This window comes from Pinus tabuliformis, chromosome 8, assembly GCF_031772625.1.
Source record: "Pinus tabuliformis cultivar Carrire ecotype Pingquan chromosome 8, CPIR1, whole genome shotgun sequence".
NCBI classification, from domain to species: domain Eukaryota; kingdom Viridiplantae; phylum Streptophyta; class Pinopsida; order Pinales; family Pinaceae; genus Pinus; species Pinus tabuliformis.
In genome coordinates this window covers 1,569,269,638-1,569,340,636 of record NC_142294.1, presented here as the reverse complement: position 1 = coordinate 1,569,340,636, position 70,999 = coordinate 1,569,269,638, and the positions used below count along the sequence as shown (strand labels likewise).

At 49.0% G+C, this 70,999-nt stretch overlaps 2 non-coding genes and 4 pseudogenes across 2 annotated transcripts; all 6 read left to right on the top strand.

Annotated features, from left to right (window-relative positions):
* The first annotated feature begins 14,730 nt into the window (after positions 1–14,730).
* On the top strand, positions 14,731–15,947 carry LOC149242017 (18S ribosomal RNA; annotated as a pseudogene).
* A 4,874-nt stretch (positions 15,948–20,821) lies between these two features.
* LOC149242016 (5.8S ribosomal RNA) lies at positions 20,822–20,975 on the top strand. The gene has a single exon (XR_016246886.1). It is a non-coding gene; the product is annotated as a 5.8S ribosomal RNA (ribosomal RNA).
* A 9,859-nt stretch (positions 20,976–30,834) lies between these two features.
* On the top strand, positions 30,835–30,988 carry LOC149242015 (5.8S ribosomal RNA). Its single transcript, XR_016246897.1, has one exon. It is a non-coding gene; the product is annotated as a 5.8S ribosomal RNA (ribosomal RNA).
* A 270-nt stretch (positions 30,989–31,258) lies between these two features.
* Positions 31,259–33,124, top strand: LOC149242014 (25S ribosomal RNA; annotated as a pseudogene).
* A 22,319-nt stretch (positions 33,125–55,443) lies between these two features.
* On the top strand, positions 55,444–56,549 carry LOC149242013 (18S ribosomal RNA; annotated as a pseudogene).
* Positions 56,550–58,081: 1,532 nt separating this feature from the next.
* On the top strand, positions 58,082–59,074 carry LOC149242012 (25S ribosomal RNA; annotated as a pseudogene; the record flags this gene model as incomplete).
* Between the last annotated feature and the right edge of the window lie 11,925 nt (positions 59,075–70,999).

Genomic DNA, 70,999 nt, shown 5'->3' with positions numbered 1-70,999 from the left:
ATTCCAGCAAGCTGATTTTTTCATAAACAACAGTTTTATCTTTACCACGGCAGTGCTATTTTTCAGTTTTAGGACAGCAGGATGTCATTGGGATTGAGTGTGGAGGATAGATTGGATGGGCATATAAATTACAGCGTTTGGAAGGAGAGAATGCAGAGTATCTTTGAGGAGGCAGAAGTCTGGGATATCATGGTGCATACCGCACAGAACCCTGTTGTTGTGCCCACTGATGTTACTCAGTTGGCTGAGTATAAAAAGAAGAACAATAAGGGTAAGAGGCCGATTCTAGACGGAATCAAAAACCATTGCATTCCTCATGTGAGAGGAAAGAGAAATGCCCATGAGATGTGGACAGCATTGTCCAATCTCTACCAGAGTACCAATGAGAACCGGAAGATGGTCCTGAAGGAGAAGCTGAAGAACATTAAGATGGGGAATGATAGTGCAGCTGGATATCTCACAAAGATTACCAATGTGAGAGATGAGTTGGCAGCGATTGGAGAGGTCATTCCATCCACTAAGTTGGTGCGTATTGCAGTGAATGGCCTCCCCCGTTCATTGTTGAACTTTGTTGATGGGGTTTGTGCACGTGAGACCCTTCCCACATGGGAGAGGTTTTGGGATGATTGTATTCAGACAGAGATCAGGAAAGGTCAGCTTGGGGCAGCCAAGCCAGTTGAGCAGGATGACGATGTAGCACTGATGGCAGGAGGTAAGAAAGGCAAAGGGAAGAAGTAGGCTTCCACAAGTAGTGGTGGGGGCAAAGGCAAAGGTAAAGGTAAATAGGGGAACACACAGAAGGACTATTCCAAGGTGAAGTGTTGGAATTGTCAGAAGATGGGACACTATGCAGTTGTGTGTCCAGAGAAGAAGAAGAAGGGGAAGAACCAGGATGTGGCAGCTTCAGCTGAGATTGAGGACTTTGCAGGTCGTTTTGACTGGGAGTTTGCGTTCACTACATGTGAGTCCTCTAGTGCAGGATCACCTGCCACACAGGTTCAGAGGGAGCATGCTTTTCCGTCGATTAGCGGAGCATCTTCAGGTATCTGGTATGTGGACAGTGGGGCTTCACATCACATGACAGGAGTCCTTGAGTACTTCTCAGAGCTTTCAGAGAGTGGCACTGATATTGAGGTAGTACTCGGTGATGACAGAGTTGTTAGAGCAGTCGGGGTGGGGACAGTGACATTTCAGAGGGAGTCCAAACCTCCCTTGAAGGTGTCAGAGGTTCTTTATGTGCCAGGGATGAGGAAGAACCTAATATCCGTCTCAGCTTTGGAGGACAGAGGATATGAGGTACTGTTCAGGGGAGGACAGTTGTTGATGTATCCCAGGGGCACTCCAGCTAATTCAGCTAGAGTGATAGGTGTACGCCATGAAAAGGTGTACAAGTTTGCATTCCAGCCCCTTTTGGCATTGAGCAGTAGTACCGACAGCAGAGCTAGCAGTTCTGAGCTGTGTGAGATTTGGCACCGCAGGATGGGACATATGTATCATGGAGCCTTGAGGACATTGCGGGAGATCACTACAGGTGTGCCAGATTTCAGTACTGATCACTTTGATACTTGCAGAGGTTGTGCTATTGGCAAGTTTTCCAAATCACCTTTTCCCAGCAGTGACAACAGAGCGACGGGGATACTTGATTTGATTCATTCCAATGTGAGCGGTCGGATGTCTCATGTTTCCTTGAGTGGATATGAGTACTATGTCTTATTCATTGATGATCACTCCAGGAGGACCTGGATTTATTTTTTGAAGACCAAGAGTGAGGTCTTCAAGCGGTTTCAGGAGTTCAGAGCTCTTGTGGAGACTCAGACAGGTCGAAAGATCAAGTCCTTGAGGTCGGACAATGGAGGAGAGTACACCCTTGGATAGTTTGTTGACTATTGTGCGGATGCAGGCATTAGGAGGGAGTTCACTGTTCCTTACAACCCCCAGCAGAACGGGTTACGGAGAGGAAGAACAGATCCATCATAGGGGCTGCCAAAGCCATGATACATGATCAGGGGTTGCCATTGTTCTTGTGGGCAGAGGCCTGCAACGCAGCTGTTTACTTGCAGAACAGGAGTCTGCATCGTGCCTTGGGGCACATGACTCCGGAGGAGGCTTTCTCTGGGAAGAAGCCTGATATTGGTCATCTTCATATCTTTTGATGCATTACATACTCCTATATACCCAACGAGAAGAGGACCAAACTAGAGCCCACCACAGAGAAGGGTATCTTTGTGGGCTACAGTGAGACCTCAAAGGCCTTTTGGATTTACATCCCTGCACAGAGGAGAGTTGTTGTCAGACGGGATGTGAAGTTCGAGGAGGACAGGGCCTTTAGGAGGTCACGGGAGTTAGAGTATCTGGATCAGCCAGACCCTCAGCAGCAGTTGAGTCAGTCGCAGGGATCCAGTGGGCAGGGATCAGAAGGATCAGGAGGTACATCCATGAGGATGTCATGTCCATCAGTGAGCAATGGCTCGCCGAGCCAGAGGGGTGGTGCTCCGGGCAGCATGCAGAGCAGTTCACAGAGCAGTTCACTAGGGAGTCCACTGATGGACAGTTCACACAGTACCTCAGCTTCTACAGGTTCAGGTGTAGGCAAGAGGACAGCAGACAGACAGTCAGGAGTTCAGGCTACTGATGATGATGAGGAGGAGGAGTTTCATTCTCCAGTGGGAGAAGTGCGCTCAGGGAAGAGGAAGCCCAAGTGGCTTCAGGACACCTTGAGAGATGCCACATCTGTTGCTGAGCCGAAGAGGCCGGTCAGGACGTTCGTGCAGCTCGTTTGCCCGGCTCTTCGTTGTCGCTTCGTTTGGGTCGTTCGGGCGGGTCGTTTGAGGGCACCCGTGTGAACTCGTTCGGGCGGGTCCTTCCGGCGAGTCGTTCGGGCGAGGGCGCGCCCGGGCAAACGAGCCCATATCAAAAATGCTAAGTTGTGACCCGAGGTTGGCTTTGTGCACGTTCGTGCAGCTCGTTTGCCGGCTCTCCCTTGTCGCTTCGTTTCGGTCGTTCGGTGGGGTCGTTTAAGGGCGCCCGTGTGAACTCGTTCGGGCGGGTCGTTTGGGTGAGGGCGCGCCTATGCGAACAAGCTCGTATCAAAAATTCTAAGTTGTGACCCGAGGTTGGCTTTGCGCACTTTCGTGCAGCTCGTTTGCCTGGCTCTCCCTTGTCGCTTCGTTTCGGTCGTTTGGGCGGGTCGTTTGAGGGCGCTCGTGTGAACTCGTTCGGGCGAGTCGTTCGGCGAGTCATTCGGGCGAGGGCGCGCCCGGGCGAATGAGCCCGTATCAAAAATGCTAAGTTGTGACCCGAGGTTGGCTTTGTGCACGTTCATGCAGCTCGTTTGCTCGCTCTCCCTTGTCGCTTCGTTTCGGTCGTTCGGGGGCCCATGCGAAATCGTTCGGGCGGGTCGTTTAAGGGCGACCGTGTGAACTCGTTCGGGCGAGGGCGCGCCCGGGCGAACAAGCCCGTATCAAAAATTCTAAGTTGTGACCCGAGGTTGGCTTTGTGCACGTTCGTGTAGCTCGTTTGCCTAGCTCTCCCTTGTCGATTCGTTTCGGTCGTTCGGGTGGGTCGTTTGAGGGCGCCCGTGTGAACTCGTTCGGGTGGGTCCTTTCGGGCGAGGGCGCGCCCGGGCGAACGAGCCCGTATCAAAAATGCTAAGTTGTGACCCGAGGTTGGCTTTGTGCACGTTCGTGCAGCTCGTTTGCCAGGCTCTCCCTTGTCGCTTCGTTTTGGTCGTTCGTGCGGGTCGTTTGAGGGCACCCGTGTGAACTTGTTCGTGCGGGTCGTTCGGGTGGGGGCGCGCCCGTATCAAAAATGCTAAGTTGTGACCCAAGGTTGGCTTTGTTCACGTTCGTGCAGCTTGTTTTCCCGGCCCTCCCTTGTCGCTTCGTTTCGGTCGTTCGGGCGGGTCGTTTGAGGGCGCCCGTGTGAACTCGTTCGGGCGGGTCGTTCGGGCGAGGCGCGCCCGGGCGAACGAGCCCGTATCAAAAATGCTAAGTTGTGACCCGAGGTTGGCTTTGTGCACGTTCGTGCAGCTCGTTTGCCCGGCTCTGCCTTGTCGCTTCGTTTCGGTCGTTCGGGCGGGTCGTTTGAGGTGCCCGTGAACTCGTTCGTGCGGGTCGTTCACAGCGCGGGGGCGCCCGTATCAAAATGCTAAGTTGTCACCCGAGGTTGGCTTTATGCAGGTTCGTGCAGCGCGTTTGCCCGGCTCTCCCTTGTCGCTTCGTTTCGGTCGTTCGGGTGGGTCGTTTGATGGCACCCGTGTGAACTCGTTCGGGCGGGTCGTTCGGGTGAGGGCACCCCGGGCGAACGAGCCCGTATCAAAAATGCTAAGTTGTGACCCGAGCTTGGCTTTGTGCACGTTCGTGCAGCTCGTTTGCCCAGCTCTCCCTTGTCGCTTCGTTTGTGTAAGGCCTCCGGGTGATTGTTCGACGGGCGCCAGGCGGACGATCGTGCATGGGCATGGGCGGGCGCACGGGCACGTAACAAACGACACATTTGCGACGATATCTGGTCACCTTGCGACGTTAAATGCAACGATAGGTGCGACGGGAGGAAAACACCGAAATGACTAAGTATTGAAAACTCGCACTTGGGCACGCGTATAATGAACATGCGGTGGCATATGTATATGCAAGAAACGGTGGATAATAACACTCACCCAAGCCGACATGTAAAATAGGCTTAAGGGGGTGTTCATATTAGCATTTACAAGGTCGGCCTCAAGCAAATACGCTTGGAGGCAAGCGTATAAATAGAAGGAGGCTGCGCTCCATTTGACAACACATCTTCGCACTTCTAAATCAACGCATAAGGGTAAAAAACCGCGAAGGGTAAAAGAGGATACACATACCTCATGCGTAGTCCATCTAGAGTGCAGTTTTGGTATTTTTGCCGGTTTGAGGAGGTTCGGGTGTGCGGTTTTATGCAGGATTTGGTAGGAAGGTTGAGTGGCTCGGGTGAGCACTCCTTCTTATGCAAAGGTGCATGAAATGTTGTAAAAGGCAGGTGGCCTGTCTTTTGTAAAAATTGGTTAAGTGTGAGACTTGGTTCGGTCAAGACACACTTGTTGTAAAATCTGATATTCTTGACATAATAAAATTGTTGGGCAGACTGTTTGGGAGTTGCCCCTCCCTTTGTACTTGATTATTGTTGATGTTCTCGGTTTATTGTTCATGGTTAATAATTGAGAATGGTCTTCACTAAAGTATAAAGGATAATGCTGTTACTTGGTTATAAAACATAAGTTAAGTATGTTCATGTTGAAGTAGGCGTAGTCCACGGGTGTTAGTATTGTTAAAAAGAAAGCGCTCGGTGGTGCCGCACCTCGCTACAAGCGGTTGGAAGATCACCGCAGGTGTAGGGGCGTGACAGTTGGTATCAGAGCTCGGTCAGGAGCTGGTGGAGCAAGTGTGAGGACACTTGGAAATTGATGACAGGTGAAGCCGATGCAGATAAGGTTATGGAAAAATCATGGATGAATAGTCTAGGTTTCGTAGACTTGATGGTTCATGGCAAGACCATTCAAGCTCTGGTAAACACAAGTGTTACACATAACTTTATGACAACACGGTTAGCAAAAGAGGTTGGGCTGACATCTAATATGGAGGTCAAGGCAGTAAACTCTAGAGCTAAGGTGGCAGGTTTGGTACACGATGTACCTGTACAGATGAAAGAATGGAAGGGTCAGTTGGACTTCATAGTGATGGAGATGAATGACTTCGATGTGATACTTGGACAAGAATTCTTGAAGGGAAACAAGGCTGTTGTTGTCCCCTTCTGTGATGAAGATGTTGCAGACATGACAACGATGGAGGATGAACTTGAGGATGATCAAGTTAAGCCAGGATCGTGCAGTTTGCCAACATGGTTGAATAAGGAGGAGCCTCATGATGATGAAGTAAGTGATGATACTTGTGTTTCATTTGGGCATTTGGGAGATGGACCATGTGTAGGGATGGGCAAAGCCAGTTTGCCAAGGCAAGAGGACATCTTACCATGGATGACTATGACGGAACCTTGTATGGAGAAGCAAGGATTGTCAGTGGTTGCAAGGCTTGTTGGGGTTACTTGTGACCTTATGATGAAAGGTGCAAGGACCCGTGACAAGGGTGGAACTTGATGATCGGTGTGGAAGATTGAGTCATGCTTTAGCCACATGGAGAATTGGCTAAGTGCCCGGCATGACTCATGGACAGGTTGAGGAGGGCACACACTTGTGATGTTTTGGGTGGACTTCTCATGGCCGAGACCAAGAGCAAGTCTTGGTGGACACTTTGTTGGAGGAGCTATGGTGAAGGAACTCATGACATGATGGATGATGAGATGGTTGGGTGACCGAGTTCACTAAACCAAAAGTTGGAGACTTGGATGGAATGGTCAGATGTTGTGATGTGTCTACTTGGTTGGACTACATCGGCAACTTAGTCATGGACATCAGGTTGGAGACTTGAAGACATGAAGCATTGCAGACCTATGCAAGGACATTGTGTGGAAGCACTTGTACAGATGTCAAGGGACATCCAAAGAGGAGTGCTAAGACAGGAATGTTATGCAGGAGGACTTGCTAGTGTAACATGGGAACTTGAGGATGGCACATTGCAGATGATGAAGAGAACTTCATGGACCTGAATGGGGCACATCAAGAGTTGATAAGATTGGAGACTTGAGGATGGCACATTGCAGATGATGAAGAGGGCTTCATGGACCTGAATGGGGCACATCGAGAGTTGATTACTTGGATGGAGTTGTGAGTAGCTATGGAGCATTCCTACTACATGGGGAACTTAGGCATATTGTATGCTTGCTGAGGTGTTGGTTGAGGGATGGCTTATGGAGCTCATGATGACATGAGATTGTTGTGACTTTTAGGGACTTCATGTACGGTGGACTTAGAAGATCTGATGCATTGAGGAGTTAAGCTCAGATGACTTTGATGCAATATGGGATGCATACTTTCAAAGTGCATGGCTTGGAAGTGTAACTTGATGTGGAGGATCGATGAGGCACTTTGGAGTGATGGAGTTACAATGATGAGATGATGCTTTGGTGATACACTTGAGCATGGGTTGAGCCAAGACTCAACGACTTTCTATACATGGGAGATGATTTGATCAAGGATCATGGGCAGCACATGGATAGGTGAGACAAGTGCATACTTGTTTCAATGGCAGACTTGAGGGATGGCACATTGTAGATGTGATGAAGGGTTGCTTCATGGACCTAGATGTGGCACATCGAGAGTCGGTTTGATGAGATGATCTCTTCACTTTGGAGGAGACACACACCTGGACAACATATTACAGATGACAGTGGTTCTACATATGTTGTGGTGATGTTTGCCTTATGTGGAGGAGACAACATCATGGATGATGGTATGTTGTCGAGGACGAAAACGATTTCAGGTGGAGGAGAATGTAAGGCCTCCGGGTGATTGTGCGACGGGCGGCGGGCGGGCGATCGTGCACGGGCACGGGCGGGTGCACGGGCACGTAACAAACGACACATTTGCGACGATTTCTGGTCACCTTGCGACGTTAAATGCGATGATAGGTGCGATGGGAGGAAAACGCCGAAAAGACTAAGTATTGAAAACTCGCACTTGGGCACGCGTATAATGAACATGCGGTGGCATATGTATATGCAAGAAACGGTGGATAATAACACTCACCCAAGCCGACATGTAAAGGGGGTGTTCATATTAGCATTTACAAGGTCGGCCTCAAGCAAATACGCTTGGAGGCAAGCGTATAAATAGAAGGAGGTTGCGCTCCATTTGACAACACATCTTCGCACTTCTAAATCAATGCATAAGGGGTAAAAAACTGCGAAGGGTAAAAGAGGATACGCATACCTCATGCGTAGTCCATCTAGAGTGCAGTTTTGGTATTTTTATGCCGGTTTGAGGAGGTTCGGGTGTGCGGTTTTATGCAGGATTTGGTAGGGAGGTTGAGTGGCTCGGGTGAGCACTCCTTCTTATGCAAAGGTGCATGAAATGTTGTAAAAGGCAGGTGGCCTGTCTTTTGTAAAAATTGGTTAAGTGTGAGACTTGGTTCGGCCAAGACACACTTGTTGTAAAATCTGATATTCTTGACATAATAAAATTGTTGGGCAAACTGTTCGGGAGTTGCCCCTCCCTTTGTACTTGATTATTGTTGATGTTCTCGGTTTATTGTTCATGGTTAATAATTGAGAATGGTCTTCACTAAAGTATAAAGGATAATGCTGCTACTTCGTTATAAAACATAAGTTAAGTATGTTCATGTTGAAGTAGGCGTAGTCCACGGGTGTTAGTATTGTTAAAAAGAAAGCGCTCAGTGGTGCCACACCTCGCTACAAGTGGTTGGAAGATCACCGCAGGTGTAGGGGCGTGACAGTTTGGGTCGTTCGGGTGCCCATGCAAAATCGTTCAGGCGGGTCCTTTGAGGGCGCCCGTATGAACTCGTTCGAGCGATGGCGTGCCCGGGCGAACGAGCACGTATCAAAAATGCTAAGTTGTGACCCGAGGTTGGCTTTGTGCACGTTCGTGCAGCTCGTTTGCCTGGCTCTCCCTTGTCGCTTCGTTTCGGTCGTGCGGGCACCCTTGCAAATTCGTTCGGGCGAGGGCGTGCACGGGCCAACGAGCCCGTATGAAAAATGCTAAGTTGTGACCCGAGGTTGGCTTTGTGCATGTTCTTGCTGCTCCTTTGCCCAACTCTCCCTTGTTGCTTCGTTTTGGTCATGTGGGGGCCCATTCAAATTCCAGATGATCCGAGCGACAAGTTTTCTTTCCGTGTGAAAGGTGGGTTGGTAATTGAGTTGTGTTTTCGCGTTTTCCTGAACGATGGCCTTGGGTCGTTTGTAGGGCGGCCGATTTTCATCTTCTCTCCATCCCCACTCGGTAGCGCATGAGCGGTAATGTTGGCCAGGCTCGGCCTGGGAGGCATATGTGAACAATTCCCCTTTCGCTCTCCAAGTTCTTGGAGTTGTATGGGTTGTCATTGTGTGGCTCCCTGGCTCGTCTTGGTCCCCGCGTGCCCCTTCAATGATACCAGTGACAAGTTTTCATTCCGTGTGAAAGTTGGGTTGGTAATCGAGTTGTGTTTTCATGTTTGCCTGAACGATGGCCTTGGGTCGTTTGTAGGGCGGCCGATTTTCATCTTCTCTCCATCCCCACTCGGTAGCGCATGAGCGATAATGTTGGCCAGGCTCGGCCTGGGAGGCATATGTGAACAATTCCCCTTCCGCTCTCCAAGTTCTTGGAGCTGTATGGACTGTTGTGGTGTGGCTCCCTGGCTCGTCTTGGTCCCTACGTGCCCCTTCAAATGATACCAGCAACAGGTTTTCTTTCCGTGTGAAAGGTGGGTTGGTAATTGAGTTGTGTTTTCACGTTTGCCTGAACAATGGCCTTGGGTCGTTTGTAGGGCCGCCGATTTTCATCGTCTCTCCATCCCCACTCAGTAGCACATGAGTGGTAATGTTGGCCAGGCTCCCTTGGAGGCATATGTGAACAATTCCCCTTCTGCTCTCCAAGTTCTTGGAGCTGTATGGGCTGTTGTGGTGTGGCTCCCTTGCTCGTCCTGGTCCCCCTTGTTCCCCTCCAGATGATACCAGCGACAGGTTTTCTTTCCGTGTGAAAGGTGGGTTGGTAATCGAGTTGTGTTTTCGCGTGTGCCTGAACGATGGCCTTGGGTCGTTTGTAGGGTTTCCGATTTTCATCTTCTCTCCATCCCCACTCGGTAGCGCATGAGCGGTAATGTTGGCCACGCTCGGCCTGGGAGGCATATGTGAACAATTCCCCTTCCGCTCTCCAAGTTCTTGGAGTTGTTTGGGCTGTTGTGGTGTGGCTCCGTGGCTCGTCCTGGTCCCCGCGTGCCCCTCCAGATGATACCAGCAATAGGTTTTCTTTCCATGTGAAAGGTGGGTTGGTAATCGAGTTGTGTTTTCGGGTTTGCCTGAACGATGGCCTTGGGTCGTTTGTAGGGTGGCCGATTTTCATCTTCTCTCCATCCCCACTCGGTAGCGCATGAGCAGTAATGTTGGCCAGGCTCGGCCTGGGAGGCATATGTGAACAATTCCCCTTTCGCTCTCCAAGTTCTTGGAGCTGTATGGGTTGTTGTGGTGTGGCTCCCTGGCTCGTCCTGGTCCTCCGTGTGAAACGTGGGTTGGTAATCAAGTTGTGTTTTCGCGTTTGCCTGAACGATGGCCTTGGGTCATTTGTATGGTGGCCGATTTTCATCTTCTCTCCATCCCCACTCGGTAGCGCATGAGCGGTAATGTTGGCCAGGCTCGGCCTGGGAGGCATATGTGAACAATTACCCTTCCACTCTCCAAGTTCTTGGAGCTGTATGGGCTGTTTTGGTGTGGCTCCCTGGCTCGTCCTGGTCCCGCGTGCCCCTCCAGATGATACCAGCGACAGGTTTTCTTTCCGTGTGAAAGGTGGGTTGGTAATTGAGTTGTGTTTTCGGGTTTGCCTGAACGATGGCCTTGGGTCGTTTGTAGGGTGGACGATTTTCATCTTCTCTCCATCCCCACTCGGTAGCGCATGAGCGGTAATGTTGGCAGGCTCGGCCTGGGAGGCATATGTGAACAATTCCTCTTCCGCTCTCCAAGTTCTTGGAGCTGTATGGGCTGTTTTGGTGTGGCTCCCTAGCTCATCCTGGTCCCCGCGTGCCCCTCCAGATGATACCAGCGACAGGTTTTATTTCCGTGTCAAAGGTGGGTTGGTGATCGAGTTGTGTTTTCGGGTTTGCCTGAACGGTGGCCTTGGGTCGTTTGTAGGGCGGCTGATATTCCTCTTCTATCCATCCCCACTCGGTAGCGCATGAGCGGTAATGTTGGCCAGGCTCGGCCTAGGAGGCATATGTGAACAATTCCCCTTCCGCTCTCCAAGTTCTTGGAGCTGTATGGGCTTTTGTGGTGTGGCTCCCTGGCTCGTCCTGGTCCCCTCGTGCCCCTCTCGATGATACCAGTGGTAGGTTTTCTTTCCGTGTGAAAGGTGGGTTGGTGATCGAGTTGTGTTTTCGGGTTTGCCTGAACGATGGCCTTGGGTCATTTGAAGGGCGGCCGATTTTCGTCTTCACTCCATCCCCGCTCGGTAGCACATGAGCGGTAATGTGGGCCATGCTCATCCCCGTCCCTCTTTCCCATCCCAACGATAAGAATGTTGAAAGTTTTCTCGGCGCTCCTTTGAGCCTTCGTTGTTGCGGGTCCCAGATGGAAGCCCCAAAACTCCGTCGTTGCCTATGTCGCTATCGTGCCCGTCGGTTGTTGCGAATAGAGAATTTTGATTGGGCTGGGCAGCCATTTGTGGCTCCATTGAAATTGGCTCCTCGTTATATTGTTCACCTCCTCCCTATTTGGTGTGGAGGGTTTTGCTTTTCGTGTGAAAGGTGGGTTGGTAACTGAGTTGGTTTTTCGGGTTTGCCTCAAGAATGGCCTTGGGTCGTTTGTAGGGTGTCCGATTTTCATCTTCTCTCCATGCCCACTCGGTAGCGCATGAGCGGTAATGTTGGCCATGCTTGTCCTTGGAGGCATATGTGAACAATTCCCCTTCTGCTCCAAGTTTTGGGAGTTGTATGGGTTGTTGTGGTGTGGCTCCTTGTGATGGCTAGCCTCTTCATTGTTCGGCTGTTTATGGTGTTGGTGTCTTGTGCTTGTACTCTTTCCGTGTTGGCATTGTCGGTTGAGATGCATACATTTAAGAGGGATGTGGAAGGGTTTTGGTTGTAAACCACCTACCCTCCCTCTTGCTTGCTTTTCCCATCGGGCGATGTGAGGCGCTGTTCTACTTGTTGTAAAGTCAAGGGTTGGAATTCCTTTCAAAGTTCACATCGTTCGTGGTTGCGTTGGCTTTGAGGTTTTGATAGATGTGTTGGCCCATATGTTTGATCGAGGGGTCGGCTTTTCCCTTGCATCTTGCGTGCGTGTCAGGCTTTTGCGGTTGGAAATGTTAAGTCACAACGTTTATGGGCATTTGTTGTTTCAATTGTGTATGCGCTTGTGGTCCAATGGGGAGGAGGCTTGCTACTATAGTCATCGATGGTGGGGGCTATTTGGAAGAGGATTTCGAGGTGGAACGCTTCGACCTCCCTCCTTTGCGTGGAGGTGGCCGTAGGGGAAAATTATTCATCGTCCGGTCGGTAAAGCTGTGGGAAATCTTCTAGGTTGCCTGTACATAGGGTGCGTGGGGTGCGGGGCTACCCGATCCCTCCTCCTCTTCGGATATGTGTCCTTGTATTGTGTAGCGACCCTCTTGATTTGCATTTGCTTCCTTCCTTTGCCTTCGCATCGTGGTTGCCACAGCGGTCAAGTGATCGAGGTCCACCGTCAGCTGGCGCGGGTGGAATCCTAGGTGGCCTCGATGCGTGGCGTGGAGGGTCGGGGGGAATTTCTAAGAGAGGTTGTGGGCTCGGTTGGTCTTGTTATTTTGTTTCCTTCCGTTTCCTTTGCATTGAGGCCGCCGCAGGCGATCATGTAATCGAGGTCCATCGTTGCTGCTGCCCGGGTGGAATCCTAGGTGGCCTCTCTGCGGGGAGGGTTGGGGGGCACTTGTTTCAATTGTGTATGCGCTCGTGGTCCAATGGGGAGGAGGCGTGCTACTATAGTCATCGATGGTGGGGGCTATTTGGAAGAAGGATTTCGAGGTGGAACGCTTCGACCTCCCTCCTTTGCGTGGAGGAGGCCGTATGGGAAAATTATTCATCGTCCGGTCGGTAAAGCTGTGGGAAATCCCCTAGGTTGCCTGTACGTAGGGTGCGTGCGGTGCGGAGCTGCCCGATCCCTCCTCCTGTTCGGATATGTGTCCTTGTGTTGTGTAGCGACCCTCTTGATTTGCATTTGCTTCCTTCCTTTGCCTTCGCATCGTAGTTGCCGCAGGCGGTCAAGTGATCGAGTTCCATCGTCAGTTGGCGCGGGTCGACTCCTAGGTGGCCTCGGTGCGTGGCATGGAGGGTCGGGGGCATTTCTAAGAAGAGGTTGTGGGCTCGGTTGGTCTTATTTGGAAGAAGGATTTCGAGGTGGAACGCTTCGACCTCCCTCCTTTGCGTGGAGGTGGTCGTAGGGGAGAATTATTCATCGTCCGGTCGGTAAAGCTGTGGGAAATCTCCTAGGTTGCCTGTACGTAGGGTGCGTGGGGTGCGGGGCTGCCCGATCCCTCCTCCTGTTCGGATATGTGTCCTTGTATTGTGTAGCGACCCTCTTAATTTGCATTTTCTTCCCTCCTTTGCCTTCGCATCGTGGTTTCCGCAGCGGTCAAGTGATCGAGGTCCACCGTCAGCTGGCGCGGGTGGACTCCTAGGTGGCCTCGGTGCGTGGCGTGGAGGGTCGGGGGGCATTTCTAAGAGAGGTTGTGGGCTCGGTTGGTCTTGTTGTTTTGTTTCTTTCCGTTTCCTTTGCATTGAGGCTGCCGCAGGCGATCATGCAATCGAGGTCCATCATTGCTGCTGCCCGGGTGGACTCCTAAGTGGCCTCTCTGCGGGGAGGGTTGGGGGGCACTTGTTGTTTCAATTGTGTATGCGCTCGTGGTCCAATGGGGAGGAGATTTGCTACTATAGTCATCGATGGTGGGGGCTATTTGGAAGAAGGATTTCGATGTGGAACGCTTCGACCTCCCTCCTTTGCGTGGAGGTGGCCGCAGGGGAAAATTATTCATCGTCCGATCAGTAAAGCTGTGGTAAATCCCCTAGGTTGCCTGTACGTAGGGTGCGTGGGGTGCGGACCTGCCCGATCCATCCTCCTGTTCGGATATGTGTCCTTGTGTTGTGTAGCGACCCTCTTGATTTGCATTTGCTTCCTTCCTCTGCCTTCGCATCGTGGTTGCCGCAAGCGGTCAAGTGATCGAGGTCCACCGTCAACTGGCGCGGGTGGACTCCTAGGTGGCCTCGGTGCATGACGTGGAGGGTCGGGGGGCATTTCTAAGAAGAGGTTGTGGGCTCGGTTGATCTTATTTGGAAGAAGGATTTCGAGGTGGAACGCTTCGACCTCCCTCCTTTGCGTGGAGGTGGTCGTAGGGGAAAATTATTCATCGTCCGGTCGGTAAAGCTGTGGGAAATCTCCTAGGTTGCTTGTACGTAGGGTGCGTGGGGTGCGGGGCTGCCCGATCCCTCCTCCTGTTCGGATATGTGTCCTTGTATTGTGTAGCGACCCTCTTGATTTGCATTTGCTTCCTTCCTTTGCCTTCGCATCGTGGTTGCCGCAGCGATCAAGTGATCGAGGTCCACCATCAGCTGGCGCTGGTGGACTCCTAGGTGGCCTCGGTGCGTGGCGTGGAGGGTCGGGGGGCATTTCTAAGAGAGGTTGTGGGCTCGATTGGTCTTGTTGTTTTGTTTCCTTCTGCTTCCTTTGCATTGAGGTTGCCACAGGCAGTCATGCGATCGAGGTCCATCGTTGCTGTTGTTCGGGTGGACTCCTAGGTTGCTTCTCTATGGGGAGGGTTGGGGGGCACTTGTTGTTTCAATTGTGTATGCGCTCGTGGTCCAACGGGGAGGAGGCTTGCTACTATAGTCATCGATGGTGTGGGCTATCTCGAAGAAGGATTTCAAGGTGGAACGCTTCGACCTCCCTCCTTTGCGTGGAGGTGGCCGTAGGGGAAAATTATTCATCGTTCGGTCGGTAAAGCTGTGGGAAATCCCCTAGGTTGCCTATACGTAGGGTGCATGGGGTGCGGAGCTGCCCTATCCCTCCTTCTGTTTGGATATGTGTTCTTGTATTGTGTAGCGACCCTCTTGATTTGCATTTGTTTCCTTCCTTTGCCTTCACATTGTGGTTGCCACAGGTGGTCAAGTGATCGAGGTCCACCGTTGCTGCTGGCGCGGGTGGACTGCTAGGTGGCCTCGGTGTGTGGTGTGGAGGGTCGGGGGGCATTTCTAAGAGAGGTTGTGGGCTCTGTTGGTCTTTTTTTGTTTCCTTCCGTTTGCTCTTTGCATTGAGGCTGCCGCAAGGCGATCATGCGATTGAGGTCCATCGTTGCTGCTGCCTGGGTGGACTCCTAGGAGTTTGGTCCTATTGTGTTGGCCTTCGGGACCGGAGTAATGATTAATAGGGACTATCGGGGCCATTCGTATTTCATTTTCAGAGGTGAAATTCTTGGATTTATGAAAGACGGACCACTGCGAAAGCATTTGCCAAGGATGTTTTCATTAATCAAGAACGAAAGTTGGGGGCTTGAAGACGATCAGATACCGTCCTAGTCTCAACCATAAACGATGCCGACCAGGGATCGGCGGATGTTACACTAAGGACTCCGCCAGCACCTTCTGAGAAATCAGAGTGTTTGGGTTCCGGGGGGAGTATGGTCGCAAGGCTGAAACTTAAAGGAATTGATGGAAGGGCACCACCAGGAGTGGAGCTTGCGGCTTAATTTGACTCAACACAGGCAAACTTACCAGGTCCAGACATAGTAAGGATTGACAGATTGAGAGCTCTTTCTTGATTCTATGGGTGGTGGTGCATGGCCGTTCTAAGTTGGTGGAGCGATTTGTCTGGTTAATTCCGATAACGAACGAGACCTCAGCCTGCTAACTAGCTACGCGGAGGTTCCCCTTCGCGGCCAGCTTCTTACAGGGACTATGGTCGTTTAGGCCATGGAAGTTTGAGGCAATAACAGGTCTGTGATGCCCTTAGATGTTCTGGGCCGCACGCGCGCTACACTGATGCAGCCAACAAGTTTTTATTCCTGGTTCGAGAGGATCGGGAAATCTTCTCAAAGTGCATCGTGATGGGGATAGACCATTGCAATTATTGGTCTTCAACGAGGAATTCCTAGTAAGCGCGTGTCATCAACTCGTGTTGACTATGTCGCTGCCCTTTGTACACACCGCCCGTCGCTCCTACTGATTGAATGATCTGGTGAAGTGTTCGGATTGCGTCGACGATGGTGGTTCACCGTCGTCGATGTCGTGAGAAGTTCATTGAACCTTATCATTTAGAGGAAGGAGAAGTCGTAACAAGGTTACCGTAGGTGAACCTGTGGTAGGATCATTGATAGCAGGGGTTTTCTTTTTTGGTTCGGGTTGGTTGGGTGTCGATTGCGATGTGGGACTTTGCGGTGCGTCTCTAGGGGAGCGGGTTTGGTGTTTGGCGGGAACATTGTTGGTTGCTTGTCTCGAGGTAACACTTGTTTTTTCGTGTGTGCTTGCAAGCCATGCTTGTGCTTGTCCCACCCATCCTTTGTTTTTCTTCCCCCCAATGTGTTTTTGCAGGGGGTCTGGAAGCTTGTTTCTTGGGAGCCCTTCCGATGATCTGTTCGGCCGGGCATGGTTGCTGCAGAGTTGAGGTGCTCAGTAAATATGATGGATAAATTCAGACTCATTCGTAGTGGCGGTGCTCGGTCTTTTGTTCGTTGGAAGGCATGGGCCAAGGGTGCGGGCTTCCATAGTTGGTTCTCTCGAAAAGGTGGCGGCGGTTGATGTGTTGCTTGGGTGAGATTTTTCGCTGGTGGTTGGGTCGAGGGAGTGGTTGCGCGCGTGCCTAGTAGCTCAAATTTTCCGTGAGGCGAGATTGTCGGGGTGCAGTCAAGTACGGGATGGATGAAGAGCGGTTCAACCTGTTGGGCTGGCCACCCTAGTCCCTCCCGACCGTTCCTCGACATGCCCTCGCGGAAGGGTTGGGTGTCCAGGTAATGAAAAACCCATCCCTCGGTCTGAGCTCCATCGAGATCGCAATTTTCCCCGCCAACGGGCATGAGGGTGGCAATCTTATCTCGTGCCTTTGCCATCGAGGGAATTCCTCGTCCTCTCGTGACCCACTCCCCTTCTGAGGGAAAAAGAAGTAGCGGGTTGTGTCTTTGTTCCTCCCTTTGGATTGTGGGTTTTTTGTGGGACTTGCGTCATTTCTTCGTTTTGTGGTGTGCGCTTTGCGAACATCCCTCTCTCTAGTGGCCTTGCACCATCGATGTATTTGTGGCCCGCGGCTTTCTCCAGCGTTGAGTGTCGGCCCGTGACAACTCCTCTTTGGAGTTTGATTCTTTGACCCCCGTTGACTCTCTCGCTGGAAAGGTTGTTGGGTGTTTTGTACACGGAGGGGTGCAATAGCGGGGTGGGTTTGTGTTATGGGCAGTATATTTGTCGTTTGAAGCCTTGTGCCGCTGGGTTGGGGGGCTGTTTGCCTCTCAGTGACGTGCTCCAGACACTGGTCTCATCGTGGCCCTTGTCTTTTCTATTGGTCAATTTTAGGTTGTGATTTATTTTCTTGGTTGTTTGCTATGTTGTAAAGCTGGAAAGGGTGTTGTGCTGAATGCATGTGGGAGGGTGTGAAGAGGTGGGACGCTTTTTTGATTGGGTGCCTTGTTTGATTTCTTTTTGGTTAGCGGACATCTTGCTCGGCGTGCTGTTGAGCTTCTCTCTTTTCTTGGGATCTTTGTTTCTTTGGTGTTGTTTTCTTCCCTTCTTCCTTTTGCCCCTAGCCTTACGGAGTAGATGTAGGATTGTTGTGGATTGGTGTTCGGGAAGGACGAAAAGCAGTGCGAGTTCCCAAGGTGGCCACCCTAGTCCTTCTCGATCATCGTCCCCTGCAGTTCCCCCTTTTTTTCTGAAGGCGTGGGGTTTGGGAAGCTTGTTCTCTATTTGAGCCTCCCCTGGTGAGCCGGTAGCCACGTTTGATATCTCTTGCTTTCTTGTTGTTTTCTTCCCTTCTTGCTTTTGGCCCCTTGGATTTACGGAGAAAAGGTGGGATTGTTGTGGATTGGTGTTCAGGAAGGAAGAAAAGCAGTGCGAGTTCCGAGGGTGGCCACCCTAGTCCTTCTCGATCGTCGTCCCCGGCAGTTCCCCCCCTTTTTGGAGAACGCACGAGGGTGGGGAAGCTTGTTCCCTGTTTAATATCTCTCTTTCTTTCATGTTGTTTTCTTCCCTTCTTTCGGCCCCTAGCTTTACGGAGAAAAGGTGGGATTGTTGTGGATTGGTGTTCGGAAGGACTAAAAGCAGTGAGAGTTCCCAGGGTGGCCACCCTAGTCCTTCTCGATCGTCGTCCCCTGCTGTTCCCCCCTTTTTTCGAAGGCACGGGGTTGGGGAAGCTTGTTCCTCGTGGCCCCTAGCTTTATGGAGAAAAGCTCGTTCGGGCGAGGGCACACACGGGCGAACGAGCCCATATCAAAAATTCTAAGTTGTGACCCGAGGTTGGCTTTGTGCACGTTCGTGCAGCTCGTTTGCCTGGCTCTCCCTTGTCGGTTCGTTTCGGTCGTTCGGGCGCCCATGCAAAATCGTTCGGGCGGGTCGTTTGAGTCGGGCGAGGGCACGCCCGGGCGAACGAGCCTGTATCAAAAATGCTAAGCTGTGACCCGAGGTTGGCTTTGTGCACGTTCGTGCAGCTCGTTTGCCCGGCTCTCCCTTGTCGGTTCGTTTCGGTCGTTCGGGCGCCCATGCAAAATCGTTCGGGCGGGTCGTTTGAGGGCGCCCATGTGAACTCGTTCGGGCAAGGGCGCGCCCGGGCGAACGAGCCCGTATCAAAAATGCTAAGTTGTGACCCAAGGTTGGCTTTGTGCACGTTCGTGCAGCTCGTTTGCCCGGCTCTCCCTTGTCACTTCGTTTCAGTCGTTCGGGCGCCCATGCAAAATCGTTCGAGCGGGTCGTTTGAGGGTGCCCGTGTGAACTCGTTCGGGTGGGTCGTTCAGGCGAGGGCACGCCCGAGCGAACGAGCCCGTATCAAAAATGCTAAGTTGTGACCCGAGGTTGGCTTTGTGCACGTTCGTGCAGCTCGTTTGCCCGGCTCTCCCTTGTCGCTTCGTTTCGGTCGTTTGGGCGCCCATGCAAAATCGTTCGGGCGGGTCGTTTGAGGGCGCCCGTGTGAACTCGTTTGGGCGGGTCATTTGAGGGCGCCCGTGTGAACTCGTTCGGGCGGGTCATTCGGGCAGGTCATTTGTGGGCGCCCGTGTGAACTCGTTCGGGCGGGTCGTTTGAGGGTGCCCGTGTGAACTTGTTCGGGCAAGGGCGCGCCCGGGCGAACAAGCCCGTATCAAAAATGCTAAGTTGTGACCCGAGGTTGGCTTTGTGCACATTCGTGCAGCTCGTTTGCCCGGCTCTCCCTTGTCGCTTCATTTCGGTCGTTCGGCCAACCATGAAAAATCGTTCGGACGGGTTCGTTTCGGTCGTTCGGGTGCCCATGCAAAATCGTTCGAGCGGGTCGTTTGAGGGCGCCCGTGTGAACTCGTTCGGGCGAGGGCACGCCCGGGCGAACGAGCCCGTATCAAAAATGCTAAGTTGTGACCCGAGGTTGGCTTTGTGCACGTTCATGCAGCTTGTTTGCCCAGCTCTCCCTTGTCGGTTCATTTCGGTTGTTCGGGCGGGTCGTTTGAGGGCGCCCGTGTGAACTCGTTCGGGCGAGGGCGCGCCTGGGCGAACGAGCCCGGGCAAACGAGCCCGTATCAAAAAATGCTAAGTTATGACCCGAAATTGGCTTTGTGCATGTTCGTGCAGCTTGTTTGCCCGGCTCTCCCTTGTCGCTTTGTTTCGGTCGTTCGGGCGCCCATGCAAAATCGTTCGGGCGGGTCGTTTGAGGGCGCCCGTGTGAACTCGTTCGGGCGGGTCGTTCGGGCGAGGGCGCGCCCGGGAGAACGAGCCCGTATCAAAAATTCTAAGTTGTGACCCGAGGTTGGCTTTGTGCACGTTCGTGCAGCTCGTTTTCCCGGCTCTCCCTTGTCGCTTCGTTTCGGTCGTTCGGGCGCCCATGCAAAATCGTTCAAGCGGGTCGTTTGAGGGCGCCCGTGTGAACTCATTCGGGCGAGGGCATGCCCGGGCGAACGAGCCCGTATCAAAAATGCTAAGTTGTGACCCGAGGTTGGCTTTGTGCACGTTCGTTCAACTCGTTTTCTTGGCTCTCCCTTGTCGGTTCGTTTCAGTCGTTCGGGCGCCCATGCAAAATCGTTCAGGCGGGTCGTTTGAGGGCGCCCGTGTCAACTCGTTCGGGCGGGTCATTCGGGCAAGGGCGCGCCCGCATGAACGAGCCCGTATCAAAAATGCTAAGTTGTGACCCGAGGTTGGCTTTGTGCACGTTCGTGCAGCTCGTTTTCCCAGCTCTCCCTTGTCGCTTCGTTTTGGTCGTTCGGGCGAATCGTTTGAGGGCGTCTGTGTGAACTCGTTCAGGCGGGTCGTTCGGGCGACGGCGCACCTAGGCGAATGAGCCCGTATCAAAAATGCTAAGTTGTGACCCGAGGTTGGATTTGTGCACGTTCGTGCAGCTCGTTTGCCCGTCTCTCCCTTGTCGCTTTGTTTCGGTCGTGCTGGCGGGTCTTTTGAGGGTGTCCGTGTGAACTCGTTCGGGCAAGGGCGCGCCCTGGCGAACGAGCCCGTATCAAAAATGCTAAGTTGTGACCCGAGGTTGGCTTTGTGCACATTCATGCAGCTCGTTTGCTCGGCTCTCCATTATCGCTTCATTTCGGTCGTTTGGGTGCCCATGCAAAATCGTTCGGGCGGGTCGTTTGAGGGCGCCCATGTGAACTCGTTCAGGCGAGGGCGCGCCTGAGCGAACGAGCCCGTATCGAAAATGCTAAGTTGTGACCCGAGGTTGGCTTTGTGCACGTTCGTGCAGCTCGTTTTCCCGGCTCTCCCTTGTCGCTTCATTTCGGTGGTTAGGGTGCCCATGCAAAATCGTTCGGGTAGGTCGTTTGAGGGCGCTCATGTGAACTCGTTCGGGCGGGTCATTCTCGATCACTGTTCCACGCATTTCCCCCCTTTTTGCGAGGGCGTGGGGCTGGGGGAGATTGTCCTCTGTTCGAGCCTCCCCCTGTGAGGGGGTTAGACACCTTTGTTTCTCTTTCTCTCATGCGTTTTTCCTCCTTTTGCCCCTTGGCCTTACATTTGTTGTGGGGGGTGCCCCTATTCAGTTTTGTGGCCGATTTTTTGGTAATACACGTGGAAACGACTCTCGACAACGGATATCTCGGCTCTTGTTACGATGAAGAACGTAGCAAAATGCGATACTTAGTGTGAATTGCAGAATCTCGTGAATCATCGAGTTTTTGAACGCAATTTGCGCCAGAGGCCTCGGTCGAGGGCACGTCTGTCTGGGCGTTGCATCCCATTCAAACACGCTCCCTGCAATATGCTAGGGAGCAGCGGAGCTGGTCGTCCATACCCCGTGCGGTGCGGTTGGCTGAAATACCTCAAGCGATGTTTCATGGCATGCGTAGTGTTGGTGAGGTAAATCCCCTCTGCGGATAGAGGCGATCCCGCTAGCCCAAAATGGGTCTAGCAACAATCAAACAACGCTACCATGCAAGTTCCTAGTTGCAAATTGAAAGTGGATTATGAGAACCAACCTGGAGTCCAACGCTAGTGTCGTAGAAGAGTTGATACTCCCGTTCCCTTGCTCCGGCAGGTCACGATCCTCACGATCTCCGCGAATGGATACCTACACATGCAAAAAACGAAGCGAATACAAGCATAAAATCCACTAAATACAACTATATATCAGTCAGAAAAGATATAGATCAAACATTATCATAACGAACAATAAGATCAGAACCATAATGATAGTCGTTTATTAATGAATCAACAGAGAAAAATACAACCAAAGTTCTGACGTTCAATCTCTCCTCTGGCTGGGTGAGCAGCTACATATGTCTTGCAATAGACCTTTCTCTCTGAGACTTCTGGCGGCATAACCTCCCTATGCTCCAAGGCTCTTACTATCACTCAAGACAAGTGTTATCACTACTAGCACTATCACCACTACTCAAAAACTAGCTTGTCAAATGCATGAGGACAGACTTTTATAGATGGAGAAGGGGAGGAAGATACAATGCATAAAGACACCCATTATGGATTGGCATTATCTCCAAAAAGTCGTTGTGGATAGATGTAAGGGATAGATGTCCGATTATGACTGAATGCCTATAAGTCAGAATCCACGCTAGAAGCAGTGCATGTCACTCTTCGACTATATCTTGACCCGCAGTAGGGGCCGTGTCATTTGCAAACCACGGCCGTGAAGCATCTCGGTCGGAGCAGCTTTGAAGTTCAATTCCAAATGGTCGTTGAGAAGAATCCTTTGCAGACAACTTAAATACGCGACGGGGTATTGTAAGTGGCAGAGTGGCCTTGCTGCCACGATCCACTGAGATTCAGCCCTTGGTCGCCTCGATTCAGAGCTTCGCTCTTGTCACAAACAAAATCCGGGCAACCCTCTCGCGCCTCTGCCTCTTCCTCCAGATGACAATTTTTCATTGCTTGGGGGCGGGAAATTTGGGGTTTCCACGCCGCGACGGAAAGGGCGCCGAAGCCCAGGAAAACTGGGGTTTCCATGCCGCGCCCCGGCGCCGAAAATTTGGGGTTTCCACCCAGCGCCGAAAATTTGGGGTTTCCACCGGGCTCCTAAAATTCAGGGCTTCCATGTCGTGCCAAAAATTTGGGGTTTCCACCCGGCGCCTAAAATTTGGGGTTTCCACCGGGCTCCTAAAATTCGGGGCTTCCATGTCGCGCCAAAAATTTGGGGTTTCCACCCGGCGCCTAAAATTTGGGGTTTCCACCGGGCTCCTAAAATTTGGGGCTTCCATGTCGCGCCAAAAATTTGGGGTTTCCACCCGGCGCATAAAATTTGGGGTTTCCACCAAACCCGGCGCCTAAAATTTGGGGGTTCCGCCCGGCGTAGAAAAAAAATTGGGGTTTCCGCCCAGCCCAAAATTTTTTGGGGTTTACAAGTCGCGCCCAAGCCTGGGGAAACTTGGGGTTTCCATGTCGCGCCCAAGCCTGGGGAAACTTGGGGTTTCCATGTCGCGCCCCGGCGCCCAAGCCGGGGGAAACTTGGGGTTTCCATGTCGCGCCACGACCGAAACCGGCGGCGCCCAAGCCTGGGGAAACTTGGGGTTTCCGAGTCGCGCCACGACCGAAACCGGCGGTGCCCAAGCCTGCGGAAACTGGGGGTTTCCAAGTCACGCCCCGGCGCCCAAGCCTGCGGAAACTGGGGGTTTCCAAGTCACGCCCCGGCGCCCAGGCCTAGGGAAACTTGGGGTTTCCATGTCGCGCCACGACCGAAGCCAGCGGCGCCCAAGCCTGCGGAGACTCGGGGTTTTCCATGTCGCGCCCTGGCGCCCAAGCCTGCGGAGACTCGGGGTTTTCCATGTCGCGCCCTGGCGCCCAAGCCTGGGAAGCTTGGGGTTTCCATGTCCCGCCCTTTGATGGAACCACGGGTTTCCGCATTTTACGGCACGAGGGAAAAGCGGGGAACTTGGGGTTTCCATGACGATGCAAACCAGCTCGCAAGTCTTGGGAACTTGGCGTGTTTAGAAACCGCTGCCCAAGTCTGGGGAACTCGTTGTTTCCATGTCGCGGCACACCCTGAATCGCCCGAGAGTCTGTGGAACTTCGGATTTCCATGTTGTGGGCCACGAAGAGCCGCCAAAGTCCGGGGAACTCGGGGTGTCCATTTCGTGGCGCGATGAAAACTGCTACCCAAGTCAGCGGACACACACGGGGTTTCCATTTCGCGTCACAACAAAAATTGCTACCCAAGTCTAGGAAACGCGGTGTAAGGACCTGCGGTTCGGTTTCTCCCCGTCGGTGCGAAGTGCGAACTCTACGACCGAAATGTGCGAAGGGACATAAGTATAATGCACATTAGAGGTGGAGCAATGGTTGGTTTATAGCGTGGGAGTGTTTGGCATAACCCACGGGCCGACTTACATGTTGGGGCGACTTGAACGAAGGATTGTTTGCCGACCAACAATCGGATGGCAAGTTTGCGACGTGTAAGGGCGTTTTGGCACGCGGTGGTCGAGTCGGCCTGGGCAGCGACTCGCCCAACTGCTCGTATAAATATGGCAAGGCGTTGGAGGATTTGGCATTCATTCGAAGATGGACATTCGAACATGAGCATTCGGTGATCAAGAAAAAAGTGCGAAGTAGTGGAGCAGGTCGCAAAAGAGGCGCGGGCATATATGCGCCCGCTCTTGGGCAAGCACACACGATACGCACAGGTTTCGGTTATCGGGTGAGGGCGCGGGTAAGGAAGGCACCCGCCGTTCGGTGTGACACGGGGTGTCTCGGGTAGGTCGCCCGCCCGTCGTGGAAGAAGAAACGCGGAGGTGTCTCGGGTGACTCGGGTAAGTCGCCCGCCCGTCGTGCAAAAGGAAACGGGGGGTGACTCGGGTGAGGTCGCCCACCCGTCGTGCAGCGGTAAACGAGGTTCGGTCGAGGAGTACGGTTGGCAGCTCGTGTGAGGGCGCGCCCGCCCAGCTCGGGCAAGGAACTCGGTTGGCACACGGAGGTGTTGCCTATTTGTAAAATTGGCTAAGTATGAAACTTGGTGTTTCCCATGTATACTTGTAAAGCCTCGTAAACATTGTAGAGTTGAATAATATATTGTATTCGGGCAGACTCATTGTTCAGGGAGTTGCCCCTCCCTTTATACTGCGCAATTGTGTTCTTCATGTATAATTGTTGATGATAATGAATGTGTATGGGTGTTCATTGGTATAAAGGAAACATAATAATACTTGGTTGCGAAAAACAAACTAAGTAGACTAATGGTTGGGCGTAGTCCATGAACATAAGTATTGGTGAAAAGAAAGTGTTCGGTGGCGCCGCACCTCGCCAAGTACGGCTGAAAGACTACTGTAGGCCTGGGGGCGTGACACGCGGGGTTCCCATGTCGCTCGCGCCGTGTTGGGCGTGGCGCACGCCCCTTGATACCTGCACGATGGGCGAGCCACCGATGGAAGGCGCGCGGGCGACCCTTGTTGCGTGCCCGGATGAAAGAGGTGACCATGTGCGGACGAGTTAGGATGCGGGCAGGTGTGCGACGTGCGGCGACGGGTGTAATCGGTGAGGTGTTGGAGCCGACCCATGGGTGCGACGGTGCACACAAAGGGACGCGACGGTTCGTTGGAATGGGGCGTGTCGAGGTTATGTGGCAAGTCAGCCGGGCATGCATGTTGATGGAGCCGACCCTTGTTATCCTCGAGAGACACGGCCCTTGGGCAAAAGGATGCGTATAAGTAAGGAGGATGGCGTTCGATGAAGGGACATCGAACTCATACTTCCACATCGCAGAACAAGTGCGAAGGAGTTGGGAAAAAATAGAAGGAAGAGAAGGACGCAGATAAGAGGGCCGCACCGGCGGGCGGATTACAGAGGGCGGGTCAGGCTTGGTAGCATGGACAGGCAGAGCGGGGCGGGTTACCGTCCGGGCAGGCAGGCCGCACTGCATGTGGGCCATGCGCCCTCACTATGGACCGCACCAATGGGCAGAGTTTGGGCGCCGCGGAAGGGAAAGTCGGGCGGACAGGTTCGCAGTTCAGGTGTGGAGTTGTGTCATGCAGGCCGCGGGCCAGTGCAGCACGACCACACGACACGACAGGTTGAAAGAATAATTGAAGAAGATAAATTTATGGTAAGTTATTTTCGCTGCATTGTTAAGAACACTTATTGGAAAATTGACCGAGTGTTGAAGTAGGCGCAGACCGTGTACTCAAGTATTGGTAAAAAGAAAAAGTACGGCGGTGCCGCACCCGCTTATGCGTGGTTGAAATACTACCACTAGGATAGGAGCGTGACATGGGGTCTCCCAGTCCCTCCTCGACAAAGGTCGCCAAATTGCGGGGAACCCGGGGATTCCATGTCCCGCCTTGTCGAAAGCATCCCAAGCGCGGGAAATTTGCGGTTCCCATGTCTCGTCGCGATGGAAATCGCCCCAGGTGCAGTAAACTTGGTGTACATTGAGCCTGCAACCTCACATCAAGAAAAAGGCTCGGTTGGTCAAGAGAATGAAGGTTTCTTCATTGGTAAAGGATCTCACCAAGGATCAAAGGTTGGAGTCCCTTCTAGAGCTAGTCCACCACGGACTATTAAAAGTTTAAAGAAGGACAGAGTGTCGGGGAACGAAGCGCTGAAGAAACAAAGTGCAGAGAGGAGGAAGGACTCGACTTGTGCTTGGGGGATATTATTGTCAAGGGTCTAGGGCTTCGCAATGACCAATAAGAAGCTTCAACGAGAGAAATTTACAAAAGGGTTTTCCTCTCTAAGAGAGAGAGAGAGAGGTTTTTCCCTGGTAGAGAGCCAACATCTTGTGTTCTTGTTCTTATGTTTTTGGCACCAGTTTGATGAAAGTAAACACACATGCATTAATAAGAAGAGAAGAAGATTAAGATAACACGATAAATTGCAAAAGAGCTTCACAAATTGTTATCAAGTCTAGAAGAATCCTGCTATACCCCATTGCCCCAGATTCTTCAACGCGGTATCGGAGCTAAGGTGACACATCAAGGAAAGGGAATCTCAAGAACATCCGCAAGGTTGAAGCGTCAAGCCAAGAAGTCTCAATCACATCAAGGACAAGAAGGTCTACCATCTGTCATTCATCATGGAAGACTACAAAGCAAGAAGAAACGCCTTGTATAAAGGCACCTACAAGAAGAACAAATCAAAGAGGGACCTACATCAAGCTACACCATCTTGAAGAATGAAAGGCACTACGAGTCAAGTCATCAAGCAAGTCCATTTGAAGAAAGCAACTTGAACAACATCAAGATCTAAGGAAGGCAAGCCATCAAGTCTTCAAGAAGAAAGCAAGTTCACTACATCTCAAACTCTATCAAGTAAGTATATGTCCCCTTCTGAGTATACCTCAGTGTCTTTTTGCAAGGAAAGTAACAAATTGGTTGGGACCACTACATGTCCAAAGTCCAACGGTTTGGATGCCAAGAGTATGGACGCTACAAAAGGGATTGTCCTAAACTTAAGAAGGACAACAACAACAAGAGAAAAAGGGAAGAAGCTCATGTAACTCAAGAAGTGAAAGAAGACGACAAGAAGCAAAAGAAGGAAGATCCTCCTATGACTAAGTCAACCTCTTTGCTTAAAGTCTTCTTTCAAAGGGGGTAGAGGTCTCATTGGGGGTCCCATTTATGGGATTCAAGAGAGGATGATATACAGGCGAGAGCAGATGAAGCAAGAAAGGCTACACCAATCGAGGAGAACTATCAAATAAAGTCGCGATGATAAAAGCATAATCAAGGTGAGGTATGTATGCATCAAAGTTTAAGTCATGTCATCATATATATTGATTGGGTCATGGGAAAAGTTCTAGAATCACGATCAAGAATAAAAGGATCTCTTTCGCCAACGACATGCTCAGAGGCATGTGCTACAGTGGAGTAAAGGTCAACATGAAGAAGTGCTCTCATAAGGAGTATAAGGTGGTTGACCAATCAATCCAATAAGAAGCAAATGAAGAACATCGCGGTCACAAAGAATAACTATTTGACAAGATTCCTCAACATCTCTCGAAAGAAGGCACGGAAACTCTGACAAAGGAAGAAAAAGATAAAGGACCCTTGACACCTACGAAGGCCTTGGAGATAGTAAGGTGCAGATAACCGTTTCCACTCTACAAATATGTCATGATGAAGAGCAATATCACGAAGGGCCACTAAATCAAAGTACGGGAACAAGCGACTACAACTAAGCATCCATGTGATAAGTGTTATGAAGGATAGACAAGGTGACAAAGGAGTAGCTAGATGACAAAAAGGACCTGATATATATCAAGAAGGCCACTTTCCACGAAGGGAGCAATTACATGACAAACCAGGGGGGAAAGTGATCGATGGTCGGTACCCTGCCAAGAAGAAGTTCAAACAAAGACTTCATGACATCGAAGGAAAGAAGGAGATCAAGCGGTTGAAGGACCCACGAAGAAGACGTTGTTGATGAATGGACAAGTCCCTAGCTAAGAGGGAGTTCTAACAAGTTCCCAACTACAAAGGAGCTTGGGCAAGTTCCTTGTCAGAGGAAACTTGGGCATGTCTTCCCCAATCAAGGGGAAGAGATAGACACAACATTCTTGTCTTCACTTGGCAAGAAATAATGGGAGGATTGGGCAATCATTTGGCATCTAATGCTCTTTGAGGATGTGTAGGGCACCCAAGACAAGAGTAGGCAAGAGGAGCGATATTCTTTGAGGGATGGGAACCCAAGACAAGAATTGTCCTAGAAGGTCATACTCAGGGAACACCTGGGTGGGTATGTACCTTTAGAGATTGTTGGCATTATGATACAAGTGTTGTCCTTGATGGCAACTCACTCAGAGACAGGTACAAGTGATGGCAACTTGATCAGAGGACAGATCTCAGTACAGCAGGACAAGAAAGAGATATACGCAGGTTCATTAAGGAGAATCAGCGTGTACACGCAGGTTGGCTTCAGTAAAAGCGCGTACATGTGGAAAACTTATCTTTGGTCCGTGGCGGTTAGTCCTTGGAAGTTGTGCCTATGGTTTTGGACCATGGTGTCTCGACGGACGTGTTGATCCCTAGTTTTGAAGTTGATGGTATTATGTTACTATGGTTTTGGACCGTGGTATTGTGAAGGGCCTAAGGCTATATAAGGAGAAGATCATTAGGCAAAGAGACTGAAGTAAAGTGTGAGTGTGTGTGTGTGATGAAGATCTGAGGAAGAGTGAGATCCAATTGCAGGTTATGGGTTGGTGATCTGAACCAAGGTTTCACTCATGTGGAGGATGATCAATGATGGAACGAGATCTCAAGGCTTGGAAGGATTATCTTCCTATGGTATGACTGTGGATAGACTAGATCTATTGACGCATGTTTATTGTTATGATCTGGGTATGTTTTGATATCTGATATAGCTGCGGAGTTATAAGTTAGAATTTACAGATCTGTACGCGGGTTGGTTTTGGTAAAAGAGCGTATACACGCGGGTTGGGCTCGTCGAAGTAGCGTATACAATGTGAAGTATGATATTTGTAGATGGAGTTGGATCTGGTTGTTGTTATGATGTTGACAGGGTTTCAGTGATTCAGTATTGGGTGTTTCAGTGATTGATGATGCAGGTTGTACTACAATGGTGATTGTCTTATGGATCCAGTATGAAAATGTATGAAACGTGGTCCCGGGAAGATCGTAGGCCGGCACCTACGTACTGGTAAACATATCAGCCAGTACAAGAGCCAGGGGGTTGTAGCTCCCTTCCAGTAGCAGTTGGAAAATGAATAAAGGTTGGAGCATTCTGTAGGTAGGCACCTACGTACTAGTAAATGGATCGGCTAGTACAAGAGCTATGAGAGTTGTAGCCCTCTGCAGGTTGTAGCCTGCGTACTGGTTTAAGGTTGCACCAGAACAAAAGATTGTAAAAGAATTTTCTTATTAAAGAAGGAAGAGACGAATTGCAGCAGGTGGTTTTCACCCACATTGGGTTTCCACCTTATATCATGGTGTTCATGTGTGTGGCTTTTATGTGATGATCTGTTCTGTTATACTGCCCCTGTTTACTGTTAATGTTGTTAATAATGTTCTGATGCATTTACTGAAGATAAGCTAACTAAATCATAAGATCTCTGGATATACGCTAGTTGCTTTAGACACACTAGCGTGTACACACGGGTTCACTTAACTGAAGTAGCGTATATGTTTCTGAGTATGAAATTGTAAAGGTTTTACTGATCTGATAATACTGATTCACCCCCCCTCTCAGTATTATTTCCAACAGAGACAATGACCAAGGTGTTTATAAGCCATTGGCCTCGCCAACATTGTTCTCTGGTATTATGAGAGATAAAGTTGTTAGTCAAGGCCTTGCTATGAACAATGTTGGCTAATATGATGCTATAACATATGGGTTGCCAATCTGGTTCCTCTTATGTGAATTATTCAAGATTGAAAAATAGCCAAACACCTTGTAATGATTTATGAATACCTCCCTAATTGAGAGGGGGTATTGAAGAAAGTGTAACTGGGTTCGGTCTTCATAAATGTACTTTTGATATTTGTATTTATTGCAGTTCCCCCCTTTTCCCTAAGGCGTGGGGTTTGGGAAGCTTGTTCTCTATTTGAGCCTCCCCTGGTGAGCCGGTAGCCACGTTTGATATCTCTTGCTTTCCTGTTGTTTTCTTCCCTTCTTGCTTTTGGCCCCTTGGCTTTACGGAGAAAAGGTGGGATTGTTGTGGATTGGTGTTCAGGAAGGACGAAAAGCAGTGCGAGTTCCGAGGGTGGCCACCCTAGTCCTTCTCGATCGTCGTCCCCGGCAGTTCCCCCCTTTTTTGAAGGCACGGGGGTGGGGAAGCTTGTTCTTTGTTTGAGCCTCCCCCTGTGAGCCGGTAGACGCGTTTGATATCTCTCTTTCTTTCATGTTGTTTTCTTCCCTTCTTCCTTTCGGCCCCTAGCTTTACGGGGAAAAGGTTGGATTGTTGTGGATTGGTGTTCGGGAAGGACGAAAAGCAGTGCGAGTTCCCAGGGTGGCCACCCTAGTCCTTCTCGATCGCCGTCCCCTGCAGTTCCCCCCTTTTTGCGAAGGCACGGGGTTGGGGAAGCTTGTTCTCTGTTTGAAGCCTTCCCTTGTGAGCCAGTAGCCACGGTTGATATATCCCTTTCTCTCTTGTTGTTTTCTTCCCTTCTTCCTCGTGGCCCCTAGCGTTACGGATAAAAGGTGGGATTGTTGTGGATTGGTGTTCCGGAAGGACGAAACGCAGTGCGAGCTCCCAGGGTGGCCACCCTAGTCCTTCTTGATCGTCGTCCCCTTCAGTTCCCCCTTTTGCCGAAGGCACGGGGCTTTGGGAGGCTTGTGCCTTGTTTGTGCTTTGTTTTCTACCCTTTTCTTCCTTTCGGTCCCTAACTCTACGGAGAAAAGGGGGAATCGTTGTGGGCTGGTGTCGGGGAAGGGCTAAAAGCAGTGCGAGCTCCCGGGGTGGCCACCCTAGTCCTTCTCGATCGTTGTTCCACGCATTTCCCCCCTTTTTGCGAGGGCATGGGGCTGGGGGAGATTGTCCTCTGTTTGAGCCTCCCCCTGTGAGGGGGTTAGACACCTTTGTTTCTCTTTCTCTCATGCGTTTTTCCTCCTTTTGCCCCTTGGCCTTACATTTGTTGTGGGGGGTGCCCCTATTCAGTTTTGTGGCCGATTTTTCGGTAATACACGTGGAAACGACTCTCGGCAACGGATATCTCAGCTCTTGTTACGATGAAGAACGTAGCGAAATGCGATACTTAGTGTGAATTGCAGAATCCCATGAATCATCGAGTTTTTTAACGCAATTTGCGCCTGAGGCCTCGGTCGAGGGCACGTCTGTCTGGGCGTCGCATCCCATTCAAACGCGCTCCCTGCAATATGCTAGGGAGCAGCAGATCTGGTCGTCTGTGCCCTGTGCGGTGCGGTTGGCTGAAATACCTCAAGCGATGTTTCGTGGCGTGCGTCGGCGAGCGGTGATCTTGTTCCCTTGGATGGGCAGTCGGCGTTAGCCGATGCGGGATTTGTGTGGCATCGCTCGAACTTGCTTTGCTCTCTCTTGTCCTCCCATGGGGTAGGGCGGATTTAGCTCCAACTTTGCGACCCCAGCTCAGGCGAGAACACCCGCTGAGTTTAAGCATATAATTAAGCGGAGGAAAAGAAACTTACAAGGATTCCCCTAGTAGCGACGAGCGAACCGGGAAAAGCCCAGCATGAAAATCGGGTAGCGGTGCTGCCTGAATTGTAGTCCGTAGAAGCGTCCTCAGCGGCGAACCTGGGCCAAGTCCCTTGGAAGGGGGCGCCTGAGAGGGTGACAGCCCTGTCGGCCCGGGACCCTACCGCATCACGAGGCGTTGTCGGAGAGTCGGGTTGTTTGGGAATGCAGCCCTAATTGGGTGGTAAATTCCGTCCAAGGCTAAATACGGGCGAGAGACCGATAGCGAACAAGTACCACGAGGGAAAGATGAAAAGGACTTTGAAAAAAGAGTTAAAGAGTGCTTGTAATTGCCGGGAGGGAAGCGGATGGAGGCTGTCGATGTGTCTCGGTCGGATGGGGAACGGCTCAGGCTGGTCCGCCGCTCGACTTGAGGTGCAAACCAACATGGGCTGCTGCATCGTCACAAGCGCGGGTGGATTCTTGCCAGTCGGTTTGCCGCTGTGGTGGTCGAGGAACGAAGCATGCGCCCTTGTGGTGGGCCGTGTGCACCTGCGCGCTCGTGGTGTTGGTTGGTGAGCTTTCCATTCGACCCGTCTTGAAACACGGACCAAGGAGTCTAACATGTGTGCGAATCGAAGGGTTTGAAAACCTGCGACGCGCAAGGAAGCTAACGGGCGAGATCCCCTCTCTGGGGGGGTTTCATCGTCGACCGACCTTGAGCTTATGCGAATGGTTCGAGTGCGAGCACCCCTGTTGGGACCCGAAAGATGGTGAACTATGCCTGAGCAGGGCGAAGCCAGAGGAAACTCTGGTGGAGGCTCGTAGCGATACTGACGTGAAAATCGTTCATCTGACTTGGGTATAGGGGTGAAAGACTAATCGAACCATTTAGTAGCTGGTTTCCTCCGAAGTTTCCCTCAGGATAGCTGAAGCTCACGCGCGAGCTTTATCGGGTAAAGCAAATGATTAGAGGCATCGGGGGCATAACGCCCTCGACCTATTCTCAAACTTTAAATAGGTAATAGGGTGCGGCTGCTCCATTGAGTCGCGTCGTGGAATCGAGAGCTCCAAGTTTGCCATTTTTGGTAAGCAGAACCGGCGATGCGGGATGAACCTAAAGTCGAGTTACGGAGCCGAATTGCGCGCTAACCTAGATCCCACAAAGGGTGTTGGTTGATTAAGATAGCAGGACGGTGGTCATGGAAGTCGAAATCCGCTAAGGAGTGTGTAACAACTCACCTGTCGAATCAACTAGCCGCGAAAATGGATGGCGCTGAAGCGCGCAACCTATACTCGACCGTCGGAGCAATTGCCTGGCTCCGATGAGTAGGACGACGCGGGGGTCGTTGAGAAGCCTCGGGCGTGAGCTTGGGTGGATCGGCCCCCGGTGCAGATCTTGGTGGTAGTAGCAAATATTCAAATGAGAACTTTGAAGACTGAAGTGGGGAAAGGTTCCATGTGAACAGCACTTGGACATGGTTAGTCGATCCTAAGAGATGGGGAAGCCTTGTATCAAGGGTGCACTCTGCACGAACATCGAAAGGGAATCAGGTTAATATTCCCGAACCGGGACATGGCGGCGGGCGGCAACGTTAGGAAATCCGGAGACGTCGTCGGGGGCCCCGGGAAGAGTTATCTTTTCTTTTTAACAACTTGCCCACCCTGGAATCGGTTCACCCGGAGATAGGGTCCAACAGCTGGAAGAGCACCGCACGTTTTGCGGTGTCCGGTGTGCCCTCAGCGGCCCTTGAAAATCTGGAGGACCGAATACCGTTCATGCCCAGTCGTACTCATAATCGCATCAGGTCTCCAAGGTGAACAACCTCTGGTCAATAGAACAATGTAGGTAAGGGAAGTCGGCGCCCAGGGCACACGTGGTCGTATAAAAAATGCTAAGTTGTGACCGGGGTCGGGCTTTGTGCACAATCGTGCTGCCCGTTTGCCCGAATCTCCCTTCTGCCTTCGTTTTGGTCATGTGTTGGAGCCCATGTAAACTCGTTCGAGCGGGTCGTATGCCGTGCAAACACTCGTTAGGGCGGGTCATTTGAGGGCGGCCGTGTAAACTCATTCGAGCAGGTCGGGCGAGGGCGCCCGTGTAAACTCGTTCGGGCGGGTCGGGCGAGGGCGTCCATGCAAACTCGTTCGGGCGGGTCGGGCGAGGGCATCCATGCAAACTCGTTCGGGTGGGTCGTTCGGGCGGGACGGGCAATATCGTTCAGGCGGGTCTGGAAAGGGCGTTTGTGAAAACTCATTCGGGTGGGTCGTTTGTGCAAGGGCGTCAGTGCAAACACGTTCGGGCGAGGGCGTCCGTGAAAACTCGTGGACTACGCCTAACCACTTACTCCTACTTAGTTTGTGTTTCACAACCAGGTATTATTATGTTATCCTTTATACCAATGAACACCCATACACATTCATTATCAACAGCAATTATAAATGATGAACACAATTGTACAATATAAAGGGAGGGGCAACTCCCTGAAAAATGAGTCTGCCCGACAATATATTATACAACAGTTTATAGAGGTTTACAAGTATACTTGGAAACCCCAAGTTTCATACTTAGCCAAATTTACAATCCAAGGCAAAACTCGGTTACCTAGCTCGTCGGCACCTCTGCACGGTCGCCGCACAACTCACCAACACTTCGTTCACCTTGTCGCACGAACGTGTTGTTTGTCCAACTTGGGCGCGCCTCCAAGTCACCACACACGGGCGCCTCTACCCAAGACACACCTCCGTTCACAATCTCAACACTTCACCAAGTCATTGTGCACACTTGCACGACGGGCGGGTGCTCACCTGAGTCGCCAAGAAACCTGTGCCAAGTCGTCACACAAACCGGGCACCACACACCCGTGCACGCCCTCACCCAACGACCAGGCGCTCTTGTTCGCACCCTTCACCCACAGCCGAGTTAAGCGTTCCTTCACTGTGCAACCAAGCCCAAGAATGGGCGCATCCAAATCTGCGCCTTCCTCTCCTTAGTTATGCGCACAAGAATTGCGATTTAACTCCTTGAGCAAAGATGTTTTGAGTGAATGAGTAATTGTCAAATGCCATCCACGCAGTTGCAATATATACCAAACGTGGAGCGAAGTTTCGTTGCCCAGCGGACTCGCCCAATGCTCCACATGCCATCACAACGCAATCAAATATCATGTCGGATCCCTCATCAATATAGGTCAGCCTCCATATGTGTTAATGCATGCTCCTATGCGTATATACAGCTCACCCTCCTTTTATTATGCGCACAATACTCACATAACCAAGTCTGAGCTCGCATACATCCAAACCGCAAATGCACTTCAACCGAACGTCGTTCGTTCGGCTCCCAACCGTGCGCCCGGACGTTCCACCCGCACACTCAGAACTACAGGACGTTACAGGGCGGATCGGGCGAGGGCGCGCCCAGCCACACGAGCCCGTATTAAGAGGGGGTGTTGAAGAAAGTGTAACTGGGTTCGGTCTTCATAAATGTACTTTTGATATTTGTAGGCCTAGCACATGTTAAAGTGTGATAAAGAGTCAAAATAAAATGTTGAATACCTTAAGGGCATGTTACACCGGGTATATTTATGTATTAGAGTCAAAGATATTCCTACCCTTGTGCCTTCGTTCTGGTCATGCGCCCATTCAAACCCCAAATTTCCTTCGGGCGGGCTGGGTCATCCTGTGTCGTGTCGTGTGTGGGGGTGCCCGGGCACACGTGGGCGTGCCGAAAATGTTAATTCATGACCGCCCGTGTGCCTTCTTTGTTCGGGTCGTGCACGCATGGAAACCCCAAATTTCGTTCGGGCGATTCGGGTTGGCTTGCACAAGACGGGTCGGGTCATGTCGTGCCTGCGTGGGTGCCCCGGCACACGTGGACGCGCCAAAAATTCTAGGTCGTCACCACCCGTGTGTCTTCTGCACATTCACGTGGCCCGTTTACCTGACGCTCCCTCGGGCCTTCGTTCAAAACATGCACCCATGGAAAACCCAAATTTCGTTCGGACAGTGCACACATGGAAACCCCAAATTCCATTCGGGCGGGTCGGGTCGTGTCGTGTGTGGGTGCCCGTGCAAACGCATTCAGGCAAGTCAAGTAGGGTCGGGTCATGTCGTGTCGTGCGTGGGTGCTCGGGAACATGTGGCCGTGCAAAAATTGTTAAGGCATGACCACCTGTGTGCCTCCTGCACGTTTGCGCGACGCATTTTCCCGATGCTCCGTCGTGCCTTCCTTCAGAACGTGCACCCATGGAAACCCCAAATTTCATTCGTGCGAGTCGGGTCGTGCCGTGCGTGGGTGCTCGGGCACACGTGGTAGTGCCAAAAATGCTAAGTCATGACCCCCCGTGTGCCTTCTACACGTTCGTGCGGCCCATTTGCCCGACGCTGCCTTGTGCCTTCGTTCGGGTCACGCACCCATGGAAACCCAAAATTTCGTTCGGGTTGTGCATACAAGGAAACCCTAAATTTTGTTCGGGTCGGGTCGTGTGTGGGTGCTCGTGCAAACGCGTTCGGGCGGGTCGAGTCGGCTCGCACAAGGCCAGTCGGGGCGGAGGGAGGTCGAAGCGTTCCACCTCGAAATACTTCTTCCAGATAGCCCCCACCATCGATGTAGTAGCAAGCCTCCTCCCCGTTGGACCGCGAATGCATACACAATTGAAACAACAAGTTCCCCCCAACCCTCCCCTCCCCACAGAGAGGCCACCTAGGAGTCCACCCAGACAGCAGCAACGATGGACCTCGATCGCACGATCGCCTACGGCAGCCTCAATGCAGAGGAAACGGAAGGAAACAAAACAACAAGACCAACCGATCCCACAACCTCTCTTAGAAATACCCCTCGACCCTCCACGCCTTGGGAACCCCTCTACGATGGACCTCGAGCGCACGATCACCTGCGACAGCCTCAATGCAGAGGAAACGGAAGGAAACAAAACAACAAGACCAACCGAGCCCACAACCTCTCTTAGAAATGCCCCCCAACCCTACCCTCCCCACAGAGAGGCCACCTAGGAGTCCACCCAAACAGCAGCAACGATGGACCTCGATCGCACGATCACCTGCGGTAGCCTCAATGCAGAGGAAACAAAAGGAAACAAAACAACAAGACCAACCGAGCCCACAACCTCTCTTAGAAATACCCCTCGACCCTCCACGCCTTGGGAACACCTTGTACCGTCTCGATGTTGATTCCGTTCTTCATCGTTGTTTGACGTTCGAGGAAGCTAAATGAGTCTTGAATGACTACCACTCTGACGCCTATGGTGGTCACATGACTGGTTATGCTACTCCACAAAAAATCCTCTGTGTTGGTTATTTTTGGCCCTCTATTTTCAAGGATTTCATTCTCGTTGTCCGTTCTTGTCCCGCGTGCCGAAAGAAGTATATACCGTGTGGGTGGTCCCGGGCGACCCAACAAGCAAGCGAGCCGACAGGCAAACCATCACACAGGTGGGCGGTCGAACGTTGTAAACGGGCGGACCGACGGTTGTGTGTGCGTTGGTGGGTTGGTTGGACGCCCCCACGCTATGAGGTGAATGCATATACATAGGCGGAGGCGAGTTGGAGTTTGACAAGCAATTCGGCGAGCAACAAGTCGAAGTGCAAGCTGAAGTCTTCAGGAGTTCAGTGGTTAGGCGTGCGGATGTGCCCGCACGATGAGCGGACCGAAGGGTGAACAAGGCAAAGAACCAGGCGGCAAGTTCGTGCAGGGCGACACGGGCGTGTGCGCACTCCGCACGGACACACGTTTGGGCTGAACGAAGAGTTTAGGCAGGACGACACAGTGAGTGCGTCTGCCGAATGAAGAGTGGTTGAACAGGAGGGCGTGAACAGAAGTTCGTGCAGGCGGTACTACGTGCGGCCCACCGAACGAAGGGAGGTCAACACCGTGAATGAGAGTTCGGGTGAGAGGTGACACGGGTACGTGTGCACCCGCCGAATGAAGGCACGGGTGGCTGAATGATAATGTCGGGCAGGGTAACACGGTGAGGGTGCCTGCTGAACGAACGGTGAACGAGTCGGTTAGTGAACGATGGGTGTGTGCGGTTTGTGAACGAAGTGCGGCCGATGTGCGGACGTGACGGGCAAGCATGCACGGGTGACATGGGTGGGTGCCCCAGTTGGGAAAACGACATGGAGGTTGAACGAACGCGTTCAGGGGTAAACAGAGACTTGGGCAAAACGTGCAGCGACCGTTCAGGCATGCCGACGAGCTGAGCAACCGAGTTTGCCAAAGTTGTAAAATTGGCTAAGTGTAAATTCGGGGTTTCCTCAAGATTTAACTTGTATATATATATTGATTATTCGGGCAAACTCATTATAGGGAGTTGCCCCTCCCTTTATATTGTTGTGCATTTATACATGTTAATGTCGTTAATGGTGAATTTTTATGGTTTTCACTGTGTATAAAGGAAAACTTAATACTTGGTAGAGAAGAAATAAACTAAGTACAAATGTTAGCCGTAGTCCACAGTCATAAGTATTGGTGAGAAGAAAGTGATCGGTGGTGCCGCACCTCGCTATAGTGCATTTGGAAGAGTACCGTCAGTGTAGGGGCGTGACAGGGCAGGTCGTTTGGGCGGGTCATTTAAGAGCGTTCGTGTAAACTCGTTCGGGCGGGTCGTTTGAAGGTGTTCATGTAAACTCGTTCCGGCGGGTCATTTGAGGGTGTTCGTGTAAACTCGTTCAGGCGGGTCGTTCGAGGGCGCCCGTGTAAACTCATTCGGGCAGGTCGTTCAGTGTGAGGGCGCGCCCGGGCACACGAGCCCGTATCAAAAATGCTAAGTTGTGACCTGGGGTGGGCTTTGTGCACGTTTGTGCAACTCGTTTGCCCAGCTCTCCCTTGTGCCTTCGTTTTGGTCGTGTGGGTGCCCATGTAAACTCGTTCGGGTAGGTCATTCGAGGGCGACCGTGTAACCTCATTCAGGCGGGTCGTTCGAGGGCGTTCATGTAAACTCGTTCGGGCGAGTCATTAGAGGGTGCCCGTGTAAACTCATTCGGTCGGGTCATTCAGTGTGAGGGCGTGCTCGAGCACACGAGCCCATATCAAAAATGCTAAGTTGTGACCCGGGGTGGGCTTTGTGCACGTTCGTGCAGCTCGTTTGCCCGGCTCAACCTTGTGCCTTCGTTTCGGTCATGTGTGGGTGCCCATGTAAACTCGTTCCGGCGGGTCGTTTGAGGGTGTCCGTGTAAACTCATTCAGGCAAGTCGTTTAAGGGCATCCATGTAAACTTGTTCGGGCGAGTTGTTTGAGGTCATTCGTGTAAACTCGTTCGGGTAGTTCGTTCGAGGACGCCCGTGTAAACTTGTTCGGTCGTGTTGTCCAGTGTGAGGGCGCGCCCGAGCACACGAGCCCGTATCAAAAATGTTAAGTTGAGACCCGGGGTGCGCTTTGTGCAGGTTCATGCAGCGCGTTTTCCTGGATCTCCCTTGTGCCTTCGTTTCGGTCGTGTGGGGCGCCCATGTAAACTCGTTCGGGCGGGGCATTTAAGGGAATCCGTGTAAACTCGTTCGGGCGGGGCGTTTGAGGGCATCCGTGTAAACTCGTTCGAGCGGGTCGTTCGAGGACGCCCGTGTAAACTCGTTCGGGCAGGTCAAACGAGGGCGCCCGTGTAAACTCATTCGGTCAAGTCGTTCAGTGTGAAGGCACGCCCGGGCACATGAGCCCGTACCAAAAATGCTAAGTTGTGACCCGGGGTGGGCTTTACGCACGTTCGTGCAACTTGTTTGCCCGGCTCTACCTTGTGCCTTCGTTTCGGTTGTGTGTGGGCGTCCATGTAAACTCGTTCGGAAGGGTCGTTTGAGGGCATCCGTGTAAACTCGTTCAGGCGGGTCATTCGAGGTCGCCCGTGTAAACTAGTTCGGGCAGGTCGTTAGAGGTCGCCCGTGTAAACTCGTTCGGGCAGGTCATTCGAGGTCGCCTCTGTAAACTCGTTCAATCATGTCGTTCAGTGTGATGGCACACCCCGACACATGAGGCCGTATCAAAAATGCTAAGTTGTGACCCGGGGTGCGCTTTGTCCACGTCCGTGCAGCTCGTTTGCCCAGCTCTCCCTTGTGCCTTCATTTCGGTCATGTGGGGCGCCCATGTAAACTCGTTCGGGCGGGTCATTTGAGGGCGTCTGTGTAAACTCGTTCGGGCTGGTCGTTCGAGGGCACCCATGTAAACTCGTTCGGGCGGGTCATTTGAGGGCGTTCGTGTTAACTAGTACGGGCAGGTCATTTGAGGGCACCCGTGTAAACTCGTTCGATCGAGTCATTCAATGTGAGGGCATACCTGGGCACACGAGCTCGTATCAAAAATGCTAATTTGTGACCCGGGGTTGGCTTTGTGCACGTCCGTTCAGCTCGTTTGCCCAACTCTACCTTCTGCCTTCGTTTCAATCGTGTGTGGGCGCCCATGTAAACTCGTTCGAGCAAGTCGTTTGAGGGCGTCCATGTAAACTCGTTCGGGCGGGTCGTTCGAGGCCGGCCATGTAAACTCGTTTGGTCTAGTCATTCAATGTGAAGGCACGCCCAGGCACATGAGCCTGTATCAAAAATGCTAAGTTGTGACCCGAGGTGGGCTTTATGCATGTTCGTGCAGCTCGTTTGCCCGACTCTACCTTGTGCCTTCGTTTCGGTCGTGTGTGGGCGCCCATGTAAACTCGTTCGGGTGGATCATTTGAGGGCACCCATGTAAACTCTTTCAGGCAAGTCATTTGATGGTGTTTGTGTAAACTCGTTCGAGCAGGTGATTTGAATGTGTTTGTGTAAACTCGTTCGAGCGGGTCGTTTTCCATGTAAACTCGTTTGGGCCGGTCGTTTGAGGGTGCACGTGTAAACTCGTTCGGTTAGGTCGTTCAGTGTGAGGACAATCCCGTATCAAAATTGCTAAGTTGTGACCCGAGGTGGGCTTTGTGCACGTTCGTGCAGCGCGTTTTCCTGGCGCTCCCTTGTGCCTTCGTTTCGGTCGTGTGTGGGCGCCCTTGTAAACTCGTTCAGGCGGGTCGTTTGAGGGCGTCCTTGTAAACTCATTCAGTCGAGTCGTTCAGTGTGAGGGCGCGCCCTGGCACACAAGCCCGTATTGAAAATGCTAAGTTGTGACCCGGGGTGGGTCGTGTGCACATTTGTGCAGCTCGTTTGCCCGGCTCTCCCTTGTGCCTTCATTTTGATTGTGTGTCGACGGACATGTAAACTCATTCGGGTCGGGTCGGGTCAAGTCGTGTGAGGGCACCCATGAAAACTCGTTCGGTTGGTTTGGGTCGGGTCATGTGAGGGTGCCCATGTAAACTCGTACGGGCGCAGTTTGCTTTTCGTGTGAAAAGTAGTATGGTAATTGAGATGTTTGTCCGGTTCTACCTGAACGATGGCCTTGGGTCATTTGTAGGGTGGCCGATTTTCATCTATTCTCCATCCCCACTCGGTAGCACACGAGCGGTAATGTTGGCCATGCTCGTCTTGGTCCCTTGGTCGGCTTTTTGTGTGAAAGGTGGGTTGGTAATTGAGTTTTTTTTCGGGTTTTCCTGAAGAATGGCCTTGGGTCATTTGTAGGGTGGCTGATTTTCATCTTCTCTCCATCCCCACTCGATAGCACATGAGCGGTAATGTTGGCCATGCTCGTCCCAGGAGGCATATGTGAACAATTCCCCTTCTGCTCTCCAAGTTCTTGGAGTTGTATGGGTTGTTGTGGTGTGGCTCTCGGGCTCGTCCTGGTCCCTCGTGCCCATCCAAATGATACAAGTGATAGGTTTTCTTTTCGTGTGAAAGGTGGGTTGGTAATTGAGTTGTTTTTTCGGGTTTGCCTAAAGAATGGCCTTGGGTCATTTGTAGGGTGGCCGATTTTCATCTTCTCTCCATCCCCACTCGGTAGCACATGAGCGATAATGTTCGCCATGCTCGTCTCAGGAGGCATATGTGAACAATTCCCCTTTTGCTCTCCAAGTCCTTGGAGTTGTATGGGTTGTTGTGGTGTGGCTCCCGGGCTCGTATTGGTCCCTCGTGCCCATCCAAATGATACAAGTGACAAGTTTTTCTTCTGTGTGAAAGGTGGGTTGGTAATTGAGTTGTTTTTTCGGGCTTGCCTGAACAATGGCCTTGGGTCATTTGTAGGGTGGTCGATTTTCATCTTCTCTCCATCCCCACTCGGTAGCACATGAGCGGTAATGTTGGCCATGCTCGTCCTGGGAGGCATATGTGAACAATTCCCCTTATTCTCTCTAAGTTCTTGGGGTTGTATGGGTTAGTACGGTGTGGCTCCCTAGCTCGCCCTGGTCCCCTCATGCCCATCCAAATGATACAAGTGAATAGGTTTTCTTTTCGTGTGAAAGGTGGGTTGGTAATTGAGTTGTTTTTTCGAGTCTGCCTGAAGAATGGCCTTGGGTCATTTGTAGGGTGGTCAATTTTCATCTTCTCTCCATCCCCACTCCATAGTACATGAATAGTAATGTTGGCCATGCTCGTCCCGAGAGGCATATGTGAACAATTCCCCTTCTGTTCTCCAAGTTCTTGGATTTGTATGGGTTGTTGTGGTGTGGCTCCTTGGCTCGTCCTGGTCCCTCGTGCCCATCTAAATGATACAAGTGACAGGTTTTCTTTTCGTGTGAAAGGTGGGTTGGTAATTGAGTTGTTTTTTCGGGTTTGCCTGAACGATGGCCTTGGGTCGTTTGTAGGGTGGCCGATTTTCATCTTCTCTCCATCCCCACTCGGTATCACATGAGCGGTAGTGTTGGCCATGCTCGTCCTAAGAGGCATATGTGAACAATTCCCCTTCTGCTCTCTAAGTTCTTGGAGTTGTATGGGTTGTTGTGTTATGGCTCCCTTGCTCGTCTTGGTCCCTCGTGCCCGTCCAAATGATACAAGTGATAGGTTTTCTTTCCGTGTGAAAGGTGGGTTGGTATTTGAGTTGTTTTGTCGAGTTTGCCTGAACAATGGCCTTGGGTCATTTGTAGGGTGGTCGCTTTTCATCTTCTCTCCATCCCCACTCCGAAGCACATGAGCGGCAATTTTGGCCATGCTCGTCCCTGTCCCTCATGCCCTTCTGCTCTCTAAGTTCTTGGAGTTGTATGGGTTGTTGTGGTTTGGCTCCCTGGCTTGTCCTGGTCCCTCGTGCCCATCCAAATGATACAAGTGATAGGTTTTCTTTCCGTGTGAAAGGTGGGTTGGTAATTGAGTTGTTTTTTCAGGTTAACCTGAACGATGGCCTTAGGTCGTCTGTAGGGTCTCCATGTCTCGCCCAGGCAAAAACCACAGCCTCGGTGCGGGGAACTTGGGTTTCCATGTCGCAACATGATGAAAATAGCCCGAGTTTATGGAACTCATGGTTTCCATGTTGCGGAACGATGAAGAACCGCCCAAGTCTTGCGAAATCGGGGTTTCCATTTCGCAACGAGGTGGAAACCGCTTGCCTGATCTGTCTCTAGTGTTGGTTTTAACCCTATACAGAAATTACCTGCATACGAATTCTTAAACAAAGAAAATAAACAATGCGAGAGCATAACCCATAAAACACATATGCACAGAGATTTTTCCCTGGATCCCAAAACCGGGACTACCAGCTTGATTTTTCATTATGTTCCTTTCAATGTTACAATACATATTTATACATGTCGAAGCATCCAATACCATGGACCGAAAACCATCGCATCCAATACCATGGACCGAAAACCATCGCGTCCAAAAAACATGTGCGAAAATCATGCACAAAACCATAGGTGGGTTCGCCCAACCTAACATATGGTCCAAAACCAAAATTTTCCGGGGAAAGAATATAACACAACCCAACAATCTCCCACTTGTTGTTTTCTTTCCACAGGGGGCCACAGGAGAGCTTAGTCATTTTTTCAGCCCTGAGATTCTCATTGCTTCTCTACACCAAGAGAACTTCTCAGAGCTCACAGATTTTGTCAATGCATCTGCAGTATTCTTCAAAGTGTCCACCTTTACCAGCAACACCTTTCTGTCTTCTATTATATCCCTCACAAAGTGATACTGAACATCAATGTGCTTTGTCTTTGAATGATAAGTAGGGTTCTTTGCCAAGAAAATTTCACTTTGGCCGTCACAGTCTATTCTTATAGCTCCCTGTACTAACCCCATAATTGAACACAATCTCTGCAACCAAACTGCTTCCTTGCTTGCATGAGTGGCTGCCATATATTCTGCCTCTGTAGTTGATAGTGCCACTACAGATTGTTTCTTACTCATCCAACTGATTGCACCTACAAATAGGTTAAACACATACCCACTTGTAGATCTTCTCTGATCCAGATCTCCAGCCCAGTCTGCATCAACAAAGCCATGAATATCCAACACCCTGTCCAATCCTGGACTTCCTTGGTAGCACAAACCATAATCACTAGTGCCACGCAAATACCTGAAAAACCCGTTTCACTGTTGTCCAGTGCTCCTTCCCAAGTTTTGACATAAACCTGCTCAATACTCCCACTGCATGTGCAATGTCTGGTCTAGTACAGACCATTGCATACATCAGGCTACCCACTGCACTTGCATATGGAACACGGGACATGTCATCTTCCTCTTCTTGTGTCTTGGGACACTGTTCAGCAGATAACCTCACACCTACAAGAATAGGAACCTTCACCGGTTTACTATCCTGCATATTAAACCTCTGGAGTATTGTCTCGACATACTTCCTCTGGTTTAACCAAAGCTTCCTCTTTGACTGATCTCTTTTAATTTCCATGCCCAAAATATAGTTTGCAGCACCAAGATCTTTCATGTCGAATTTGGAGGACAATTGGGTCTTCAAATCCTGGATAATTTCTTTGTCATTTCCAACCAGCAACATATCATCCACATACAAGATCAGATAAATAATACGGTCACCAATTAATTTAAAATACACACAATGATCTGCTTTGCTTCTGGTGAAGCCAAGTCCCCGTATAAATGTATCAAATTTCTGATACCACATCCTTGGTGACTATTTTAACCCATATAGAAACTTCTTTAACTTGCATACCAGTTCTTTCTTACCCTTCACCGCAAAGCCTTCAGGTTGCTTCATGTAGATTTCCTCTTCCAAATCCCCGTGAAGAAATGTTGTCTTCACATCCATCTGTTCTACCTCAAAATCAAAAGCAGCAGCAACAGATAAAAGTAATCTAATAGAAGTTACCTTGGCAACAGGAGAAAAAATATCACCAAAATCAATTCCCGGCACCTGGGAATAACCTTTTGCTACCAACCGAGCTTTGTATTTCTCCACCTTTCCTTCTGCATTTGTCTTCTTCTTGAACACCCATTTGCTGCCAATGGGTTTCCTTCCAGCCGGCAACTCCACCAGATCCCAAGCCTCATTTTTGTGCAAAGATGCCATTTCATCGACCATGGCCTCTTTCCAGAGTTTTCCATCCTCTGAATCCACTGCTTCCTTCACAGTTCTGGGATCATTATCAGTAACAGAAAAAGAAAAATTTGAACTAAAAGCAGATGGACTATACCTTACTGGCTACCTTCTTTCTCGAACTGATCTTCTCACAGCCGGAGTTTGTGGCTCTTCATCTTCTGATTCCTCCTCTGCTGCAGAGTCTGATTCTTCCTCCTTTGGCTCAAACTCTATCTTCTCAGGTTCCTTTGGTTGGACTTCATGTTGAATAACATCTTTTACCTCTCTGAACAACACATCTCGGTTGTACACAACCTTCCGTGTCACTGGGTTCCAAAGCTTATAACCCTTTAAACCATCCTTATACCCAATAAAGATGCACTTTTCAGATTTACTATCTAACTTGGTTCGTTTCTCCTTTGGAACATGTACATATGCATCACATCCAAATACCCTTAGATGTGAAAGAGAGGGTTTCTTACCAGTCCATACTTCTTGTGGAGTCTTATCCTCCAACGCTGATGAAGGTGATCTGTTGATCAGGTAACATGCAGTATCCACCGCCTCTGCCCAGAATTCCTGTCCTAACCCGGCACCACTGAGCATGCTTCTTGCCCTTTCCATCAACGTCTTGTTCATTCTTTCTGCGACTCCATTTTGCTGAGGTGTATATGGAGTAGTCTTCTGCCGTGCTATACCACACTTCTTACAAAATTCTTCAAATTCCTTGCTGCAAAATTCTCCACCATTATCTGTCCTCAGCACCTTTATCTTCTTCTCTGTCTGATTTTCCACCAGAGCCTTAAATTCTTTAAACCTGTCAAAGACTTCAGATTTCTTCTTAAAAAAATATATCCATGTATTCCTTGAGAAGTCATCTATGAATGATACATAGTACACAAACTTACCCAGTGATGGAACCTTCACAGGTCCAAACACATCACTGTGCACAAGTTCTAATATATGTTTCGTCCTCTTACCACCAGAGGGGAAACTCACCCGATTCTGCTTCCCATATACACAATTTTCACAGAAATCAAAATCCAGAGAGCTATTATTCATACCTTCTACCATACCTTTACCATGAAGTATTTGAAGGCCCTTCTTTCCAATATGTCCAAGCCTTTGATGCCACAACATGGTCTTCTCTCCAGAGACCACTAGATTCTCTACTCCATTTTCAGGAACCATAGAACTATTGCACCCATCAACAACAGTGCTACCTTGCAGCTTGTACAGAGTTCCAATCCGAATTCCCCGCATTAATATCAGTGCTCCTCGAACCATCTTGCAAGTATCTTTCTCGAACACTGTCTTTACACCTGCATCATCCAACTTGCTTACAGAAATCAGATTTCTGACCAATGCAGGAATATGTAGAACACCCGGAAGTGTTCTAACCCTTCCACCTTGCAACTTCAACTTTACTTTTCCCCAACCAATGATTCTAGCCTTCTTATCATCTCCTAAGAATACATCACCACCATCGTATTTCTCATACTCGCAAAACCACTCTCTATGGGGAGTGAAGTGAAAGGATGCACCTGAGTCAATCAACCATGCTTCATGATCTACATGTGTACTTGAAGAAGCCAGGTACACATCCCCACCTTCATCTGAGGTGGTTTTCGCCTCTGCAGAAAGAGCATCATCAGATCCCTTTCCTTTATTAGGAGCTTTAGATTTACAATCCCTTCTGAAGTGCCCTTCCTTTCCGCATTTCCAGCACACCACCTTTGTAGGTTTTCCTGGAGATTTAGATCTCCCACTCGATGACTTATTTTTGTTTCTGTTCTGGGACCGTCCTCGTACAGACAAGGCATCACCATTCTGGTTGTCCATATTTTTCTGTCTCATCTCCTCTGTCAGCAAGGCTGAGACTATTTCATCAAACTGCAAAGCAGTTGCATTGCTACCTATTGCAATAACTAGACTATCCCACGAATCTGGTAGAGAACACAACAGACTGATGCACTTATCTTCATCTGAAATTTTAATATCAACAGATAATAACCGACTTACCACAGTATTAAACGCATTCAGATGCTCTGTCACCAAGTCTCCATCTTTCATCCTCAGGTTATACAGCTTTTTCCGCAGGAACAGTTTATTCACCAGAGACTTAGATTGGTACAAAGTCCCTAACTTGACCTACAAAGCCTTTGCCGTAGCTTCCCCTGATACATTCAGCAATACTGAATCCGAGACACACAATCGTATTGTGCTCTTTGCCTTCCGATCCAACTTCTTCCATTCTTCATCGGTCACTCCCGATGGTTTAGTACCCGGATCTACCGCGATCCACTAATCTTTATCCACCAACAGATCCTCCATCTTGAGTTTCCACAACTCAAAATTCTGACCATTGAACTTCTCAATCTCTATCTTTCCACTGCTCGCCATCTTCTTTCACCACCAGAATCGTTCTCGCAGATCTCCCACTGAACAGGGTCTACCACAGGCCCGAGCGAAACCCCTCAGCAACAAAGGCGTCCCCTTGAAGCCAAAACAGCTCTGATACCAAATGTTGGTTTTAACCCTGTACAGAAATTACCTGCATACGAATTCTTAAACAAATAAAATAAATAATGCGAGAGCATAACCCATAAAACACATATGCATAGAGACTTTTCCCTGGATCCCAAAACCGGGACTACCAGCTTGATTTTTCATTATGTTCCTTTCAATGTTACAATACATATTTATACATGCCGAAGCATCCAATACCATGGACCAAAAACCATCGCGTCCAAAAAACATGTGCGAAAATCATGCACAAAACCATAGGTGGGTCCGCCTAACCTAACATATGGTCCAAAACCAAAATTTTCCGGGGCGCTGCCCCGGACCCCATAAAGTGGGGTTACGGGTGCCCTTCAAACCCCCTATTAACTACGTGGAAAGAATATAACACAACCCAACATCTAGAAGTTGGGGTTTGCATGCCTCGTTGCCACGGAAGCCATCCAAGTGCGGGGAAAGCTGGGTTTTCGTGCCCCGCCGTAACGACAGTTGCACAAGTGTGCAAATCTAGGGTTTCCATGTCCCATTGCGCCGGAAACCTCTACCACGTAGGGGGGACATGGGGTGTTAGGTATTCGAGTCGAGAGCGCCTGAGAGAGTCGAAAGACTGAACCCATAGTACAGGCGCGCCTTGATGTGTGCCAGGCGCCCGTGTTCCGTTATATGCGACTCGGGTGAGTGTTCGGTTATATGCGAAGACTTGGCACGGAATTCGCTTATGTGCGACAGTGATGGGCGCACTCATAGCGGGCGCGTCGTGTTGGGTAAGGCGCCCGCCCTTTGATACGTGCATGATGGGCGAGTCACCGGCGAAAGGCACGCGGGCGACGCGTGTTGGGTGCCCAGATGAAAGAGGTGACCATGTGCGGACGAGTTAGGACGCGGGCAGGTGTGCGATGTGCGGCGACGGGTCTAATCGGCTAAGTGTTGGAGCCGACCCATAGGTGCGATGATGCACACGAAGGGACGTGACGTTTCGTTTGAATGGGGTGTGTCGAGGTTATGTGGCAGGTGGGTCAGGCATGCATGATGATGGAGACAACCCTTTTTATCCCCTAGAGACACAGCCCTCCCTGAGAGACACGGCCCCTGGGCGAAAAGACCTGTATAAGTAAGGAGGATGGCGTTCAACCAAGGGACATGGATCTCAGACTTCCACATCGCAGAACAAGTGCGAAGGAAGAGAAGGACGCGGGTAAAACGGCCGCACCGACGGGCGGATTACAGCGGACAGGTTGGACTTGGTAGTGCGGACAGGCAGAGCGGGTCGAGTTACCGCGCTGGGCAGGCAGGCCACACTGCTTGCGGGCCATGTGCCCTTACTATGGCCCGCACCGACCTGCAGAGTTTGGGCGCCGCAGAATGGAAAGTCGGGCGGACAGGTGGCATACTTGGGCCCAGGTGACACCGGTCGAAGTTCAGGTGTGGAGTTGTGTTTTGCAGACCGCGGGCAGTGCAGCACAACCACACAACACGACAGGATGAAAGAATAATTGAAGAAGATAAACTGATGATAAGTTATTTTCAATGCATTGTTAAGAACACTTATTGGAAAATCGTCTGTGTTTTGAAGTAGGTGCAGGCCATGTAAACTCGTTCAGGCCAGTCTTTTGATGGCACCCATGTAAACACGTCCGGGCGGGTCATTTGAGGGCGCCCGTGTAAAGTCGTTCGAGCGGGTCGTTTGAAGGCGCCCATGTAAACTCGTTCGGGCCAGTCATTTGAGGGCACCCGTGCAAACTAGTTCGGGTCGGTCATTTGAGGGCGCCCATGTAAACTCATTCGGTTGGGTCATTCCGTGATAGGATGAGACTGGCCACACATGCCCGTATTAAAAATTCTAAGTTGTGACCGTGGGTGGGCCTTGTGCACGTTCGTGCAACTTGTTTGCCCGACTCTACCTTGTGCCTTTGTTTCAGTCATGTGTGGGCGCCCATGTAAACTCGTTCGGGGGGTTGGGTCGTGTTGTGTGAGGGCGCCCATGTAAACTCCTTGATTTGGGTCGAGTTGGGTCGGGTCCTATGAGGGCGACCGTCTAAACTCGTTCGGACAAATCTAGTCGTGTCGTGAGAGGGCGCGCCCGGGCACACAGGTCCATGTCAAAAATGCTAAGTTGTGACGTTCGGTCTGTTTTCCCAACGCTCTCACGTGCCTTCGTTTGCCATGTAAACTCGTTCGTTCGGGTTCGGTCGGTTCGTATCACGCCCCTGCACTGGCGATAATCTTAAAACCGCACTATAGGAGGTGCAGCGCCACCGATCCTTTTCTTTTTAACAATACTAACAATCGTGGACTATGCCTTACTTCTATACTTAGAATATTTTTCAACAGCTAAGCATAATCTTTCATTAAACACACAGCGGAAACTTTCACATCATTAACATATTATCACCATTAACATTCAAGTGCACAGCGGAATATCATGGGAGGATAATATTCAAAATTACATGTAAGCTTTACAACGGAGGGAAACCCAAAGTTTCTCCTCACTTATAAAATTCACCTTCCTGCATTGTCGTGCAGCCTTGCCCAACCACCCGGTAAAGTCACCTCGAGCACACTTCACCGCCCCCGCTTGTCGTTTCGTCCTGTCGCCCATCATCGTTCACCCGTGCACGATTCACCCGTTCACCGGCACCCTTGCCTGTCACACAAACTCGCCTTTCCTTCGGGCGCGACCGCCCAAACCATTCCACCGTTTGCCCGTGCTCACCGTCGCAGGTTTCCTCGTTTCACCACGCTCGGGCGTGCTCACCCAGCTCGCCCTCCAACCGCGTTCACCAACCAATCATCGACCATGTCATCGTGTCGGGCACGCCCGCATGACTCGCCCGTCGGCACACTCTGCACGCCCAACGTTCGCGTTCACCCAACACCCTCGTCGGTTCACCCGCTAGTTCTCTCGTGCACGCCCGCCCGAGCTCACCTAGCCCAGCTCGCCCTTCATCGTGCGCTCGCACCTCCGAACGACCCGTCGTTCTACCAACTCGGCTGCCTACCCACGATGCCCGTGTGCACCCGTCCATTTGTTGCCTGACCTGTGCTCTAACCAACCAACCGTCTTACTGTCATTTGCCTGCGCCCTGCGATCTACACGCTCCTCCGCGGCCACCACAGTGACCTCAACCTGCGGCTAGGGTGCCTAGGCCCTTACGTCCGCCTGCACCTTTCGCCCTTGTTTCAAAACTTCCAACCTACAATTTCTGCGCCTAAGAGAAGGCTCTAACTCGCATTTTTTTGGATGAACTTGGATGATGAATGAGGCTCCTCCTCATCGCCATACTTATATGTGTTCGCCCGCCTTTGTGGTCACGTCGACCTGGCCAGCGAACCCACTAATTCAGCATTTCAACCATTTCCTGCATGTCGGCTTTGTGGTTGGGCGCCCCCACCCGAGACCACCTCGCCCTATAACCTTCGTTCAGCCAACACTTAGGCATTTTTACTCCACAGCCTCGCGTTTTCCATCTGCAATTGCCCAGCTCGCCCGCGCTCCTCCATCGTGCGCTCTCGCCCAAACTGTTTGCAGCTTAGGGGGCTTACAAGTTGAGTTGGGTCGTGTGAGGGCGTTTGTGTAAATGCGTTTGGTCGGGTCGTTTAAGGGTGCCCGTGTAAACTAGTTCGATGGGGTCGTTTGAGGGCCCCCGTGTAAACTCATTCAGGCGGGTCGTTTGAGGGCGCCCATGTAAACTCGTTTGTTTGGGTCATTTGAGGGCACCCGAGTAAACTCGTTTGTTCGGGTCATTCTGTGTGATGGCATGCCCAGGGACACGGCTCTCCCTTGTTCTTTCGTTTCGGTCGTGTGTGGGTGCCCATGTAAACTCATTTGGGCAAGTTGGGCCGTGTCATGAGGGCACCCATCTAAACTCATTCAGTCATGTCGGGTCGGGTCGTGTGAGGGAGCCCGTGTAAACTCGTCCAAGCGGGTCGGGTCTAGCCGTGTGAGAGCAAGCCAGGGCACATGGGTCTATTTCCAAAATGCTAAGTTGTGACCGGGTGTGGGCCTTGTGCACGTTCGTGCAGTCTGTTTGCCCAACACTCCCATGTGCCTTCGTTTGCCATGAAAACTCATTCGATCGGGTTGTTTGAAGGCGCCTGTGTGAACTCGTTCGGTCAGTGATTCTGTGTGAGCGCGCACCTGGGCGGACGTGCCCATATCAAAAATGCTATGTTGTGACCGGGGGTGGACCTTGTGCATGTTCGTGCCACCCATTTCCCTAGCTCTCCCTTGTGCCTTCGTTTCAGTGAAGTGTGGGCGCCCATGTAAATTCGTTCAGGTGGGTTGTTTCGTGTCGTGTGAGGGCACCCATGTAAACTCGTTTGGTTGGGTTGGGTCAGGTTGTGTGAGAGCGCCTATGTAAACTCATTCGGGCAGGTCGGGTCGTGTGAGAGCGCCTATGTAAACTCGTTCGGGTGGGTCGGGTTGTGTCATGTAAGGGCGCGCTTGGGCACATGTGCCCATGTCAAAAATGCTAAGTTGTGACCGAGGGTGGGCCCTGTGCATGTTCGTGCAGTCTATTTGCACAACGCTCCCTTGTGCCTTCATTTGCCATGTAAAATTGTTCAGTCGGGTCGGGTCGTGTCTTGCGTGGTTTCCCGTGTAAACTCGTTCGGTCAGTTCGTTTGAGGGAGCCTGTGTAAACTCGTTCAGTCAGGTCGTTTTGTTTGAGGGCACGCCTGAGCACACGTGCCCATATCAAAATTGCTAAGTTGTGATCGGGGGTGGGACTTGTGCACGTTCGTGCCACTCGTTTTCCTGGCTCTCTCTTGTGGCTTCGTTTAAGTCTGGTGTGGGCGCCCATGTAAACTCGTTTCGATGAGTTGGGTCATGTCGTGTGAGGGCGCCCATTTAAACACGTTCAGTTAGGTTTGGTCGGGTTGGGTCATGCAAGGGCGGCCGTGTAAACTCGTTCAGGCGGGTCAGGTCGTGTCATATGAGGGCGTGCTCGGGCACACGGACCCGTGTCAAAAGTGTTAAGTTGTGACCGGGGTTGGGCCTTGTGCATGTCCGTGCGGTCTGTTTCCCCAGCGCTCCCATGTGCCTTCTTTTTCCATGTAAACTCGTTACGTCATGTCGTGTCGTGTCGTGTCGTGTCGCGTGAGGGAGCAATGTAAACTCGTTCGGTGGGGCCGTTTGAGGGCACCCATGTAAACTCATTTGGTGGGGTTGTTTGAGGGCACCCGTGTAAACTCGTTCGGTTGAGTTGGTCGGGTAGTGTGATGGCGCCCATGTAAGCTCGTTCGGTCAGGTTTGGAGGGGTTTTCTTTTCGTGTGAAAATTGGGTTGGTAATTGAGATGTTTGTTCGGTTCTGCTTGAAGGATGGCCTTGGGTCATTTGTAGGGTAGTCGATTTTCATCTTCTCTCCATCCCCACTCGATAGCACATGAGTGGTAATGTTGGCCATGCTCTTCTTGGTTCCTCGTGCCCATCCAAATGATACAAGTGATAGGTTTGCTTTTCGTGTGAAAGGGGGGTTCGTAATTGAGTTGTTTTTTCGAGTTTGCTTGAACGATGGCCTTGGGTCTTTTGTAGGGTGGTCGATTTTCATCTTCTCTCCATCCCCACTCGGTAGCACATGAGCGGTAATGTTCATGCTCGTCTTGGTCCCTCGTGCCCATCCAAATGATACAAGTGATAGGTTTTCTTTTCGTGTGAAAGGTGGGTTGGTAATTGAGTTGTTTTTTTGGGTTTCCCTAAACGATGGCCTTGGGTCATTTGTAGTGTGGCCAATTTTCATCTTCTCTCCATATCCACTCGGTACCACATGAGGGGTAATGTTTTCCATGAACATCCCTGTCCCTCGTGCCCATCCAAATGATACAAGTGATAGGTTTGCTTTTCGAGTGAAAGGTGGGTTGGTAATTGAGTTGTTTTTTCGAGTTTGCCTGAACAATGGCCTTGGGTCATTTGTAGGGCAGCCGATTTTCATCTTCTCTCCATACCCACTCGGTAGCACATGAGAGGTAATGTTGTCCATGCTCGTTCCTGTCCCTCATACCCATCCAAATGATACAAGAGATAAGTTTTCTTTTTGTGTGAAAGGTGGGTTGGTAATTGAGTTTTTTTCCGGGTTTGCCTGAACGATGGCCTTGGGTCATTGTAGGGTGGCCGATTTTCATCTTCTCTCCATCCCCACTCGGTAGCACACATGCAGTAATGTTGTCCATGCTCATCCCTATCCCTCGTGCCCATCCAAATGATAAAAATGATAGGTTTTCTCGGCGCTCCTTTGTGCCTTCGTTGTTAAGGTCCCAGATGGAAACCCCAAAACATCTTCATGCCTATGTCGCTATTGTGCCCCTCAATTGTTGGGAATAGAAAACTTTGATTGCGTTGGACAGCCATGTGTGGCTCCATTGGAATTGGCTCCTTGCTATATTGTTCACCTCCTCCCTATTTAGTGGGGAGGGGTTTGCTTTTCGTGTGAAAGATGGGTTGGTTGGTAATTGAGTTGTTTTTTCGAGTTTGCTTGAACGATGGCCTTGTGTCATTTTTAGGGTGGCCGATTTTCATCTTCTCTCCGTCCCCACTCGGTAGCACATGAGCGGTAATGTTGGCCATGCTTGTTCCAGGAGGCATATGTGAACAATTCCCCTTCTGCTCTAAGTTCTTGGAGTTGTATGGGTTGTTATGGTGTGGCTCCCTAAGAGAGTTAGCCCCTTCATTGTTTCGTTTTTTATGGTAATGGTTTCTTATGCTTGTACTCTTTCCATGTTGGACTTGTTGGTTTTGATGCATACGTCTAAGAGGAACATGGAAGGGTTTTGGTTGTAAACCACCTACCCCCTTATTGCTTGCTTTTTCCATCGGGCGATGTGAGGAGCAATTCTCCTTATTGTAAAGTTAAGGGTCAACATTCCTTTCAAAGTGCACATCGTCTGTGGTTGCGTTGGCTTTAAGGTTTTGATAGATGTGGTGGCCCATATGTTTGATCGAGTGGTCGGATTTTTCCTTGCATCTTGTGGGAATGGTATACTTTTGCAGATGGAAATGTTAAGTCACAACGTCTATGGGTATTAGTTGTTTCAATTGTGTATGTGATCTTGGTCCAATGGGGAGGAGGCTTGTTGTGTCAATGGTGGGGCTATCAGGAAGAAGGATTTCGAGGTGGAACACTTCGACCTCCCTCCTCTGCGTGGAGGTGGTCGTAGGTGAAAAGTATTCATTGTCCAGTTGTAAAGTTGTGGGCAATCTCCTAGGTTGCCTCTATGTAGGGTGTGTGGGGTGCAGCGCTGCCCAATCCCTCCTACTGTTCGAATATGTTCATGTCATGTGTAGTGAGCCTCTTGATTTGCATTTATTTTCTTCCTTTGCCTTCGCATTGTGGTTGTCGCGTGCAATCAAGTGATCGAGGTCCACTGTTGTTGTTGTCCTGGTGGACTCCTAGGTGGCCTCGGTGTGAGGCGGGGAAGGTTGGGGGGCATTTCTAGGAGAGGTTGTGGGCTCAGTCAGTCTTGTTTTATTTCCTTCCTTTGCCTTTGCATTGAGGCTGTTACAGGGGACCATGCGATCGAGGTCCACTGTTGTTGTTGTCCAGGTGGACTCTTAGGTGGCCTCTATGCGGGGCGGGGAGGATTCGGGGGAATTTCTAAGAGAGGTTGCGGGGTCAGTGCCTCTTGTATTATTTCCTTCCTTTTCCTTTGCGTCGAGGCTGACGCAAGCGATTAGCGGATCGAGGTCCACTGTTGTTGTTGTCCGGGTGGACTCCTAGGTGGCATCGTTGCAGGGCGGGGAGGTTCGTATGCCCTTTCTAAGATAGACTCTGCGATCAGTGGTCCTCTTTTTATTTCCTTCTTTTTCCTTCACATTGAGGTTGTCGAAGGCAATTGGGAGGTCTAGGTACACTGTTGTTGCTCTCTGGGTGGACCCCTAGGTGGCCTCAGTGCGGGGCGGGGAGGGTTGGGGCTCATTTCTAATATAGAGGCTGCATGGTTTTGGTGATTCTCCATTTATTTCCTTTGCATTGAGGCTGCCGCAGGCGATACTCCTAACTGGCCTCGGTGTGGGGTGGAGAGGTTTTTGGAGGCATTTCTAAGGAAGTGGGTGAGTGATCGCTCGTTTTCTTGTAGGTTGGGAGGTGGTTGCAAACTTTGAAGTGGCCTTGGTGCGTTGTGACTCGGCAGGTCTACCCATTTGCTCGTCTTGTCCTTGGCATGTTGTATGCGTTTCCTTCTTGGGATGCTAAGAGGTGCAAGGTATAAAAGTTTTACATGATATTTTGATATCTCTTTGACTTGATGGGTGTTCAAGTTCGTTGTTGGTAAGAGAGCGCCCAGAATACCCTTTGAAGTGGGAGGGTGCTACCTGGTTGATCCTGCGAGTAGTCATATGCTTTTGTCTCAAAGATTAAGCCATGCATGTCTAAGTATCAACTAATTCAAACTGTGAAACTGCAGATGGTTCATTAAATCAGTTATAGTTTTTTTGATGGTACTGTAATACTCGGATAATCGTAGTAATTCTAGAGCTAATACGTGCACCAAGTCCCCACTCTTTGGAAGGGATGCAATTTTTAGTAAAATTTCGGCGTGGTCTTTCCCACTTCTCCGGTGAACCATAATAACTCTACGGATTGCACAGCGCTTATGCTAGCGATGCTTCATTTAAATTTTTGCCCTATTAACTTTCGATGGTAGGATAGAGGCCTACCATGGCGCTGACGAGTGATGAAGAATTAAGGTTCGACTCCGGAGAGGGAGCTTGAGAAATGGCTACCACATCTAAGGAAGGCAGCAGGCGCGCAAATTACCCAATCTTGACATGGGGAGGTAGTGACAATAAATAACAATATTGGGCTCATCGAGTCTAGTAATTGGAATAAGTACAATCTAAATCCCTTAATGAGGATCCATTGGAGGGAAAGTCTGGTGCCAGCAGTTATGATAATTCCAACTCCAATAGCGTATATTTAAGTTGTAGTTAAAAAGCTCATAGTTGAGCTTGGGTCGTAAAGGTTGGTCCGCCTACTCGGTGTGCACCTACCCTTTCGTCCCTTTTGTCATTGGCGTGCTCTTGGCCTTAATTGGTTGGGACACAGCTCCAGCATTATTACTTTGAAAAAATTAGATTGCTCAAAGCAAGCTTATCTCTAAATACATTAGCATGGAATAAAGTGATAGGAGTCTAGTCCTATTATGTTGGCCTTCAGGACCGGAGTAATAATTAATAGGGAGTGTTGGGGGCATTCATATTTCATTTTCAGAGGTGAAATTCTTGGATTTATGAAAGACGGACCACTATGAAAGCATATGCGAAGGATGTTTTCATTAATCAAGAACGAAAGTTGGGGGCTTGAAGACGATCAGATACAGTCCTAGTCTCAACAATAAATGATGCCGACCAGGGATTGGCAGATGTTGCTCTAAGGACTCCGCCAGCACCTTCTGAGAAATCAGAGTGTTTGGGTTCCGGGGGGAGTATGGCCACAAGGATGAAACTTGAAGCAATTGACAGAAAGGCACCACCAGGAGTGGAGCCTACGGCTTAATTTGACTCAACACGAGGAAACTTACAAGGTCCACACATAGTAAGGATTGACAGATTGAGAGCTCTTTCTTGATTCTATGGGTAGTGGTTCATGGTCATTCTTAGTTGGTGGAGCGATTTGTTTGGTTAATTTTGATAACGAACAAGACCTCAACGTGCTAACTAGCTACGTGGAGGTTCCCCTTCGCGGCCATCTTCTTAGAGGGACTATGGTCGTTTAGGCCATGGAAGATCCTCGATCTAGCCCTTGCAGAAGGGTTGGGTGTCCAGGTAATGAAAAACACCTCCCTCACTCTGAGGTCCATCGAAATCGAAAGTTTCCCTGTCAATGGGCATGAGGTGGCATTATTATCTTGTGCCTTTGCAGTCGAGGGAATTCCTTGTCCTCTTGTGAGCCAACTCCCCTTCTAAAGAAAAAAATAGTGGGTTATGTCTTTGTTTCTCCCTTTGGATTGTGGGTTTTTTCCGCGACTTGGTCATTTCTTGGTTTCGTGGTGTACGTTTTGCGAACATCCCTCTATTTAGTGGCCTTGCGCCATAGATGTATTTGCGGCCCGTGGCTTTATCCAACATTGACTGTGACCCCGTGACAACTCCTCTTTGGAGTTTGATTCTTGATCCCCCTTGACTTTCTCGCTGGAAAGGTTGTTGGGTGTTTTGTACACAGAGGGGTGCAATAGCGGGGTGGGTTTGCTATTAATGTATTTGTTTGTTGTTTGAAGCCTTGTGTCGAGTTGCGGGGTCGTTTACCTCTTAGTAACGTGCTCCAGACACTGGTCTCATCGCGCCCTCGTCTTTTCTAGTTGTCAAGTTTAGGTTGTGATTTATTTGTTTGGTTGTTCGATCGTTGTTTATTATGTTGTAAGCTAGAAAGGGTGTTGTGTCATAATGTACGTGGAAGGGTGTGAAGAGGTGGGATGCTTTGATTGTGTGCCTTGTTTTCTTTCTTTTTGGTTAGGCAACATCTCCTCGACATGCTAGTGAGCCTCTCTTTCCCTAGGATTTTTGTTTCTTTCATGTTGTTTTCTTCCCTTCTTCCTTTTGCCCCTAGCTTTACGAAGAAAATGTAGGATTATTGTGGATTGGTGTTCTAGAATGACGAAAATAGTGTGAGCTCCTGGGGTGGCCACCCTAGTACTTCTCGATCGTCGTTTCTTATAGTTCACCCCTTTTTGTGTTCCTGGGGTGGCCACCCTAGTACTTCTCGTTCGTCGTCTCTTGCAGTTCCCCCATTTTTGTGAAGGCACAAGGTTTTGGAAGCTTGTTCTCGATTTGTGCCTCCCCCTTATGAGCATGTAGCTTCATGTTGTTTTCTTCCCTTCTTCCTTTTGCCCCTAGCTTTACAGAAAAAAGGTGGGATTGTTGTGGATTGGTGTTTAGGAAGGACGAAAATTCGTGCAAGTTCCCGCGGTGGCCACCCTAGTCCTTCTCGATCGCCATCCCCTGCAGTTCGCCCCTTTTTGTGAAGGCACAGGGTTTGCGAAGCTTGTTCAAACTTTGTGAAATGACTTGATAGTTGTAGAATAAGTGGGAGTTGTTTTTGGCACAAGTGAAATACCACTACTTTTAATGTTATTTTACTTATTCCGTGGGGCGGAGACGGGGCACTACCCCTATTTTTGGCCTTAATGTACGTTTCAAGGGTCGATCCGGGCAGAAGACATTGTCAGGTGGGGAGTTTGGCTGGGGCAGCACATCTGTTAAAAGATAACACAGGTGTCTTAAGATGAGCTCAACGAGAACAGAAACCTCATGTGGAACAAAATGGGTAAAGCTCAATTGATTTTGATTTTCAATACGAATACAAACCATGAAAGTGTGGCCTATCGATCCTTTAGATTTTCGGAATTTGAAGCTAGAGGTGTCAAAAAAGTTACCACAGGGATAACTGGCCTGTAGCAGCCAAGCGTTCATAGCAACGTTGCTTTTTGATCCTTCAATGTCGGCTCTTCCTATCATTGTGAAGCAGAATTCACCAAGTGTTGGATTGTTCACCCACCAATAGGGTACGTGCGTTGGGTTTAGATTATTATGAGACAGGTAGTTTTACCCTACTGATGAACCGCATCGCAATAGTAATTCAACTTAGTACGAGAGGAATCGTTGATTCACACAATTGGTCATCGCGCTTCATTGAAAAGCCAGTGGCGCGAAGCTACCGTGTGTCTGATTATCTCTGAAGGCCTCTAAGTCAGAATCCACGCTAGAAGCGGTGCATGTCACTCTTCCACTGTATCTCGACCCGCAGTAGGCCCGTCACTTTGTCGCCTCAAGGGCCCGTGTCATTTGCAACCCGTGATCGTGAAGCATCTCGATCGGGGCAACCTTGAAGTTCAATTCCAAACGGTCGTTGAGAAGAATCCTTTGCATGCGACTTAAATACGCGACAGGGTATTGTAAGTGGCAGAGTGGCCTTCCACTGAGATTCAGCACTTGGTCGCCTCGATTCAAAGCTTCGCTCTTGTCACACATTATTCAAAAAAATGTGGACAACTCTCTCACTCTTACGCCTTTGCCTCGTCCTCCAAACGACAATTTTTTATTGCTCACATCTCATAAATGCTTTGCTTGGGGCAGGGGGGGCGAATTTGGGGTTTCCACATTGCGACTGCGAGAGAAATCATTGGAGTCCGTGGAAAACTTGGGGTTGGTTGGTTCTGTCATGGGGGGTGTTTCCATTTCGCAGCACACAATGGAAAACCAACACAACCCTGTGAAACTTAGGGTTTCCATGTCTCGTCCCTGATGGAAACCGCGGGTTTCCATATTTTACGGCGCAATGGAAACTCTAGGTTTTCAAAGAAGCCCCAACACAGGTACTTGGGGTTTCCATGACGATGGAAACCGGGTTGCAAGTCTGGGGAACTTGGGGTGTTTCAAAACCTTTGCCCAAGTCTGGGGAACTCGCAGTTTCCATGTCGCGGCGCTGTAGGAACCATCGACAAAAACCACCCAAGTCTGGGAAACCTAGGGTTTTCATGTCTCACCCTGGCGCAACTGGAACCACCGACGGAAACCACCCCAAGTCCGGGAAACCTGGGGTTTCCATGTCTCGCCCTGGTGTGGAGAACTTAGGGGTTTCCAGAGTTTCCATGTCGCGCACAGCCTGAAACGCCCGAGAGTCTGTGGAACATGGGATTTCCATGTCGTGGGACGACGAAACGCCACCAAATCTGGGGAACTCAGGGTGCCCATTTCACAGTGCTATGGAAATTGCTACCCAAGTCTATGGACACATGGGGTTTCCATTTCGCATCATGATAAAAGTTGCTACCCAAGTCTAGGGAACATGGGGTTCCCATGTGAACCTTGAGGTCTCCATCTCCCGCCTAGGTGAAAACCACGGCCCTGGTGCGGGGAACTTGGGTTTCCATGTCACAACACGACCGAAATCGCCCAAGTTTATGGAACTCATGGTTTCCATGTTGCGGCACGATGAAGAACCGTTTAAGTCTAACGAACTTGGGGTTTCCATGTCATAACGGGATGGAAATCGCTTACCTGGTCCGTCTCCGAAACTTGAGATTTCCATGCCTCTTCACGACATAAGTCATCCAAGTGTAGGGAAAGCGAGGTTTCCCCACCCTGTCGTGACGACAACCGCCCAAGTGCGCAAAAATCTAGGGTTTCCATGTCCCATCACATTGGAAACCTCTACCACATAGGGGGGACTTTGGGTGTCACGGCGTCGAGTCGGGAGCGTCCAAGAGAGTCGAAAAACTAAACTCGTAGTACAAGCGCACCTTGATGTGCGGCGGGCACCCACGTTCGATTAAATTCGACTCGGGTGAGCGTTCGATTATATGCGACAACTTGGTACGGCATTTGCTTATGTGTGACAGTGATGAACGCACTCATAGCGATCACATTGTGCTGGGTAGGGCACCCACACCTTGAAACATGCACGATGGGCGAGTCACTGGTGGAAGTCGAACGAGCGACCCGTGTTGATGCACGAATGAAAGAGGTGACCATGTGCGGACGAGTTAGGACGCGGGCAAGTGTGCGACGTGCGACGTGCGACGTGCGACGACAAGTGTAATCAGCGAAGTTTTGGATCCTACCCATGGGTGCAGCGATGCACATGAAGGGACGCATGTCAAATGGGGTGTGTCGAGGTTATGTGGCAGGTCGGTCGGGAATGCATGATGATGGAGTCAGCGCTTGTTATGCCCAAGAGACACGACCCATGGGTGAAAGGATGCATATAAGTAAAGGGGATGGCATTCGACTTAGGGACATCAAACTTAGTCTTCCACATCGCAAAACAAGTGCGAAATAAGGCACTGGACGAAAACAGAAGGAAGAGAAGGACGCAAGTAAAAGGGCCACACCGACGAGCAGATCACAAAGGACTGGTCGAACTTGGTAGTGCAGATAGGCAGAGCGGGTCGGGTCACTGGGCAGGCAGGCCATGCACCCGCACTGACGTGTGGAATTTGGGTGTTGCGGAACGACAAGTCAAGGGGGATAGGTTGCATACTTTGGCATAGGTGACACCGCTTGGAGTTCAAGTGTGGAGTTGTGTCGCACAGGTCGCAAGCAATGCAGCACGACAACATGACACAACAGGGTGATAAAATAATTGAAGATAAATTGATGATAAGTTATTTCCGCTAATGAAAAATGTATTACCTTAGGTGTCTAATTGGGATATAGGATTGTTGTAAGAGGCTCCTCCTATACACCAAGATTAATAAAAAAAGTTTTCAAGTCGCTCTTCCCCTCAAGTTCTATGGCAGAGGATTTGTGTAATCTCCCCATTTAGTTTCCTCCATAGTACATCCAAGGTGGATTTCCAGGGGAGGGAATGGCCAAGTCAGTGGAGCAGGTTTCTGTCATCAAAGATTCTGATGGACTTTTGAGGAGTTCTTATGGGATCTGATGGCATTCGCTTGGCATATTTCATCATCCACACAGTTTACCTTTTTTTTGTCGCATTCTGACAACTTTGAAAAATTAGCATTATAATGGGGCCTAAACTTAATTAATTTTGCTCGAGGTGTTGTTCCAGGAATATTATTTGATGCAACACCTCAGTGTAATAGCTCGTTGGAACCAAAAAGAGAAGATCTACAAGATGAGATGCTGAAAAGTGACTTCCAATAGCCGAAGAGAGTATGGTGGACAATTTACCATTTTACTTTAATAAAATTGACTTTAATTAATCATTTAATTAAGGAAAATAATTCATTGGAAGAAATGGGCCAAAAGTGACTTCAATGAAATAAAATAAAATTAAAAGGTCACTTAAGATAAAGTCAATGGAGGAGCTTCTAAAATAATAATAAAATAAGGTGATTCTAGAGGCTTGGAGATCTATCTATTAGATCTATAAAAAAGGAGGAGGTCATTTGGAAACATCTTGGATTTGATATTGTTTCTTGTATGAGAGGTTGAGAACGTAGTTCTCTACTCCATTGGTAACTATAGGACGAAAACCCTCGAGTGATTGAGTGAGATTGGGGGAGTACCCATCTTCCCTTGGTGAATTCATCCAGAATTCACAGGAGAGTTCAACAGCACAGTTCAGTTCATTTCGAAACGGTAGCATAGCAGTGCAGCACATTATCTTGGAAACGAGCAGTACTGTTCAGTTCACTTTGGAACGCTAGCATAGCAGTGCAGCGGATTATCTTGGAGACGAGCTTTTCATCTCAACTCTTTTGGTTGTATGTGCATGTAACCCCAGTTTATATGTTATGAATAAGGCTAAGCTTATTTTTGCTCATTATTGTTATTTACAGTTCTATGGTGTTCAATTTTACATGGCAATCTTGTGTTTATGAATGGAAATTTTCTCTGAAATATTTGAGTTAGAATTTCAAGAAAACCCCAAATTGTTCCATTTGGGACATTACAATTTGGTAACCTCTTCCCACTTGGAAATCATATGAGGTATTGGAATTATGTTAGATACGACTATTTAAGCACCTAGAAAAAGCCATTTGAGATTTGTCAATATGGTTAGTATTGTCATGCAACAAACTCTTAGTTGATCTATTATTGGGGTGTGATGAACCTACTTGTTAAAATTGGCAACTAGGGCCAAACTCCATATGGGTCACCCCATTTATGGCAGTTGATATTTTTTCTAGATTCCTCTTGTCGAGAGGTGTAGGATTGATCTAAAGATCATCCAATTCCGACAAGTATTTATGGAGATATGAATTTATTTGTATTTACTTGACAAATTGTCAAGGTCGGCCAACAGTTAAATGTATGACACACATGCCCAGTAAATCATATAAATACAAGAGAGGTTGATTCATTTTCTCATCATCTTATCTCACTCATTTTTTTCTCTCTCCTTAGCTTTGTGTTATACAAGGAGCAGCTCACACATGGGAAGGACAACGATGCATTAGGGCAAGGACGCTGAAAGGAGGACGCAAAATTTGTTGAAGGTCTCTTCGACCTGTGTTGACCAAACGTTGACTCATCAAGGGTGCGGTTTTGGTCTCGCTGCCTCTCCTAGGCAAGCTACAGATATTGGCACAAAAATTGAGGCAATCCGCCCACAGGTTTGACGAACATTGACTGCCGTAGTTTTGGGCAACAGGTTGACTTCAGTCAACAGCAGTTTGAATGTGTTTTTGGGGCTATTCAAGGGTTGTTTCTTCAAGGTGTTCAAGGGCTAGTTGATTGGAAATTGACCAAGCACATTGGAGGTCAATTTCAACTCGTTTGACCAAGTTTGACTTTTTTGATCTAGGGTTTGTTGCTGCTAATATAAAATTACAGAATTTTGCTGAACTATTGAAGATAAAAGAAGATTTGATCAAAGGGTTTCCCCGCATTGGGGTTTGTCCCTAGCTAGCCGCTACATCTTGTGTCTCTTGTCTTGGCTTAGTTTATGTCGATCATTTAATGTTCTATCTGCACTTTACTTAATGTATATGTGATTTTTAATCAGCTGCTAATAAGAAGAAAAGTACACTGCTCCAAGCATAGAACATACCATAATTTAACATGGTATTAGAGCTAAGGTGAAGACAAAGCCCAAGCAAGAGCAAGAGCAAGAGCAAGAGCAATCACCAAAGACAAGGTTGGCAAACCTATCCTAAAAATTTCATGGGGTCCTCGACACTCTTCTCCGCCGAAGACAAGCTCTGTGAGAAGTCTAACTATCACGAATGGAAGATGTCTCTCGATCTCACTTTAGAAGATCAGGAAGTGTTGGACCATGTGAGAGGCAATATTGTTGCGCCTCCATCAAATATATCTGTTGCTGCCAAAAGCAAGTTCTCCAAGGGAAAAGTCAAAGCAAGGAAGATCATCTGGGACTCTATCGACAAGTCCCTGGTGGCCTATGTTTCTGAGCTGATAACCTCTAAGGAAATCTACGATAGACGGGTGAGCTTATTTAAAATTAATGATACAAATCAAGTTCTATTCCTTAGAAATAAGCTCAAGGAAATTAAGGGAAAAGACGAGAGTATGCAAGCATATTTCTTAAGGATCACCGGGATCAAGAATGATCTCTTATTTATCGGGGAAGTAGTTCCTGACAGGGAAATGACTATCACAACTCTTGGAAGACGACCACCTGAATGGTATATATTCAGGACTACTCTTCTAAACAATAATGTCATCCCAAGATTTGAGGAATTGATGGCTAGATGTATTCAAGAAGAGACAAGGATGGAAGAGCAAGAAATGTCCGCACTTAAAGGCCATCCGTTTGCGTTTTCATGCTAAAAGAATAAACAATTATGGTGCTAAATCCAAAGGAAAGGCTAGACCAAAGGGTGGAAGAAAAAGTCGATATTACAATTGCAACAAAATGGGCCACTATGTGAGAGAGTGCCCTGATAAAAGGGACTCACACCATGACGATGACCAAAATCACCCTCAAGGCAATCAAAGGAATGGCAGGTCCAATGGCAGAGGTAAAAGAAATGTCGGAAATCAAGGAAGAGGACAACACTTCAGGAAGGCAAGAAACTCCAGGTGTGAATCTAATGTTGTTAACAATAAGAAAGATGAATATTGTCTACCAGCGGCCCTCTCTGCTACTACTCCTCCGGACTCGCTGGGAAATTGGCTTATTGATAGTGGTGCCTCAAGGCACTTCACTGGTTAAAAATAAGCTCTCTCCAATTTGATAGAGAAGGAGACCAACCTGGAAATTATTTCTTGGGGACAACGCAAAATATCTCGTGAAAGCATAGGGAATGTCACTCTTCAATTGAATCGGGGTAATACAATTCATTTGCAAGAAGTCCTATATGTACCTGATCTCAAAAAGAACCCGGTGTCTGTTTCGGCGATGGAAGACAAAGGCTACAAATTAACCTTCATCGATGGCAAGGTACGTGTATGGAAAAAGAATTTTAACGAAGCTTTCACTCTTGGGTTTAGAGTCGATTCATTATATCAGGTCAGAGGAAGTCCGTTGTGTGTCATGTCTTGTCACAAATCACTTCAGTCCGAACTATGGCATCGAAGATTTGCTCGCCTTCATTATAAAGCTCTACCCAATGCAAAACAAATGGTGACAGGGATGCCCGAGTTCCCAGTAGAGTAAGAAGATGTATGTCCTGGATGTACCAAAAAAAGCTCAAAAGGGAACCATTCCCCTCAAGCCAAAACAAAACCTCTGATATATCGCAGTTGGTTCACTAAGACATAACTGGTATGATGCCTGTGAACTCTTTGGGAGGATATTTATATTAACTCACTTTTACAGATGTTTATTCTCACAGAGTTGGATATCTTGTAAAGAAAAATGAAATGTTCACTTGGTTTCGCTTCAAAGCCTTGATCAAGAATCAAACCGAAAAGAAGAACAAGATCTTAAGGACTGATAATGGTACTGAGTATGAATCCAATGAGTTCCATGACTTTTGGAAAGAGACTAGCATTAAGAGGGAGACTACAACACCATATACTCTTGAGCAGAATGGCATGGCAGAAAGGAAGAATCGTACAATTGTGGAAGTTGTTCGTGCTATGCTCCATGATCAAAGACTTCCGAAGTTTCTATGAGTCGAAGCTACAAATACCGTCGTATATGTGCAAAACCGATGCCCTCATCAAGCATCGAGTTCCAAGACTCCCGAAAAGATGTTCACCGGTAAGAAACCTAATGTATCTCATCTTAGAATTTTTGGAAGTCCGGTATTATTTCATGCGCCAAAGGAGAAGATGAATAAATTGGGTGCATCTGGAAAGAAAGGAATCTTTGTGCACTATAGCGAAAACACTAAGGACTATAGAATCTATGTGGCTAGTCAAAAGGAAATCAAGATTAGCCATGACGTCACCTTTAACGAAGATATGGCTCTTAGCAAAGTTGACAATCTTCCTACTCAAAGGGGGTCTAAAGAAGCTAACACTAGGGAACCAAAGGGAAAGGAAGATGAGACGATGTCCAATGTGGAAGAACCTATAGATCCTATTGATCCCCCTCCGCAAGAGCCTTCCTCTTCCAGGAAGAGGCCTTCATGGCTTAAGGGGACACTTGATGATGTTGAAAGACGTGTTGCACCCAGGGGAACCTTCCAGGAAAGTAAGAAGTCGACCAGGTATCAAGGATACTTGACCATCATGAGCACGATCATCCAAAATGAGCCTTCATCATTCACAAAAGCTGTCAAGAATCAAGTATGGAAGGATGCTATGATTGAGGAATATGAGTCCATCATGAAAACGATGTCTGGGATGTGGTCCCCAGACCCCAGGACAAAGCAGTGGTCACTTCAAAATGGCTTTACAAGATAAAGCATGCAGCTGATGGAAGTTCAGAAAAATATAAGGCTCATTTTATTGCTCATGGCTTCTCTTAAAAGGAAGGTATAGCCTATGACGAGATAAATGCACCTGTTGCCCGATATACCACCATCCACTCGATCAAAGTCCTTGCTGCTTCGCAAGGATAGAACCTACATCAGAGGGATGTCAAGACCGCGTTTTCGCATGGTTCGATCGAAGAGGAGGTCTATGTAGAGCAACCCAAAGGATTTGAAGTTCATGATCGAGAATCTCGTGTGCAGGTTGAAAAGGTCCTTTATGGGCTGAAGCAAGCACCCCGAGCGTGATATGAGACGATCAATAGCTACTTGATGAAACTGAGATTTACTAGGAGTGAAGTCGACCCTAACCTTTCCTTTAAGGTTGAAGATGACAATCCTTTCACACTGGTGTTGTACGTTGACGCCCTCTTTTTAACAGGTGCAAACCCTCTCATTCACAAATGTAAGAGGGAGTTGGCTTCTGAATTTGAGATGAAGGACCTAGGAATGATGCACTATTTCCTAGGACTTGAAGTCTGGCAAAAGCCAAGGGAGATTTTCCTATCTCAAGGAAAATATGTGGTGAAAATATAAGAGAGTTTCGGTATGGTGGACTGCAAGCCCGTGACCCCCGATGGAGCTTAACTTCAGGAATTTAAGTTGTAGTGTTGCCGAACCAGTTTTACGAAATGCTACAGAGTATTGTCAACTCATCGAAAGCATTAATGTTCTTGGTGAACTCATGTCCGAATCTATGTTTTGCAGTGAACACATTGAGTCAACATATGGTTGAGCCTCACCACTCACATTGGATTGGTGCCAAGAATCTCTTGAGATATCTTCGTGGCACAATCACTCATGGGTTGAGATACATTGTCAGAGATGTAAGACTACATGGATATACCAATGCTGATTGGGCAAGCAGTGTGGTGGACCGAAAGAGCACTTCCGAGTGTTGTTTCTCTTTGGGATCTGCCTCGATATCCTGGATGAGCAGGAAGCAAAATTCGATGGCTTTGAGCACTGCCAAGGCAGACTATATTGCTGCTAGTATGGCCTCTTCTGAAGCAGTCTGGTTGTGAAAGCTCTTAAGTGAGTTGTTTGGATTTACATTGGACACCATCGTGATCCTGTGTGACAACCTGAGCGAGATTCATTTATCAAAGAATCTTGTATTTCATGATCGCTCCAAACATATCGATATCAGGTATCACTATATTAGGGATATGGGGCAGCGAAGAGCAATAAGGCTCCAACATATCGGTACAAATGAACAGCTCGACGACATTTTTACGAAGCCCCTAAGAAAGGTCAAATTCTTGACTTTCCGAGAACAACTTGGTGTCGTTCAAAGACCCTCTTATGAGGGTCGAGTATGATGTATTGAGCTCTGGAAGCTCCAAGGGGGCACAGGGTACTTCTTGGAGCGACATGCAACCACAAGGCGACTCACCATCCCCTGGTGGTGCACTATGTACAGGGTGAAAGGTTCAACCTTCCCTTGTGACACCCCATGGCAACTGTAGGATAGGATTATTAGTTTTATGGGCCAGAATGATTAATTCTTTGTGACGATTGTGGAACAACATGATTAGTTCTCCTGTGGGCCATGATGATTAGTTTTCCGTAGCCACTGTGGAACAGGGTGATTAGTTCTCCTGTGGGCCAAGATGATTAGTTCTCCATGGCGACTGTGGGCCAGGATGATTAGTTCCCTTGTCGAGGCATCCTACCAATGCGGTCTGGGACTCGTGGGAAGTACCTCGCATCTGATCAATGAGTAGGGAAATGGGGTTAGGGACCATCAGTAGTACTATCGATGGACGCATTGTTCTATGTACTGTACTCCCTATGCTAGGATGACCTCCATTGATGTGGGATCAGTGGGAGTGGTATGACACACTTTGAGACTGACTTCGGGCCAATGGAGGATGGTATGATACATCCTCGATCATGTCTTCTTCTTCATAGTTTGAGCATAGCAAAGCAAAGCAATGCAGAGCAGTGCATTTGATGGTTAGGATAGTAGCAACGGTCAGACGGATTGCAAACGGAGTTCTCCCTAGTCGAGAGGGAGTGTTAAAATTGGCAACTAGGGCCAAACTCCATGTCGGTGACCCCATCTATGGCAGCTGATATTTTTCCTAGATTCCTCTTGTCGAGAGGTGTAAAATTGATCTAAAGATCATCCGATTCCGTAGAGTATTTATGGAGATATGAATTTATTTGTATTTACTTGACAAATTGTCAAGCTCAGCCAACAGTTAAATGTGTGGCAAACATGTCCAGTGAATCATATAAATACAAGAGAGGTTGATTCGTTTTCTCATCATCTCGTCTCACTCATTCTTCTCTCTCTCCTTAGTTTTGGGTTATACAAAAAACAGCGCACACGTGGGAAGGAGGATGCATTAGGGCAAGGAGGATGCTGAAAGGAGGACGCAAAAGTTGTTGCAGGTCTCTTTGACCTGTGTTGACCATGCGTTGACTTATCAAGGGTGTAGTTTTGGTGTGGCTACCTCTCCTAGGCAGGCTGCAAATTTTGGCACAAAAATCGAGGCAATCCATCCACCAGTTTGAACAGTGTTGACTTCAGTCAACAACAGTTTGACTATGTTTTTGGGGCTATTCAAAGGTTGTTGACTTCAGTCAACAACAGTTTGACTATGTTTTTTGGGCTATTCAAAGGTTGTTTCTTCAAGTTGTTCGAGGGCTAATTGACTAGAAATTGACCAAGCACGTTGGAAGTCAATTTCAACTCGTTTGACCAAGTTTGATTTTGCTAATCTAGGGTTTGCTGCTACTAATATAAAATTGCATAATTTTGATTTTGTACTATCTCTTTGTGGTGAACTATTGAAGATAAAAGAAGATTTGATCAAAGAGTTTCCCCACATTGGGGTTTGTCCCTCACTAATCGCTACATCTTGTGTCTCTTGTCTTGACTTTATTTTATGTCGATTGTTTAATGTTCTATCTGCACTTTACTTAATCTATATGTGATTGTTAATCAGTGGCTAATATGAAGAAAAGTAGTACACTGCTTTAAGCATAGAACATACCATAATTTAACACTAATCAAAATCCACCCCAACATGATAAGTGTGACTACCATGAGACCTCCAAGGGTTCCTCTTTTAGTTGGTTCAGGAATATACAAGGCTCTACATATAATCTGAGATCTAGAGGTTCATTAACTCTAATAAAAGGGGAATTGGATCAAGGTTTAAGCTTGAACTTTGTTGAAGGTGTCAAATCACCAAAGGGAGAGGCCATTCCTCTAAAAAAATGTTCAATATTTAGGTAAATTATTAGGGTGATAGTGGGTTTTCATATTTGCTTTTAGAAAGTGTTTTGGTGGTTTACTATCTAATTGGCCATCGAGATAGGAATGCGAACGAAATGACATCCTTTTAGTGGGTAGCCAATTGTCAAGGTTGATTGGTTTAAGAACTTTAGAGATGAACACAAAATTACTTCTTTGAAGTGGTGGTTAGAACAACGACTTATTGAAATAAGTTTTGTGGAAGATGATGATAGTGGAAAGTTTATGTAGAGATTTCAAATATGAATTAGAGACAATTTTGTGAAGCTTCAAAAAGAACAAAAGGGTTGAACCGCAAATGAGTGGACAGCAGATTTTCTAAAGGTTATATGAGATAATTGGTGCAAATCTATTAAGGCAAATGGGTGGACAACAGATTTTCTAAGGTTATATGAGATAATTGGAGCAAATCTAGTAAGGGTGGTCAAAGAATCACACTTGTGCAAAGTATTCACCTGCTTTAACTCCAACTTTATTGCATTGATTCCGAAGTCATCAAATCCTTCAAATTTTGAAGAATACATGCCAATCTCTCTTCGCCACTATGTTTATAAGGGCACATTCTAACTCAGACATTTTGGTTTTTCAACGAAAATCTAATAACACTATTTTGGGCAAGAATCGCATTCATGCATGATGTTGACATCCTTTAACTCCACCATTTCATTGATTTCGACGTCATCAACCCTTCAAGTTATGAATAATACACACCAGCCGCTATATTTATTAGAAAGTCATATAACACATAAGACATTTAATAAGATGAGCTCAAAATCATTTTATTTGAAAATAAGCCTTAATTGAAGCCTAGCATAACATTAGACGAACAAAACCCTCATAGGGGTTTGATAAACTATGTTGTTTTGAATTAAAAAACTAGAAATCTATATAAAGAATAGAGCCAAATTTAAATTAAATTTCAAAACAAACAAAAAAACTATAAATCTAAATGAATATGCATATGAGCATATCACATAAATCCATAGTTTGTTATTAGAATCTATTGAAAATTGCATAAAATAACTTCATCCATCTTCAAAAGATTCATTTGCAATAACAATACAAATTGGCTAACATCATTCTCATCCACATTGATAAATGGAGATTACTCAACACTTTGCAGAGATCCAAAGCAAAATAGATGTCAAACAAAAAGTCCTAATGAATCAACAAAATGAAAATCCATGTTGTCACAAACATGTTATTGTCAAACAAAATTAATTTCACATGAAAATAAAATATTTTAAACAATATAAATAGTATAATTTTCTTTTTAAAAATAAAAGCATTAGTCAATCAAATCAATGGTTAA